We start from the raw sequence: 72,089 nt of genomic DNA on the forward strand, positions 1-72,089 counted from the left end.
TTTTGTATTTGTAATAGTATTAATAATGGTTGTAATAATAATTCTATAATAATTTATATAATTAAAATAATGAAAAAAATAATAATACCTGTCTTTAAAATGTTCATGTTATAAGTAATTAATGTTATAAAAAAATACTTTTTAACAAATATTTTTTTAAATTATTATTTCGTTTCTATTTAGTACTACTAGCAGTGTAATAAACATAATGAATATTATATTTATTAATAATAATAATAATATAATAATCATTTAAATAAAAATATTTAAATGTTTAAAAATAATACTTGTGTCTTTGAAATTTAAATTTTATAGGTTTACTAAATTTAGTAATAGTAATTGTTGTTAAAAAAAAACACTTCAGTCAGTTTTTATTCAACTATTATACTCTTTAGTACTACTAGTACTAATTGATGTTCTCTAAATTCTGCTATGTAAATAACCCTGACCATGAGCTAGTACTGTAGTAGTAATAACAACAACAACAAAAACAATTGTCACTCTACAAACTCTTTACGGACCCCTGGTCTTCAAATCCTTGTGCTAGACTAATTAGACAACTTTACAGATGTGAAAAGTACACAGAATAATATATTTTTATTCATATTTTACCAGTTAAATATCAACTCCCACTGATTTGAAATGCTCCTGAATTGAAATGTTACATTTTAATTTTACTCCTGCATCTCCACATTGTTTTCCCTGGTGTAGAAACATGCTGGCAAAGTGAAGTACTGAAGCTTGGCTCAGAGCCTAAATTCTGGTGTTTTCATCATAATTATCAAAGTCATACTCTGGTGAGCCTGAGGCCTCTAAAGCATTGTTGATTTTATACATGAGACAGACGTGTACCCCATGACATAAACATCACTTTTGAATAAATTTTTGAACATCTGTGATCTAAAACCATCTGGAAATACTCTAGATCTGGATTTACAAGATATGCAACTGATCAAACTAGTCTGTAGAGTGAAAGGAATTTAATTAGAAAATTATGTATTTTATACTAATGTAACTGACAACAATGGGACAGACAGCAGACCAGCTGTATACAGTGAACGTCCAGCAGAATAAAAGATATTTATTGATTTGAAGGGCAGACACAGGATCAGGCTTTACACTGCACAGCACATGACAAAGAATTTCTTTACAAAAACCAAAAGGGTTTCATAAAACATCAGTGCACACGTTTCCTTTGGACGCAAGTGCATAGCACACCACTAACTACATCAGTTCTCCTTACAGTCTGTCGTTCATCCTCTGTGTTTTCAGGATGAGCTGCTGCTCTAACAGTTCTTGTTTGGCTGGTTTTGTTCTCTTTCGGGTATCGTGGCGTCTGCCTCAACCTCTTCCTGATCTGGCTGGACGAGTGGAGAGCCGCGGATGACTGCTGGTCCCCTCTCATCATCTGCATCATCATCGTCGTCCTCCTCTTCCCCTGCCTCCGTGTCCTGGCTGGCTGAATCCGTGCAGGTGGAGGACAGCGACGCCAGCTTGTGTCTCAGGTCGGCCTGTGTGGGCACCTGAAGAGAGATCTCAGAGGTGAACGACTCCACGTCCGGACCTGAGAGAGAATCATTCAGACAGGAAGAAGAAAAGGGTTTAGGAATGCAAATTACTCTTGAAAAGTCAGGCATTGATCAGACAATGTTCATGTTACTGGAGTTCTGTTCCAAAACCTAGTAAGCTGCCTACAGTTGCGCTGTAAGTGAGCAGGCACATTTACTATTGCTCTGCAAAAGTTTGTGGGCTAATTCTAGTCATTTCAAGAGGAAGCCACACAATATGGAGTTTCACATAAAGATGCAAATTCTCTGTGCTGACCAACAGAAAGCTGCTTGGTATGAAAGTCACTTCTGTGTGAGATGTGCTTCATGCATCACTACACTATTGACAATTGAAAATTGATCATTTTTGTCCACAAATTTTTTTCTGAATTAAGCGAATGTGACCACAACCTTTATGAAACTTCAGTGAAATTTTGTGGGCAATGGTGTAACGACAAAGCACCCCTTACTCAGATCCCAAAAACAAATTGATGGAATGGAGTTGTGCTGATTACTTGTGGATTACTGTGATGTTTTTATCAGCCGTTTGGACTCTCATTCTGACGGCACCCATTCACTGGAGAGGATCCATTGGTAAGCAAGTGATGTAATGCTACATTTCTCAAATTCTGTTCTGATGAAGAAACAAACTCACCTACATATTGGATGGCATGAGAGTAGGGTTGCTAAGGGGTGGAAACGTTCCAGGATTTTGGCAATTTTCGGCAGCTTTGCCACCATTTTTGAGTGACACTCCCACATCTCAACATCAAGTCGACAACGAAGTCCAACCAAGTCCCCAACCTACATTTTGTATTTTTGTTACACTTGAATGCATCACAAAACAGAAGAAAAATATCCTGCTAGCAACATGCAACATGCTAGCATTAACCTCTAGTGGAATGTACTGCATATCACATCAGATTCCGTTTTAAATTCAGTTAGTCTGCATTCATAGGTAGCTGCTTATGTAGACTAAACAGTGAGGCAGTGCACTTGATTTTGGAACAGGAAGTCCAGTGTCCTGATGTTGCCTGTATAATCTAGAAAACTTGGCTTTCAGTGCAGCTCAATGTAATTAGTGATTAGAACCTGTTTGTTCTTCTCTGGATGCAATCAAAGAGCACAGACATCATCTCAGCGTGTCCTGCTGACGGTGGAGCTAAATGTCGGCTCTAATTTAATAGCATCTCAGCATTAGTAGAGCTAAAGAGTTATTTAAACATAAGAAGGGATGCCATACCAGGAACCCACTTTCATCATTAGCTAAGAGTTGTTTAGATGTATGGAAATCAGTCGGGCTCCACTTAAAAATGACACACGACAAAGCAAAAACACCTTTAGAGTGAGTAAATATTGATGGTTGGGAAAAAGTTGGTCACTATATGTATGTATACCCAGTAACGGTGAGGCCACACTGTTGTCCTCGCCACCAGAGTTGAGAAAGACGTCCAACGCCTCATGGTCAGACATGTCCATTAAGTCCATTTGCTCCAGCATGTCCACGTTCACCTCCATTGATGACATGCTTCCTATTGTCTCTGTGAACCAAAGGAAGACCAACAACATCACTTCCTGCAACCTCATTCTTCAATCACTAAGATATATCAAGGATTTGAGTCCAGGATGAACTTTTGACGCATGGAGTTCGCATCTCTGTGGACAAAGAAACCCTTCGTGTGAGTTCTTGAGTCAACTCTTGCCAAATAGAAGAGCAAATTTGGTTGTGTCAGCTCTCATTTGATGTACTGAGCTATGTCCTGGATTCGTCACCTTGCAATTATGTTGACTCTGTGATGTCATTAGCGCATGCTTCACAAACACAGATTGCGGCGTGAGGCATGCCCGTCACATGTGCGTGTGTGAGCGTGACATCAGTAAGCAGAGCGGTGAACTGCGTACCTCAAGGTTGTATAAGAGCGCAGCGGCACAGGGAGGTGGACAGCAAAGAGAGAGACATGTTAGCTCCCCTTTACAGTATTGAGACACAAACACAACCGCACACTCACACACTCAGAGTCTGTGTGTATGCTTTAAGAGAAATGACACAAAACACTCTTACAACACAATTTCAGTCCGTACTCCAAAACTATCCTGGTTTTAATTTTTCCTAAAGATTCACAGAGGACTGGTATATATTTCCACCTTGCTGAACATAACAGCAATGACCTGATGGCTGATCCTCATCTTCTTAATGACACACTGCCTGGTCTTAGCCCCACCTTGGCTGCTTCAGGTCAAACATACCTATTTACTGATGAGATCTGCCACTTGCACTCAGAGAAGCAATTGAAAACAGAGCTCCAAAACTTGCAAAAAAAAACAAAAAACTTTTTTATCAGTTTTAATTCTGACACAACAAAACATTAAGTTTACATGAAAAGAGTTTTACTGGTATAAAAACTGAGATATGAGCATAAGCAGAACTGAAGGGTTTTTCAAGCCCCGCCCTCTGGCTGGTCTTAGCTCTGACTCACTACTTTTCCATTTGCTGCTTCAGTGTAGTTTATCTACTATGGAATCAGCATTCTCCATTGGACTTGCTGTTCCACAAAAACTCTCTTCAGCTGCTCTTTTGTACATTCCCATACACCATGAGTCATTTTATATGAATTGACTGGGTGGAAGATGAAAGCAACACTCAGTTTATCTGCTTCAGGGCTGGGAATAGCCTCCCCAATCCAATATCTTGGGTGCTAGGGACCCGCCACTCTTAACAGTATTTGTAATAACAACTGCTGAGTGTTTTTGCACCAGACCATCTCAGCAGACATTTCTCATATATATAAAAAGGTTAGTTCAATTATTCACAGGGATACAGCATATTTACATTAGCTTCTTGTTAAATAGATTCTGTTTGTATTAGTGTCTGGCACATTTTGATCTGGTCCTGGTTTGAGCCGAGGGCATGGGCATAGCTCACCTCTTCTCTCCGCGATCTGTAGGTATCCTGTGGACAGGTAGTGCTCCATGTCCTGCTGAAAAGCCTCCTCAAAAAACTTTTGCCTGTCCTTTAGTTTTACCTGCGGCTGGACAGGCTCCGCCTCCGCCACTCTCTGAGCATGCTCCAGCTCCGCTGTGATTGGAGGACGAAAAGAAAGAGGTGATAAGACAAACTTTGCTAAAGATAACAAAACCTGTTAAAATATTATGGAAATTTAAGTCACCCATGCAAAACATTTCATTTTAGGGATGTAAACTAGCATTTCAAAAGACCTGCATAACATACAACCCTGTCATTAAAAAGAGTCAAAGCCCAAGTATTCTCTGAGACATCTTCAATGGATATAAAAACAAAGGTTTAGATTAAATCACAGTCATTTTACATTTTCGTCACGAGTCACAACCATGAGGCAATATTCTGAACACACACACAGTGCACAATGAGCTTTCCCAAAAGCATACTGGTCTGGACAGGACAGCAGGGGGTTGCCAGATCTGTCCAGCAGTGATTTTCAGATGTCTGCTCTGCACAGCTTGATCTGAATCAGCATCTTCACAGGTAAAGAGGTGTCTTGACAGGACATAGCTAGCCCCTATTTTCCCAAAAAAGCCCAGTGGCATGCTATAACGTTTACTATATTGGTTAAGGGTTAGGTTGTCTAATGGTTATAATTATCTGTTTTGCCTCATTAAATGCATTCAAAAGTGCTCATTTGAAACAATAAAAAAATCAATTGTATTTTTGTGAAGAGTCATCTGAATGGTGTATTTCATATAAGATGAAAACTGTACTCAATAGTTTCCTTTTTGTTTGATGCCTCATTAAATGAATGGTAGTGATGTGTGTGTGTGTGTGTGTGTGTGTGTGTGTGTGTGTGTGTGTGTGTGTGATTTTATTTGGTCTGTCTGGATTAATTAATGGCTGCAGTCGTCCTGAGGGAAGCAGCTCTGTTCTCTGGTCTTTCATCAAAGAGTTGTACTCCAGTGCACACGTCTTCTCTTCATTTACCATCACACACACTCTTTGACCAAAGGCCTGCTCGCAACACACACACACACACACACACACACACACACACACACACACACACACACACACACATTCCAGTACACTTCTATCTAGACTTGAATCTAACTTTCCTCTGTTTTGAAGTGTGGACTCACAGTCTCAATCTATAATATGGGCATCTACCACATAATATAGTAATCATTCAGCATGTCTACGGCATGATTAATGTTCCCATTTTGTAATCATTATACATTCATTCTCTCATAGTAATGCAAGTTATTATTATATAATGTCTCATTACAGCTAATTGAATGATGCTCTGTGCATATGCTTGTGTGTTTGTGTGGATGTTATAATGTGATTATGACTAAGAGTAATAGAAGAGTCTGTGTGTGACACTGTAATATAGAGACATGTAATATTCTGTTCCCAGACTGCCAGACTGATTTTGCTCCCAAAGTGCTGTCTAAGAGTATTTCCTCTAAGATATCGCTGCTCAGAAAGAGAGTTCAGCTTGTGTTAGAAGACCAGTTCTCCCTCAGACTGTTATTTCTCTTGAGAGGAATCTTCAGTCTTTGCCGCTGCTGTCCAGATGCACTGACCTGAGACTGAACTGAACTTATTTTCTCAACAGCTTTAGAGGAATAGAGAGTTTTGAGTTAGGAAATATAGTCTTCTAGAGGCCTAGAGAATAATACAAATTTGATACAATTTACATTTCAAGTTCAAGTTGATTTGCTCTTCAGACATGAATCTTTAAAAGAAAAATGTATCGGCTGAATGCATAGTGACCCATATTTGGGTTTTGATCACTGAAAACATATACAATTTAACAATTTATTGGTGGATCCATATTGGGATTCCAAAACTGCTGCACCATACAGGGCCTTAAAAACAAAGATACCAAAAGAAAAGTTTGTTAAGAATTAAAATCCAAATATGATATTAAGATATCCTTAATACTTAAGTTACAGACATTACAGACATGGGGGGGTGAAGTGTTTTTTTTTTTTTTTTTTTTTTTTAGATTTTATTATTAGACCTCCCAATCTGTTTGTAAATAAATATAATATTGCTGCCATTTTTAATCGTTTTAAATTTTAAGATCCCTTGGAAGTATGCTGAGGCCTCCTAGTGGGCCCGGGCCTATTGTTTGAGAACAGCTGTTCTAGTGGACTCAAGCATCAGATAAGGAACATTAGCAAAAAATGACACGTTCCTGTTCTAAATAGCTTCCAATTCTTAAATTTTAGCAATTGGAAAGTTTCAGAACTGGGCAGAGACATCTCATTGAATTTATCGTCCCAAAGCCCATTCACACTAATAACTCTTAACTGCATTAACTGCATGTTATCCACACAACACATAATGCTCTGTTTAATGTAAGATATAAAATCATAACTGCTTAACTGTTATGTAAGCGATCCCAATGATATAATTTCCTGTCATTATCATTATAGTTGCACTCTACAGTGATTTTTAAAATGTTATGGTTATAGTTATTGTCATAGATATAATTCTTCGGGTGTACTGGCTTTTTATCTTCCTCTGAAGAATCTGCAGAATTCAAGAGCTCTTGGATCCTGTTTAAAAACTCCCATCTGCTCACAGCCACAGTGTTCCTAACTTTTAATACACAGGGTATTTTTGTTGTTCCAGTTATAACTTTCATTTCGGAACAATGATTTGGGCAAACATTATGAACATTATGTATAGTTAACTTTGTCCAAATAGAAAATGCTGTCATGATTTATTTACCCTCATGCTGTACTTAACCCATGACTTTCTGTTTCTGTGAAAAAAATCAGCAACTTTAATATAATTCTATATTCGAAGTTCCAAGAATGTAATGTTTTTGTAAGACATTTAATTGCCTGTTAACTGCAATTAGATGAAAATACATTATAGTTTAAATTTATGTTAAGTGCACTTAACTGAACTTAACAGTGCTTTTTGATCCACTTAAGTAGGATTTAATTGCATATTTGTATTCTATCTTTTTGAAATATAGTGTAAAGCTAAATGGGCAAACAAGCATTTATGGTAATCTAAATAATTTAATGTTATTTGTATTAAAACTTGTATGTCATGTATTCATGAATATATTTCTAATTAGACATTTGTAATGTAGTTGCAATTTAGTACATTATGGCCTGGTTTCACAGACAGTGCTTAGACTAAACCAGGATTAGGGCATAGTTCTATTAGGACATTTAAGTAATTTTTTATTAACATGCCTTAGAAAAAACATTACTGGTGTGCATCTTGAGACAAAACAAAGGCACTGATATATTTTAAGATCAGTCAGTACAGGTTTCTTTCAGTTAAAACAGCTCAGACTTACACTTTAGTCTGGGACTAGGCTTAAGCCTTGTCTGTGAAACTGGGGGTATATTATTTAATAAAATCTTAAATGTCATCAAATAACACACTACGATTAAAATTACAACTGAGAACTTAATTTATATATTTTTACTTCTTCTTAATTATTAAATGTGCTCTTTTTTTAAAGCGCTTAAGAAAGTGCTACGTAAGTACACTTAAGTGACCTTTTATTTCATTAATATTATATTATCTGCAAGTACATAAAAAAAACACATAAGATTTGAAGTACACTCCTAGTGCACATTCAGTGCAATAAAGCGCACTTGTTTTTCACAAGGGCTGTGAAATGCTCAACTGTTCAGACGAAGATGTTTAATTTTCTGCAAAGCCAAACAAACTACTTGCCAGTTCCAGAGTTCCCAGGATGCGCTTGTGTGTTTAGTCCTTATCTGAGGCCATGACGTAACTGTGTACTCATTGCTTGTGCCCAGGCATTTTTATTCCTTCTTTTCATATACAAAGAAGAATTTTGGTAAAAGTCCTATAGGTGGGAAACTGGCACAAGAGAGCAGGTGCTGACCTAAAGTCCGTAATGAGATGATCCCCATGAGAGTGAGATAGAGAGGGAAAGGAGGCTTAATAGTCATCATTCTGATGGCAGTCATCTGGCTGTGTGATTTAATGCCGATTAATTGGATCTACTTATTGACTGCGTCATTCTGCAATGAGCACATGAATGATTGCCTGCAGAATACCCCTACACACACTCCATCTATCTTGGTTTGTGTTCTTGTAATGGCTTCATTTGTGTGTAATTGCAATGACAGATTGCAGGGTCATGGAAACAACAGAGACGCGCACTGTGAGTGGAGTGAGCACTATTGAGTGGAAGACGATGTGCTTGGTTTGCCATATGGGCTGTTGTAAAGACTCATTCACACCAGCAGTAGTTCACGTCTTAGTCTTTGTGTAGCGACACCTGCATCTCTTACTGCTCCATGCTCCATCAAAGTTGGCCTCATTCAGAGCTCCGTAACGTCTTGTCATGAGATCGCAAGATATTTTGTACACTTCATGAGGAGTTTTAAGTATGACGTGGTAAGGACTGACACTGTTAAGGCAGAGTGAGAAGGAGTGAGGCTGTTCACGAGAGAGATTAAAGCAGCATACCTACTGCAAGGGATCAGACTGCTAAATATGATAACGATATTTTAATTGCAAATAAAATAAACTATATGACAGTTAGTTTTAGGCCTGATACTGCAAAATCGAATGTAATTTATAATACAATGCAAGACCAGGGATCATTATAGGATTTAATAACTGTTGTTTGTCAGGAGATATTTAACGGCAACACATGATTGCATAATAAATACATAAAAAATGCAATTTACGCATATATATATATATATATATATAATATATATATAGATATATATATATATATATATATATATATATATATATATATATACAGTGTTTAAAATTAACCTTTTTACAGGCATAAATTCTACTAGCCAAAACACACACACACACACACACACACACACACACACACACACACACACACACACACACACACACACACACACGAAGACAGATATAAACCAAATTAACTATGGCACAACTTCATATATAGATATGTGTATTATAAAATCTGAAATTCGTATTATTCCAGGGTATCTGCAGGATTTTTAAAGTCAAATTTAAGACTTTATAAAATGTAATAAAAATGTCAGGCCTTTTTAATACATGCACAAATAAAATTAATATCATATACAGTTCAGTTACAGGTTTTTACACAAGCAAAAACTTTTCAGAACACATTTCAGCCTTTAAACCAGAAGTATCAATTATAACATTCATTTAAACAGTTATATTAATTATTATATAAATTTAATAACATATATAAATATATATTAACTTCTTAATTGTGTATATTTTTTAAATGCATTAGCTTCTTGTCGATCCACCGGTTCACATTTACAACTAAGTGTTTGCTTCGTAAAAATAGGGTCGATTTACGCAATGGTCTGCACAAAAACAGCAGAAGGGCTTACTGAAAGTGCAAATTCATCCTCTGCCAGCAGGAGGCGCTTTTGGAGCGCCAGAAATATAGCAGTTTCCATGGTAACTGCAGAAATGATTAAAAACAAAAACTGATTTTATTTGCTCATGTAAAGGTGCTCAGTGTGTTAAAGTTCACTGCCAGTGTTAGTCTTGTCATTCTTAATGCTCCCAGACAGAGATATAAGATGTTTAATAAATGAAGGCTATGCAGAGAGAGTTTGACTGAAGTGATCTCAGGAGAACTGTGGCACGGTACTGATTTCCTGTCTGCATCTCCCCAGTATGCACACATATCATGACTGGATTCTTTCACACATCAATAAACCACATTTCATTTGGAGTTAGCAGTGAATATTATGAGCCTCATTTTTTCCTCTCTCACAGCGAGAGAGGGAGATCTTCCCCAATGAGAGGCCTACAGAACTACATAGTTTATTGGACACACACACACATGGAAGGAAGTCCACAGGCTGCATTCTCTCTTCTTGCTATTCTTCATTTATCCTGACGAGTCTGCTGTTGTGTTCCAGCATTCCTGCATGCTAACACCCATCAGTGTAGGTTTGTACGAGTGTGAACCTCCTAGCGGACTGAGTCACGCTGCTCCTGTCTGGACTGCTCTCTATCTAGTGCTGAGAAGTAGGTCATATTAATTCACTTCAAGAAACCACAGCATGTGTTTGGAGAAAGTGCTTGACTTCCTGTAAATAACACAATTACTATCTATCTATCTATCTATCTATCTATCTATCTATCTATCTATCTATCTATCTATCTATCTATCTATCTATCGATCCATCCATCCATCCATCCATCCATCCATCCATCCATCCATCCATCTATCTTTCTATCTATCTATCTGTAGTCATAATATATTTCATTCATTCAGCCAGTCAGTCAGTGAATTAATCAGATGGATTATCAGAGGCTTTTACTACAGCTAAAGGATTCTCCGTAGTCTGATCTAATGTGACTCTACAGCAACCAATTGCGCTTGCCACACCGGCAGAAAAGTGTAGCATCTTTTATGCTTTAGAAGGCTTCATAAAATAAATAAATAAACAAATTACATGTCAAAGTCATCTTATGATGTATTGCCTCTCAGTAAAACCCCCTTCACACCCCACCCTAGTCAGGGGTATAAAAATGTAACAGCCCAGAGCTTCGATCAGTATTATTTAATATGCCATTCTGAGAGAATGCATTATCCATGCTGAACAGCTGTAAACGCCTCCACCCAGGATGATTATCCATGCTGAACAGCTGTAAACGCCTCCACCCAGGAGAGATACGAGCTGTGAGCATGTTGTGTCTTAATGTGTAATGGCATTCTAAGAGAATGCATTATCCATGCTGAACAGCTGTAAACGCCTCCACCCAGGATGCCCGCCCCAAAAGCCAGCGGTTATTAAGTTTAGGATGACAGCTTTCCTACCCTCAGAATTACTGGCTGTAACACTTCACATCAGAAGGCCTCCCGTAAGCACTGCTTTTACACTACAGAGTGATATGAATGAAACCATTAGAGGAATATTTGGGGTTCAATAAAAGTTAAGCTCAATAGAGAGCATTTGTGGCACAAAAAAATAATGACACTTAAAAATAATAACACTTTTCTGTCCTTTTCTTTAAAAGCAAGCATTGAGGTTACGGTGAAGTGCTTACAGTAGATGCAAATAGGGATAATTTCAGGAGGATTTAAAAGCATAAATGTGACCCTTGTGAAAAAGAAGTACACTTTATCATACTTTTAATTGCTGGGACACACCAAGTTGATGGTCATGTTGAATTAGTGTCGGAGGGCCATCGATAAGAGTGAGAACTCTGATTGGATGTTCAGTTTAGTTAACGAGAACTATCTTAACCGAGCATTCCAATATGCAAATATTTTCATAACAAAATGAGCCACTTAAAATAAAGTTAATTATCAATATATCATATTTAAAGCAATTAAGCGCTGCTTTGTTTACGTTTCATATATCTGCTATATCTCTTATATTTCTTATATTATCTTAAATTTCTTCTTTTGAATGACAAATAGACAAATAGACAGTTAATTCCTCGCAGGCAGGCAAAAAATGCACATGCTAGTTTTTAGTTGGCTGTACCCAGATTTGTACTTTTTTTTTAAAAAAAGGAGGAACAAGTCAAATTTTTTTTTTTTTTTTTTTTTTTTTTTTTTGATGATCACCATTATGTCAAGTGCTGTCAATTGAGCTTAACTTGTTTTAAACCTGGAAAACTGATTTAAGCTCCTTTCATATGATTTATGTTTATGTTCCCTACAGAGGCACTCAACATTCAAGCAGTTTCAACTCTGACCCCATTTACTGTGGACCTTTGGAAGTACAGCCAGTAAGTACCAGACAAATCAAATTATGTGGTTAGTACCAGTGAAAAAAAAAAAAAAAAAAAAATTTAATTTGAATGGAATGCTGATCTTGTGATTTGAGTGATGATTTGTTGTTCACAAATTGTTTATTATTATTCTGATGTAATAATTGTTTTTTTTTCAGCTGCAACAGCTCCTGCAGGTGCATCTGTTGCCATGACTTTAGATGATGTTTTTCTCTCGTTTGCTTTCAAGGCTGTTGAAGAGTATTCTGTAGTTTTGAGTGGGAGAGAGGCACAGGCAATGACACTGAATGATGTTCAACAGGTAACCAAGCAACGTGCAAACAACAAAACACAGCAGCCATGAGCTGCCCCTGCGCTCGCCCACTTCATCATATCCTCATGAGCTTGTTACAACAGCGCTGCATCTCTGCTGCACACCAATGACTGGACACTCACATGAAGATCACTGACTTGTGCTTTGAGCAGCTTCAGCTGGCTTCTCTTGAACAGAGAGTAACACGTAGTTGTGGATGTTTAATGTCTTGGAAAGGATGCTGTTATCTTAGAAAGCATGTGGGATTGTGATAGAGCAATACTGAATATAGGTCAGTTATGTACACTTCGAAAATTTGAGATCATGTCAATGATTAAATGACTTGGTCCTCTAATAAAAATGTAAAAAATGTTGTTTTTGGACATGTTTTATGCTAATCCCATGGTATTCTTTACAGTACCTTGCAAACACCATGTTTTTTCAAATGCCATCTGATGCTATCACTATACCATAGTATACACATTGGCATAGCAACTGAAAGATTTTACAAACAAAAAATTTATATATATATATATATATATATATATATATATGTTTTCAACGCAAATTATATGTTTATCTATATATGTTCTAAATTGTATAAAATATACATTTATATTAATGTTTTCAACATATAAATCTATTCAAACTTTGAAAATCCATTTGTGTAAGAAGTTGTGGTGTGACGAATCTATAGGGGCAGAATTAACTTAATAAAAATGTAATGTTTTTGGCCATATTGATTACTATTTGTATAACCACAGTTGTACAAATACTATGGCTAAACTGTGGTAAGTGTAGCAAAGCCATGGTTAATTTGAGGTTACCATGACTTAATTACAATATTTGTATTTGTGTTTTATAGTATATGGTTGTGTTGTGAGTATTTGCAGCGTTTCTGTATTTGGTTGTGTTGTGAGTATTTGCAGTGCATGTGTTGTCAAACTGATTAAGATGTTTTCTTAATTTTATGGTGTTTTTTCTATTTGCATGTGTATTTTTTTATATATATATTTTTAGTTTTTTCATTTGCAGCGTTCTGAATTCTCTTGAACACTGTACGACTCTGCATTTTGGCGAATAGCCTGTAATATATACTGCTTGCCTGTTGCATGACATGACTGGATATGTTTTTACAAAATACAACAACTGCAGAGAAATGGCCTGGACCTAACCAAGTAGCATGGCATTAATCTATACCTATTCACTATAAAATAAGATGACAGTGGAATGGCCTTTTTTATGGGCTCAGTGTTCAACATTTATATCAGGATGGGGATCATTTACATCCAAATGTACAAAATCAAAGACATAGATTTTACAGTATAAACTGCTTAATCAGCCATTTTCAGTAAGATTTAATAAATAGACTATGAAGTGTTGGTCTGCCTGCTATTGTGCTTTTAACTTGAATCATGCCCAACAGTCTGCTTTAAAGCAGTGGATGAGAAATTCACTCCTTGATTTGTTTAATAAAAGCCTATATTCTGTTGACAAACATGTTTATAGTACATTACTTTCAACCTGTTTATTGCCAGCACAGCAAATATATGCTAGAAATGTGCTTAGCCTCAGGATATCCATGATGTAGATGAGTTTGTTTCTTCATTGGAACAGATTTAGAGAAATTTGTCATTAAATCATTTGCTCATCAGTGGATTCTCTGCAGTAAATGTGTGCCGTTGGAATGAGAGTCCAAACAGCTTTCAGTACATTTTCAACAAATTAAATTTTTTGGGTAAACTGTTCCTGGGTAAAAGCTTTATATACTGTAATGTTTACAAACGAAAGTCAATATAAAGCACAAAATTACTACCAAATCACTTGATATTTTTTTATAAATTAAAAGGATTCCCTGAAATGCGTTGATCAGATGTGTGGTATGAGTCACACCGACACACACGACCATCAGATGTGAGCATCTAAGCCTGTTCAATGAAAACCCAATGGCATCAAAAGTGTAACATTCTGATAATGACATTAAGATGTCAATCATGTGCATTAGTGACAGCCAGCAGAGATCATAATGCTCCTCCCATATCCACATGGGAAAAATCAGAGGGGTCAGCTCTGGGCAGACCAATACGATTAGACAGTACCAATGATTCCAATGATGTATGCAGCAGTAAAGAATTTTATGTGTAGAGCACATACCAAATGTATTCTCAACAAGAGGTAGCACAAATTGTTTCACAGAAATATTATGAATTTCATTATATGCTGAGAATAACTGATTGAATAAGATGGTAAACCAAATTATGTTGGTTTATCACAAACAGCCAAGACTTTCTTTAGCAGTGTGAGTTATTTCTTTAATATGGTCAGTATGGCAAGCCGTTTTAACATTTAATCTATAACCCGTACCAGAATCTGTTTTCATGCCACTAGTACTTATTTTTTAGATAGTAATTTATTTTCCATTCACTACTATTTAACTACTTTTAAAATTTACATTTCTGCTCAGTATGCTGATGGCATGTTGAATATTAATGAATCAACAACATATGCTGCATTCAAGTCCTCCTGGTAAGTTCGTACTTACGAGTTGACAAGTCATAATTACGACGTCAGGTGCGTTCAAGTCACTTTCGTCAGCACAAGATGGTGGTGTACCTTCTTTTAATAAATTACAAAACTGGTGTTGTCAGACCAGGATCCCAGTGTAACTGGTTTTCAGTATCAACAAATGCTATAAAAATACAGAGATAAAAAAAGCTGTTAACGAATGCAACATGGCAAATCAAACGATTTCTCATCTATAGGTGCAGAAATTATATATTTTTTTTCTTGTATTTCATTAACTTGCTGCATATACAGTATGTGGCCAACCAGAGTGTGCTTTATACCACCACGAGTGCAACCACCGCCGCCGTGTCTGCAATGTGCATTTGCAGCTTTTGACCGCTGAGTGGCACTTTAACCACAAGTTATCAAACAAAGGCATCAAAGCACATTTTCGCAAATAGCCGTAGTTTTGCCTCACTGATGTGTTACATTTGAAGGCTGCAGTCTGGGAAAATGAAAGAAAAACACTATAGTTAAAATATTTAATATTCACAGATGAAAATTTAGTAGGCCTACTTATGAAATTGTGTGCGTTTCTTAGAACGAATTCAAGTAGGATAAATGTCAAGCCAAATGAGCCTGTGCTTATATTTTCTCTAAGCTGGACAGTATTACACCATATTTTAGATTTGAAACATTTAACTTTTAACATTGTTATATTACCCTAAAGAAACAGTGGTTTACTTTTCATCAGAGCATTAAAAGTAGTAGCCTATTTTAGTGAGCAAGTCTACATACATAGATCACAGATGTAAATATTCTCACATATTAGGCCTATATTTGTAACAAATAATAATAATAATAATAATATTTATATTTTAAAATTCCTTTAATAAAACAGCATGCATTTTTGACACGCACATACTTTCTTATTCGTTGCCTGTCCTTTATTTTCACAGATAACTACTTGGGAAAAAGATATCCGTTTGTACACTGATTAAGAAATTGTTGCGTAAATTATTTCCTTTATTTTAGTAAAACATAAGGCACTGTATAATTTTGCTCCCATTATTTAGGCCTAACTAAAACAAGAAACTAATAAATTAAACCTGGCCACGATTTAGCTAAATCATTGAAACTGAAAAGAATGGACTGATTAATAAAACACCCTCAAGTTTAAACAGAAGTTCTCTCATTATAATCAACAAAGTGCACACGATGTAAAATGAGCTTCATTAATTGACAACTTCAATGATTTTAAAGGGAGCCTCCTTTACTTGCTTTTGTAAATTTATATGCTTATATAAAACTCAAAAAATTTAAATGCAGGAGTGTATACCTTAAAATGTCAGAGTGCAAGATTTGCGCGGCATGACGCGCAACATTTATTCTTATTTGTCTACACATTTTATCTTCATTAAAAATCTTGTTTGGTTTTATTTTGTATAATTGCATGTAAAAAATATTTAACTTTGTAATGCATATCGTCGTTGCCCGATGAAACTCACGTATGTACAAACGGTTACTTTTCAGGAAATGAAAAAAACACCGTATTTCAAAAGCAGTTGAATGTAGCGTTGTCATACTTGGTACGGCATCTTTACATGTAACCATATTCTTGCCAGTGTAATGATATAATCCACATTTGACCAAAATTGAGTTTAAATGGACATACATGCATATTTTACAGTGGTCGATACGCGTTCTTCCGATCATTAATTAGAATGGCCAAGTCGCGTTTGACTAAGAAAAAAAAGTTTGAATCTTATCAATGAGACCGAGTTTATTTACATACTAGCAAGCAAACTAATCTGTGAAGAACTAGATTAGAACTAAACTGTGGAGAGCTTCAATGTCGTACTTTCGTCAGCCAGGTCCACAAACATAAAAATAAATAAAAATATTCAGTGACAATTACTTCGTCTAGACCATTTACCGATAAATAATAGTTGTGAATATATAATAAACTTGAGAACAGTTGTCAAAAACAAACTTTTGCTAATACTTTACCTCACAGTGTTATTCGGCTATCCAGTGCTGAGCTTCGATGAAACTTCACGAGACCGGCGAGATGCTTCCACAGGGCGGGAGATACGTGGCGTGATTGACAGCTTTGACACCAAATGGATATATGTGAAAATCAGATGACATGATTTCACAACTTTTCATTGGCCATTTAGATATGTGAAGCATAGGACATTCAATCAGTTGAAAAATCTCAAAATCGGCAAAATGGACATAGGTGGTTTTCATCGGACAGCGACGATATGCAAAATGTGAAACTGCAATATTATTTGCAGTCTATAGTATTTTATAATTATTTGTACAATAATATTTAACCTGCTTTGTGTCTGTATTTAATTCAAAAGAGATTTATTAAAACAAGTTTATGAGATTCATGCATCCGTTTAATCTTGATCAAGAACAACTACTGATCAAGAATTGGAGTGGCATCGGCCGTTAGATCATTTTAAAATGTCAAATAGCCTTCGATTTACAGGTTATATATAACTGCATCTGTCTCTGTCGTAGACTTGTGAACATTTATTTTTAATGCGGATCCCATACTGTAACCTAAAATAAATGTGCTCTATTATTATTCATATTCAAGTGTTTGTGTCGAAAATTAATACACATGCATTACAGGGAGGCGCCCTCGTGATCACTTGAATTTTTTCCTGATAATGAAATAACTTAAAATTGGGGTGTCTCACATACATGAGATATATATCAACAGAAAGCTTGAAATGTTTACTTTTAAAAGAACCAATTCAAAACAAAAACAAATACTCCCTGATTATGTAATCAGTGAAGGTCGCATTTCTCTTTAAAGGAGGGTCCATGTGGAGAGAGTCAGCACCGTAAATGTCATCTTGCAGCCGACAAGAAAATATTAGATATTAAAAAAGAATTAAAATGTCTCCTTTTTCACAATTATTAGGTTACTTCTGCCTGTGCTTTGTGGCAAACTTAATGCATGTGCTTGAGCGTGGAATATATTAAGGCTCATTCTGGATTAGACTGTGTTAATTTAATATAAACGTGCGATTAGTTGAATAATGCCTTAATTTACTACTAGTAACTAAAAAATCTTACATGGGGGGCAGCCCTATTAAATTCCTTCTAGACATCTCTGTTAAAGTTTTTAAAGCATTATATATGCATTTGCATAAATTCTGCTTTCAGAATGGTCCTAACGGAGAGTTGACACATCCTTAACATTGAATTTTCCTCTGAAACATAAAAATGAAAATTGAAATAAAATTGATAGGCCTATTTTATTTTTTGTGAATGGTAAACCCTTCTCCATCTGCAGATATTGTTGCTTCTGGTTTGTGCATTGTAAATCACAGAAAGTCTACAAAATATGTTGTCCCCCAAAAACTCAGATCTTTTTTATCGAGTCTGTAAAGCATGTGTATTTCCCAAATCTAAAATAGCCTATAAATAACGTTCATAGATGGATAGTTTTCTGATGTCTGGACTCTGTTTGGGTTTTAGAAAAACATGAAGAGATGTTTCAATATATTGGTAATGAGTACATTTTGTTAGAATTTATTTTCAGGTTTTTATTGAACGTCATGTCAATAATGCTGGAATTTCCCAGTAATGAAACTAAAAATAATTAGCAGACATTTGCTTAAACCTGCTCTGCAAGTTTGAAATGCTCATCAGATATTCTCCATATGAAAGAGCAAGAGATTCACACCTTTATTTCAACCCCCACAAGCTGTACAGAACTAACCCCAAACCCCAACCCCCTCCAGCTGAACTTAATTCAGTCACACTACTGGATGCTTAGTGTAAAATGGACATGCTCTATCTAAAAAAATAAAATAAAAATAAAAAACACAGAACTGCAGAATACACACATCTGTATTAATCATTTTATATATTATTTTATTATTATTAAAAAAAATCTGAAATCACTTCTGCAACTGGACCATGGATTAACTTGATAAACCAAACTTCCCTTTTCCATTGCTTGTTTGCACAAGACAGACGCCCTCTTCATTCATCTCACTTCACAATAATAAAAATAACAGTGTCATCAAGCAGATAATTATTGTGTGCTTATTATAGTGTTTAAATGCTGGTCTTATAAGCCTAATATATATATATATATATATATATATATATATATATATATATAAATATATAATATATATATATATATGAAAAAAAAATAAATAAATAGGATTACATTAAAAAAAAAAAAAATATATATATATATATATATATATATGAACTTGACTGCCAGTGAGCAAGCTGCTTTTTGATGCTACTTTTTGAAAATGCTGTCATTCATCCAATCTCCTGCACAGCCAAATTCTGTAAACGAAACCATATTTATTTATTTATTTAAAATGGATTAATTATTATTTAAACATGATTTTTTTTATTAATAAAGGGGAAATATAAAGTGTTATATTTTTTTTTTTTTGTGTATTTTTTGGGTGTGTTGTGGGCTCTGTATTTGGGAATTAAATGTGTTAATAAAAAGGCCAGATAACGAATAAATATGTGTGACCTGCTGAAATTAAGCAAATTATTAAATGTAAGTTTCAAGCCTTTCATAATTTGTGACATTAATGTCGCCAGTGCTTACTACGATGAATTTAAAACGCATCATTTCATTTCTTGAGATAAATTGTACTTTACTTCTCCATCAGGATGTGGCCAATGGTTTCACTGGTGTTTTCTCATCATTGCAAGTTTTCAGATGCTGGCCAGTCACTTCTTCCAAGGCTCCAAACGCTGACATGTGACCAGACTGCTCCACTGCAACTACATAGTGTGTGTGTACTTTCAGCACTAAGACTTAAGGTAATATGTGTAAAAGTTTAAGAGTGTTTACTATAATTACAATATGCTTTATTGTTCTCAGTGGCATCTATAGTCTCATTCTTATTCCGAGGTCACCATAGCCACCAGATCAAGTCTGTATCCAAATCAGATGGTGGATCCACACCTAGACATGCCCTCGACAGCCCTGAATGTCAGCGGAGATCAGGACAACTAGATGAGCCCCAGAGACAGATCCCCTCCAAAGACCTTGTCACCTAGACAGCCATCAGGACAAGACCACAGGAACCAGACCAGCACAATCTGACCTGTGTTGCAGCCTGCAATTAAACTGCTGGATTTGTAAAGCTGCTTTGTCACAATCTGTTGGGTAAAAAGCACTTATAAATACAGTGACTGGACTTTTCTTCTTGACTCAGTTCAGTTGAACTGTATCACCTTTATTTTTATTTTTTTCTGATTTCTGCCTCATTTTAATGATGTAATTGTGAACAGTAGTAATATTTGTAAATGTTTGTTTGCAAACATTGTTTAACTTGTTAAACAAATGTTTAAAATAAAATTTCCAGTTGTATTACAAATGTAATGTTTGACAACTGGAGCACTTTAAATGGATAGCTCACCCAAAATTGGAAATTTGCTGTCATTTTATTGACCCTCAGGCCATCCCAGATGTCAGTGACTTTTTTTATTCAGTAAAACAGTAAAGAAGAATTTTATCTGAAACTGTGATCCTTGGCGATTCATACATTGCACGTCTGTGGCTGCTGGTTTTTGATTGTTTAGCTGCATAAGGCCTAAGTGTAATTTGGTCTTGTCTGTATATGTTTGTTTGTCTCTCAAAAGCCGGCAGCCAGAGATGTGCAGTTTATGAATTGCAATGTTTTTTAAAGACAATGATTTCACCTAAAAATTCCTTTACTGTTCAATTGAAGAAAAAAGTTATTTAACAGTCAATTAACAGCAAATTTTAATTTTGGGTGAACTATCCCTTAAGCCTGCATGTTTAGTCTGTATGACTAATGTTATAAATGCAGATTGTTATTAAATAAAGGCTATTATGTGTTGTAATGTGTGTGTTTTAGTGATTCATAGACACCAGGTAGTAATTTTCTTAAACTCAATATAAAATATTATAACTAGTTCCAAAGCAATTTCTTATGATGGCCAAATAATAAATCTTAGTTGAGGTAACATGTGAAACACATGTAGTGAATGGTTAAATTTTAATTGACACAATTTGCTGTAGTTTTCTAAATGTTTGACCAATTTAATAATTTTACTTGAATAAACTATAAAACTATTTCAGTAAAGTTTGAGCCAACTAAAAAACAATTCATGCAACACTTTGAAGACAGAAATTGACTGAACGTAAAATTTCTGTTGAACTTGTTACTAAATAATAATTAGTTGAAACGGCTTGAAAGTTTTTACAGTGTGGCATAATGCACACATCCTTAAATGTAATTCCAAGTTAATATCCCATTTTTTGTACGATTTCTAGTTTTTTATGTCGCAGGTTTAGCCTATTATTATTTATTTCTCATAACTTGTTTTGTTAAAGTTTTTTTTTAATTATTATTTATTTATTTATTTTTTATGGTGTGAGAGGAAGAGCAGTAAGAGCCTTTGTGTAGCCTAAGTTACTTTTTTTGTTGATGCATTAGGCTGCAGCCTATACGACTATCTCACATTTTGAAATTAATTTTCTAAAAATAAATTTTTAATTAATTTTCTAATGATTTTTAAGGATGTTATAATTTTATATTATAAAGTTATTTTTGTTTTATTTTGTTATTTGATCTCTGTTTACAAAACAAAATATAATTGCAGTCAGATTGCAAACTGTCTCTTTGCACCACCTGGCGGTAGTTTTGTGAACGACTTTAACACGCGACTGACTTTTAGTTAACGCAGCAGTGGTACATGCAGTGGTATTGGGCATTTTGGTTGGCCACCTACTGTAACAAGAACATGACCAATTTAAGTTTATAGGATAACTAAACTATAAATTTCAACAAAAATTTAGCGTCAACAACAGACGTTGCATCAATCGATTTATTCGATTTCTAATTAGCTAAAACGGACTTATCGGGTTGTGTGCCCAAACAGCAAGGGTGCTTGTCAGTTTCTGCTGTAAAATGTGAAATTGCTATGCACTGACAGTGGACAATACCGACTTTTGTTACAAAACGTGTTTATGGTTCAGAACGTGCGATATGTGGAGAATAAGTACTAGTACTGAATGGAAAAGACACTAGTATCTAAAAAAATAAGTACTAGTAGCATGAAAATTGATACCAGTACTGTTTATAAATTAAATATTAAAACGGCTTGCCATATGTTCGGCTCCTTTGCATTTATTCCCCCAGTGTTGACAATTTCAATACAAAACCACTATTAAAAAGTGGAGACATGGTAGTATTAATAATCCTCTTTTTGTCTTGCAGTTTTTGTGATTCTGTTTATTAAAGGCAACTCTCTCTGGTACAGAGTGTAAAAGTCAGGAAGTAAAAATATTTATTAGGCAAACTATGTACCCACAATAATTTAAATATGTGTGTCTTTGGGTTAGGATAATGCAGTTTATACCTTTTCTCATATATAGGAATTTTTAAATGCATGCACACGCACACATATGTATGTATGACAACATTTACAATGGTTATATAATAATATAATATAATATATGACCCCAAACTATAATAAAGGCCAGTCTTACGCATGAAAGACCACAAGCATGAGAAAGAGAATGAAGGGGGTGGAAGACACTAGGACAAAAATAGATTCCCACATTTCAGCAAGTATGATTCTTAGGGTTGTGCTATCTAACCCTCCAGATCTGTACATCTTATGTTAATTTGATTTGACTGAATAGGAATGTAGATGAGCTTTGCCCTTTGATAGAGGTAAAATGGTGTTATGTTAAATATGTGCCATCCTCATGCCAACCCACACATTTCCCTGGGTAATTGTTAGAGGAAGCTGCAACAATCCCAGCTTACCAAGGTCACCGTAAGCAAATGAGACGATGCAAATTAAGACGGTAACAAAGAACTGAAGATTGTGCAAGATGATGCCTTAGTGCTGTGGGCTTCCTTAAGTAAAGTTTTCATTTGTGAATTGATACAAAAATGTCATAATCATTCACAAATGCATTATTATTAACACCAAAAGATTAATGCTAATGCTATTTTATTTATTTTTTACAATATAACGTGCCAGTGTTAAGGCACAGATGAACCATGACTTGCTATTGTTATTATTTTCAAAATATTTTTATTTACCCAAAAGAGAAAGCATATACATTTGAAATAAAGTCAGCTTTTAGTATACACATCAAAGTATATCAATGCAAAAACTTTTCTTTAAAACTGTCATTAATAAACCCAACTATCAGATTTGCAGGACTTCTGCTAGTATCTGCTGGCTAAAGCAGGTGCATGTCTCACAGCGGGTATCAGTTTCAATTGTCTGCATTCTACCATGCGTCTTAGTATTGATAAAGCTATAAATACCACTTTAACCCTGAAATATGATATGATAGATTCTAAAGTAGTCTGACGGTGCAGTGATAGCCTGTCTGAAAGGACTAGGCAGCCTGACAAGAAGATGATTAGATAAGAAGGCTCTACAGATAAAGAGTTCCCTTAAATTGGTCAGACATCCTCTTTCTGTCACTTCCCTCCAGGTCTGAGAATATCGGAGTGCTTTCAACCATAAAACAGCAGGGCTAAGATGTAGGGAAACTGCCTTAAATAAAAGGAATAGTTTTGTGGAAGAAAAAAGTCATGCCGATTTGCAGTGACACAAGGGTGATTTAACTCTGTAAAGCCTGACATATGCAATTATAGTCAGAATTAATTTTTAATTCTTAAGTTTCATTTTCATTTTTTTTTTTTTTTACATTTATTGAAACTTTAGACAAAATATTTGCATGAGCTTCATAATACATTGGTTTACTGTATCATAATACATGTTATGGTTCAAATAGTATGATATACTATTTGAGGCCCAAACTGATCAAAACTGTAAAATTTGGCCCAGCCACTGATATTTATATGGCCAAAAAGTAAGATGAAATTCTGAAAGCTTGTCACGTAAATTGGTGAGATCTTTTTATTAGTACAGCAGACTACAAATAAATATCAGTCGTCACTCTATATCTCCCAAAAATATGTCTTGGTAAGATGAATTTTAAATGCTTAGTTTTGTAATTTTTCAGGGCAAAATATATAATGCAATACAGTAATGACTTTTGATGTTTGGATAATCACCTAAACACATTGCTTCAGTCCAGTAAATGTTTATCTTGAAATATCACTAACAATATAAAAGTTAATCTTACTTTACATTTTTACAATTATATTAAAAGGTTAAAACGTTTTTGCTAAAAGGTATAAACTATCAATCAGATGTCAGAAGATTTTAGACAGTTGGTAGGGTTTACAGGGTTAAATAATGACCTAATTTAGACTTTTGTGTGAACTATTCCTATAAAAAGCAAATAATGTGGGGTTTTCAGAAGAACCATTAGCGTGTAAAGGGAAAGACTTTGATTCCTCAGGCTGTTGTTCTCTTGAGTATGAGAATGCACAGGCTTCCTGCCCACTGAAAATGCCACTATTCATTATACTGTATCTATATAGTCCAGTGCCATAACATGACATACTTCTAACAAACAACACATGAAACAGCCTACAGGAATCCTTTAAAGGACTGCTCAATCAGTCAAAACAACTGCCATTTAAATGGAAACAATGAGGAAAGATTAAGAACGGAAAAGTGTAATGTAAACTGTTAATTAAAGTCCAGTGCTGACCATTTGAACCTATTATTTTTAGTTGCTGTTTTATTAATGAGGCTGTCTAGATAGGAAAGGCAGTGTATTTGTGCACACGAGTGGAAGAGCTGTGTGTCAGGCTGAATGAGAGTCAAACCTATGATGCAATACAAAGAAAGAAGGAGTGGGTCTCCAAGTAGCCCTTTAACAGAAGTCCTCCAACCCTGTCATCATACACATTTTTATTACATTTACAATCACAGTTTAGTTCACAAATGTAAAATATACTCTCACAGTGCTACGTGTGTTTCTTTCATGATCTAAGGTGAAATTCAATGTGAGGTGTGTTAAATAGTGACCTTTGACCTCCTCATCCATGCCTGAAGATGTAAATCATGTTCTTAGGTGATTTTAATTGTGTGGTGATTTTGTTATTTAGAAACATATTATCAATGTTGAAAACTGTTTTGCTGCTTAATATTTTTGAAGATTTTTTTTTCTCAGTTTTTTTGTTAAATAGAAAGACAGCATTTATACAAACAAAAATCTTTTGTGACATTATAAAAGTCTTTATAGTCATTTTTTTTGCATAAATCACTAAACTCTATAGGCTTACTAGTAATTCAAAAGGGCCTTGAAACCTAGACTTATTTTATTATGTAGTAATGCAGTATATACATCATAAGCATTGATTTAATCCAGATAAAATGACTTCTTGCCATCCTCTTGCAGACATGCTCCAGTCTTGTTCCATTAGACGTAGTGTTAGTGGGATGTCTGACAGGGAAACATGTCAGAAATGGAAATACAGGCATGTCTTTGAGAATGACAGGCTCAGGGAGATGTTGGCGACTCGGGTGTCAGTTTATATTTGCCACTGGGCTGACAGGGATTGCTGCATCTGGAGGGGCCACAACATGGAGAGAACCATTGTGGCACAAACCATTTTGAGTGGTCTTTAATTAGAAAGTCATTACAAACCTAACCCATAATCCCTTCAGATCAGTGACAGGCAGAAAGTAAATATTGCAGTGCATTAAAATGCAAGTAACACTGCAGTACACTGCTACAGTTATGAAAAGTCCTTAAGCATTACTCAAACATCACTGGATCTAAAATTATTTGCTGAAAACTTTCAAGTGTGTGTTGTATGTTTTTGCATGTGCAAAAAATAAATCATTCAAATATGTTTACTTCCCTACAATATAGTAGGTGAAAACAGTATGTCAAAAGAGTAGTATGTCCAAATTCACAGTATTCTTGCTTCCAGCGAGATTTTAAAAGTGTGTATGCAATGGACACTAGGCCACATGAGAGGACTTGTAAATAGCATACACAACTGACGATGCAAGTCACTTAACAATGACAATGTAATACGTCAAATTTATATTCGTACTACAGATTCATACTAATGTATATAGAACATATCTTTTTAACAGTTGCGAAGAACTTATTCCATGAAGTACATACTCAGACAGTATGCGATTTTGGATGCTGCTACCGACTATACAAATGAGACGGTTGAATCATTCATTCAACAGATTAGTTCAAAAAAACCTAATTTATTCAGGAACACGACTAATCTGTGTTGTTGACAGTGCAAAAATGCACAAACTATTGGCCTGATTTTGTATGAAATGACTGATTTTCATGTTTAATACTGTAAACTGTTTGCTTTAAAGCAATCTATTGTATAAAGTGCTATTTAAATAAACGTAATGTGACTTGACTGGAGAGGCAAATTGCAGAGCTAGTGCAAACCTATCCACATCACTATGATTAGATGCTGCTATCATCATGTTGGGTTTATTTTGTTACTGAGCGGAGAGTGCAAAGCACATTTTAACATACTCATCTAAATGCCACAGGAGGTTTGCTAACAATATACCACTGCGAAGGTATTTCGACCGTCTTTTTAACCCAATAATTGAAGAACAAAAAATAACTTTGGTGTGAGTATATCAGGTCTGCACAGGTAAAAATAGCTCTTTAAGGTAAAACTGCTCAAATGTGTTTCAACAAAGCACTGTATATGCATATGGTTCCCCGGTCATTTCTATATTCTGGAGCCTTATGTTTCTCTCATTCTCTCAGACAAGAGCTGGACTACTATGTCTAAGTGTTAGCCATACTTAAAGTATTAAAATACACTGATACAGTTAAGTAGAGTATTTTTTAAGCTAGAGGGACATTGTAGTTCATCCGTTGACTGTGAAAAGCACGTCTCAGCAGTCTTACCATCCCCCTTTATTGATGTTTCCTTTTATTGTGGCCCTTTACAATACGCTAGATGTTCCCTCTGGCTGTCGAACATCTTTGTATGCTGAATGATGTGGGTTGAATGGGCTAAGGTGCTATCACAGCTCACACACACACACAAACACACACACACTGTAAAGGAACTTCTACCAGTTATTTCATTTTTACGGGACAGTAAATCATAATCCCGCAGAGCTGCTTTACTGATAGTGAGGATGTGACATGTTTTAGACTGCTGGAACTGTAAAAGCACCCTCTTCAACCAAACAGAGATAGACAGACACTATGGGAAAAAGGATTTATTTCATTTTATTGCACTGCATGTGTATATGTATTGGATCAGAAACTCTGTGTAGCACCTACAGCTCTGCATTTCATTCTGATGGATCTTAAAGCAGCTAAAGTTTATTTTTAACAAGATTCCATAATTGCAGTCTGATCTTAATAGTTTGAGCAGCATATTTCAGCATATTTAATGAAGTCTGTCTGTGTGTGTGTGTGTGTGTGTGTGTGTGTGTGTGTGTGTGTGTGTGTGTGTGTGTGTGTGGTCTTTCTGTGTAATTAACCTGCAGAAGGGATGCTAATCCCACTCTCATCTGCTGAGAGTCCAACTCAAACAACTCATTTGCTTAAAAGGCTGTTTACAGCAGATTGGGAGTTTGCTTTTCTTGTCTCCCTCTGTATATGTGTGTGTATGTGCGATCATTCTTTCACACTCAGGACTGGTGACTATTAAGGAAAAAGTGTATCTCAGCATTCTTCTCAGTTGAGACCAATTAAGCTAATGACATTGTAACATGTTAGTACATTTTCTGTGGTTTTATGCTGAATTTGCCTTTATATGTCCTTCTGTGAACAGTAGAATGCCTTCTTGGTCAGTAGTCAGACATATCAGGTCATATCAATATCTGTCATCATGTCTGAGACACTCATGTTTGGTTAAAATTGTCTTTCTTTCTGTTTAAGGTCCCAGAGACCCAACTGTGTCCATTTACCTCAGAAAAGGTATGTTTGGGGGCAGTCGTGGCCTAATGGTTAGAGAGTCTGACTTGTCGCAGGTCGCAGGTTCGAATCTTGGTACCAGCTGGGATTGTAGGTTGGGGGGAGTGAATGAGCGCTCTCTTCCACCCTCAATACCGCAGCAAAAATGGCTGTCCAGTGGTGTGTGTGTGTGTGTGTGTGTGTGTTCACTACTTGGATGGGTTAAATGCAGAGCACAAATTCTGAGACACCCTACTTGGCCACACTTCATTACATTTTGTCACTTAATTTGACAAAGGTATTATGGGATGGCATATATTGTTGCCTGTATATTTCACAAAATTATTTATATAACATATATTATTTTCTGAGATACATATCTGACTTCTACTGTAAATTAAACAGCAATTTTATTTGCAAAAAACATTAATTTGATAGTATTTTACAGTAAAATTACAAATAAGGTAATTATGAACCATTTACAGTTTTTCACCGTATACTAGATGGTAACAGACTTAACAAAAGCAGTTCTATAGACTTTTTATATAAAAAATAAAATGTGTGCTGTATACTGCATACATTGTGTATTGTGGGAATACAAATATAAAGTTGTTTTTTTTCTCTTCCTTTACCTGCCTAGTTTATTTGATAGTCAAGAAGATGTAGTTCTGTTCCTTTTATTGTCAATCAAGTAAGCCATCACTTTTTTTTTTTTTTTTTTTTTTTTTTTTTTGTTCTTGATTATTCTTGGCACCCCTTTTTCATTCTTTGAATTGGTGACTATTATTCATATTCCACAGTCAAGTGTGAATACACACCCCAAGGTGTAAATTTTTCTTTTAGTCTATGATAATGAAGTTTTCTGCATTGTACAGTTATGCTGATTGGATTAGGACTGGTGAAATGGGGCAGGTCACTATACCTGAATACTTCATTTGCATGCTTTGTTTAAGGTCATCTCCCAGGTGCTTTGTCTCCATTTCTAAGCACTGCCCCCTAAATGTATATAAAGTACAATGTATCACTGCCTTAGTTAGACTTTTGATGACTGCAGCTCCACACAGCCAGTTCTCAATAAAGTGTCCTGCTGAAGATACCCAAGAGTATCCTGGTCTTCACTTTTGAGTTTCCAACAGTATATTCATCAGAAAATCATAGTATGTGAAAATTCATTGCATTTATTTTTATTTTATGTCTCAAGTATCTAAGACGCAATACAAAAGCAATGTAACCTTTCAGTGGAAGGCGTTTGAAGCATGTTAGTTTAGTTAATTATAAATTCTTAGAAAATTAAAAAAGGTCATTATGTATGTGAAGTTAAAGAGTCATGGAGTTTCTCATACTCCAAACAGAGCATGCAAGTTAAACAAGAATAGGATGAGACAGGCAGGGTGACGTCTTCAGGATAGATTGGACAGAATCGTCTCATCTAAGAATTGTCTCTCCTTTGAACATCTATGAGAGAGTCTGAGGTCCCAGGGCTCTGGCTTAGTCTCGTCTCATCTGCCTGCACTGGAAACCAGAGGTTTAGACTTGAATCGATTCACTGTTCTGAGAACAGCTTGACTTGCCATACACCAAACCATGCAGGTTTGACGTGACTTCAGATCACTTAGAATAAGTCGTTCTCGACAGTCCCAGATGGGAACTGTGTGCAGTGATTTTTCATCAAAAGTTTGAGGGGAAAAAAACAATCCTATTAGTGTGAAATGTCATTCAAAATAACTGATTTGCTAGTGTTTATGTGCATTATTCCAGCAAGCAAGTTAATCACGTCTGGACCTGTTTGATAGCAGGACTGAAAAACAGATTTACAACCCACAATAACCGGCATAAGCTAGCTAATTATCTTCCATATTTCATTTCCATTTCATTTTGCAAATCACAATCATGGAACTTCATGGCTATTTAAAAACACATTTATAATAATAATAATAATAATAATAATAATAATAATAATAATAATAAAAATAAAAATATATGAATAATAATAATAACAAAATCATAAGTAATAATAATGTAATAATACAATAATATTGTCATTAAAAAAATAACAACAATTATGTAATAATTAAATCATAATTAATAATAATTAACTTAATTATATTATAATAATATTAAAAGTAATCAACTAATAACAACAATAAATATATTAATAAATAATATAAACAATAACAAAAATAATATTTTTCCAACTAACTAAATAAACAAACAAACATACAAATAAATAGTATATATTTGTTATAATTTTTTAGTAAGATTTGGAGGCCACAATAAAAGCTTGATTTTTAAAAACAAAACTATAATAAATGACAACAGTAATAGTATAATAAATAATTGTAAATAAATATAATAACAATAATGACAATTCAGTAATTAATTATAATAAAAATGTATATAATAAAAGTAATAAATTGTATCAAACTTAACAAATACTACTGTCAGGCCTGTGTTCCATGTCTCGTCTCGTGTTGTGTTTTCCTCCCCCACGTGCTCCAGTATGTTTATTATGCCCTTATCTGGTTTTTCCTGTTCGTGTTCCCATCTTAGTTCCATTAGTTTCAGCTGTGTTCCTTGTTTACTCCTTGATTAGTCCCATAATTTAAGTCCTGTGTGTTTTCATGTCGAGCGTCCGGAATTGTATATATCACCCCAATGATACGTGTGTTTCCCTGGTTCCTTGTAAGTTACTTAAAGTCTCTTTGTTTATGTACTGCTGGTCTCCTCGTTCCTTGCTCCAACACAGTAGCAAACGTGGCAACTACTACTACTACTACTACTAATAATAATACATAATATTTGGTATAGTAATAATAATATGATAATACTGTAATATGATATATGATAAACATGATAAAAAATAATATTTTTATAAAAACATTTTTTATAATAATTTATTTAAAAAGATAAAACAAGCAAATTAATGAATGAACGAATGAATTAATGAAAATTCTCGTTTATAGAAAAGGCTTACTGACATATTCTGTCTTGTAATACTTGACTTGTAATCAACTTGTTTGTTGTTAGCACATATCTCTTAATAGCTCATATAATTTAATCAGCCAAACAAAATGTAAAACAGCACAGCATCTTTGCTCACATTTACATTACAGTTCTATTTTCTCCTTACATACAGTATAAAGCTGCTTATGAAATATGGCTCAGTCCCAGTTCAACTATTATATCTAGATATCCATGTGTGTCTTCTGCACACTCACACATATAATAATTCCCTCTGCGCGAGTCCTCCTTTTGCGCTCTCTTCTTTACTTCCAGCTCTCGTTCTGAGCATCCACGACCATTATTCCCAAATGTTTACATACCCCTTCAACCTCCAGCACCGTCAGCACACTTCACTGCTCACACTGAGGTTAAGTAGTTTGAGCAGCACAAGGCTGTTTTCCGTCTGAGCACCTGTTTAACCAGGTGCTCTGTGAATGTGAGCGTGCTGCTGTGCCAAACTCCCTTGACTGTTTACTGTACATGTGTAATGCAGCATGACACTGAACGCTGTATTCCCATCATGATTGCTTCTGTAGCAATGTTGTAAAGATATTTAACCTTCCTTCATGTAGAGAACAAGGGGCAACATGAAAGCTAATTAAGACCTGAAACCTCACATTTTGTGACACTGCATGCTTGCAGTGTAGATAGCTTTGCTTGTTATAACTGGAGCATTCGAGAATAGCTGTATCATGTTTCTCACATTCAAGTTTGCAATTTATACTGTATACTGTGCTCAGTATGCTAATTTTGTCTTTGCATAGATGACCTACTACATTACACTTTGGGGAATACTCCTATCCCACAATGCAATGTGCTCCACCTTCCATGCAGTTCATTAGTGATTGTTTTGGAGTTGTTGTTTTTCATTAATTTCTCCTATTAAAAGTCTTAAATAATTAAACCAATATTCACAATATTCAAATCAAATCAACATTTCAAACTTTGATTTGAGTCAAAAAAGTATTTGAAAATTGGACAAAAAGTCAAAGACTGTGTACTTTCAGTTATAATGAGGGGAAAGAGCTACAAACCCATGAAGCACTGTGAATGACGCTCAAATTAAAATGATGTAGTAAAATAAAACTGTTGATTATGCTTATAGAAAAATATATTTGATTTTTATTCTAAAATATGCAGATACATACAAATATAGTAGTTTGAGAGCGTAAGAAGACTAATTTATCACATTTGCAGTGCTTCATGGACAGGCTAAAGAGTTATTTTAGTGCGATTTTCAGTTCTCTGATTGGTGGAGATTCTCTCCAGAATCATGGGTAATGTAGTTTCACTGGTAATTCTGCTGTTAAGGTGTTAGGAATGAACCAATGATATTATATTTATCACATCCTTCTTGACTCATTATTTGATTTTCATTATTTAATAATATTTGACTTTATTATTAGATTGCAGCATTAAGACATTGTTTCCACAAAAATTGGTTTAAAATGGCAAAATAATCTGAGATAATAACTGTATACCATTTACTGAATTAAACATGCATCAAGATAAGGTCATGTGACAAATGTAGCATTCTACTGTTTAAAATGTTTATCTAAGCATAGCGTTTACAAGTAGGTAGTTCACAGTAGTATGGTAGTTTAGTTAAGCTAGGTAGCAATATACTAAATACTAATGTAGTTTGCATTACTGACAGCTTTAATTATATCAAGTATTATTGTTTTGTTGTGTTGTGTTGCACATATGCGACACAGACAGATTTGTTGATTAAAACGATAGGGCTATAATAATCTGAGAGGATCTGGCAACCCACTGATGAATAATGTGAGTCAGATCTGCTCTGCGACCTTAATAATCTAGAGACAATCAAGACATACAAAACACTGAACAAAGTGTGTGACTCGTAAAATTATATAGTAGGCCAGAGGCGATGTTTGTGCTCAATAAAGAAGATATAAGGAGCATAGATGTGCAAGTTTTCTATTTATTGAGTCACATTACAATCAAAAAGTCACACATTAGACTTAAGTAAACATGGCAATTTTAAATATATTGTTTATGAAGGAAAACGTTGACCCTTTGACCTGGAAATTTTATCTTTCTGTCAAAAACATGCCTGTAAACAAGCTTTTACCTCCCTGCTTTTGTTCAACCTCAAAGAACACACACACACCTCCAAATCCAATCCATGTCATCCTTATGAAAAAATAGCAGTTTTTGAACACAGAGCAATGCCTGGAAGAGAGAGGACAAAGGCTATACAGCACACTACCAAATTTACTTGATACAAAGACACTAATCATTTCTGCCACATGCTAACTTAAACAACATTAATATTTAATGTAAAAGTAAGTGAACCCTGGCACGCAGCATGTCAAATGAAGCATTGAAGAGACAAAAGAGAAGGCAGTAAGATTAAAGCCGTGCTCTCTGTTGAATACTACTCAATAGTCTTTAATCAGCACCTCTGTCATCTCACTGACTGGCCGGCTTTAGCTGTCAGCAAAAACTGCTGTGTGTAAATCCAACCGAAGACTATTCAACAACAGTTCTCATACTTGAGCATCTCCTAAAGCCTCTTTAGGAAACAATTACCTCTAAATTTAGATTTTGTTATTATTTACTCACGCCAATGTTGTCCCAACCTGTATGACTTACTTTCTTCAGTGTAACGCAAAAGTATCTCTTTAAGATACAAATGAATGGATTAACACTGGCTTTAGCTAAACTACTGATAACACTGAAGAAACAAAATAACAATCATCTCTGATGCTGATTGGAAACCAAAGTGAGTTGAGGGTCCTTGAGAGCATGTGGTTTGAGTAATTAAAGATGAGGTTTCCAGGGTCTGAGAGAGCCTTGACAGTAAATCACATCCTGAGGAGGAGAGATGGGTGGGGGGATGGGTGGGGTCATCATAATAACGAGACTTAGAGAGCTCTCCTGCACTACTAATCAACATGGAAGCCAAACAGACCCAAGGGCAGTGGAAAAACGGCACATATAGATGTGAGGTTTTCTTGATGTATGTGTGTGCGATATCACAGTGTCTCTGTACTCAGTACTCAAGTTCATCCCCTGAGGATTCTCCCTCACACAGCTTTCACACTGACTCATACATGCTGCTATTATTCCACTCGCCGCCGCACCAACATCTTCAAACGCAATGAAATATTCACAAAAGTTTTTCTTGTGAAAAATAGCACTGGACTAAAGCTAGAAAGCTGCAGCTTGGAGACTCTATTTATTCTGAAAAATAGCACTGGACTAAAGCTAGAAAGCTGCAGCTTGGAGACTCTAGCGACAGTGTTTTAGAGCAGTGCTTCTCAACTGGTAATAAATAGGCTAATTGACATTTAAAAGATGGACAAAATACTTCCCGTCATTGCTGATGACAAAGGATTGAGCAACACCTTTGGTGACTCCAAAGGTTGTGCATCCAATGAAATTCTGTTGTATTCTGATGCAATTTCATCTGCATTTGGTAGAAGCTAGTCAAACTGGACAAATTGACAATATGGAGGGGTTTCAAGACATTCTCTTACTTAAAAGAAGATTAACACAGGTTTTGCTGACTACAGTGTTATGTGCAATGGATTATTGGCTGCCAGGAGCATGAGATGGTATAATGTGAACAAATTTCAGCGTTTGATTTTAAGGGCACATTTGTCTACTTTTTTATGATAAACTACATTAATGATGGCTCACCACCTGAAGTCCAGTGTAAAATATGGATCTGGAAGGAAAAACAATTGAAAAACACCTCTAATTTAGTGCTAAAAGACACATTGCTGAGAACAGGAAAAGTCTATGTCTCACTTTCTTTGGTTCATATTATTACAAAGCCGCTGTGTGATTAACAAACATCCAAAATAATGAGACATTATATCACTCCACCCACGATTTCCACCCTCCAACTGGGAACAAAACACGCCAAGTCCAGTAAACAACTGTTATCTGAAATCCTGATCAACAGCTGCTCTGTTCCAGCATGCACATCTGTAAACAACCCATGCAGAGTCACTTCAACCATCAGCAGTAAAAGAAAGAGAGATGGTACTTACAAGAATTCCTCTTGCTGCTGCTGGCGGATCCTGGGGAAGACATCCCAAAGCCGCTGCTGAGTCTGACCAGGAGTCTTACAGTGGGAGTACTGGAGTGTTGTTGTTCGTTTACAGCACAGGCCACCCGCCACACATCCTGAACGTCTAGACAAGCAGCACTGGATGGAGGGTTAGAGACACACACACACACGGCCAGTGATGCTGTGGAGCAGTGCAGCATGCAGCGAGCGCTTGGCTGTCTGGTGGACCGAGAGGCAAAGCAGCAGAGAGTAGTAGATAGGAATGTACCACTCAGCATCTTAGGAGGGGAACTGCATTCATAGAGCATGGCAATCATGAATAGAAGAGGTAGAAGAACACAGAAGATAAAAGGAAAGAGTAACATTCTTCAAAAGATCTTCTTTTGTACTCCACAGAAGATGTAAAGTCTTACAGGTTTGAAACGGCATGTTGGTGAGTAAATGATGACAGAATTTTAATTTTTAGGTCAACTATTCCTTTAGTTCACATTTTTACATTCACACAGGTCAGGGAGAAATATGCAACCTGCTGTTACCTTTGCTCATTTCTGGGCACAGATTTAAGCCACTTACCTGAGCTGCACATGTCATATGACTAATCACTTCAGAATCATAGCACAATAGTTCAGTGAAAATGCTGACTGAATGATGGCAGGAAAAGAACTCTTACAGTCCCAAACCCTTCGCTACTAATCATCCTGATGTCTAACAATGACATTAATGGTAGCGGACAGGAAAGAATATTAGTCCAGTTTATTTCAAGAGACCTCCAAAAAACATCAACAACCAATAAATCCCAATGTCCATTAAAAAAGGTATTTTAAGTCAGAAAAGACCAATGTATTTTAGTATAATTGAGGTATTTTTATAGTTTTCATTGAAATGTTGATATTAATACATTGATACATTAATGTTAACCCCCATATATAACATACATGAAATTACCACGCAGCAGATCAATACAGGTGGAGCTGGGGAAGGTGGAGGGTTTCTGAAGCTAAAGATTTTAGTTACAATATAGTTAACTGTAATAGAATAGCCAGTTGCACTTGAAAAGTCTTGAATGAAGAAATGCTTATTGGCAGCAATAAGGTGTAGTTTCAGATTCTGCCAGCAGGGGTAAAACAATCTCATGCTAACCAGCAAAACCTTGATCCTTAACCCTAAAATAGAACTAAATCTCAAGCTTTGTTGAATTCAACCATGATAACCATGAGAAAAGAATTGTGAGAAAACTTATTTATGGCCCTTCACACCCATCTTTAAATCACCTGCGAATCACTCATGCACAAATTCACCAGTTCAATTCATTTGTCTAAGTACCACAAAAACACCACCACATTTGCCAGTTAACAATAGCATCCAACATGAATGATACACCCCGGCTGTCAATATGAAGCTAATTAGATATCATAACGAATACATGTAATTGGTTTGAGAGGCAGGGAGCTGCAGCTCCTCTTGATTGCCTCTCCAAATGATTGGCCGCCAACTGTAGCGCCATCCCAGAGTGAATCATTTAAGAGCTCAATTAGCAGAAGATTAGATTAGCACAGCTAATACAAATCTGTTGTTATTCGAGACAGTCCTGTACATGAAGCATATAGCTTTATTAAAAACAGAGAAAATGGCACTTTTTACTTGTATTAGATTGATTTATTTGGCAGACGCTGATAACATGCACTGATAAATTTTGTACAATAAGACCTGAAATGTGAGCATTAAAGGAATAGCTCACCAAAAAATAAAAAGTTGCTGAAAAGTCTACTCACCATTAGGCCAGGCAAGATGTAGATGAGTTTGTTTCTACATTGGAACAGATTTGGAGAAATTTAGCATTACATCACCTGCTCACCAGTGGATTTTCTGCAGTGAATGGGTGCCGTCAGAATGAGAGTCCAAACAGCTGATAAAACCATCACAATAATCCACAAGTAATCCACACCACTCCAGTCCATCAGTTAACATCTTGTGAAGTGAAAAGCTGCATTTTTGTAAGGAACAAATACATCATTAAGACTTTAAACTGTTCCTTTTGGCCAAAATACCAGTCCATTGCCTATAATAAAGCTTCCACCAGTAAAAATGTCCAGCTGTCCAAATATTTGTTAAGAACTGTTTTGGACTTGTTTTCACTTGTAAACAGTGCTTGATCTATGCATATTTCTCTCCTAATTCACTGGAGAAAGCAACATTATGGATTATGACCTCATATTTTAGTCAAAAGCAACGGTTTGGAGTTAAACCCATCTTAATGATCGATTTGTTTCATACAAACACACAGCTTTTTACTTCACAAGACATGGTGTGGATTATTTGTGGATTATTGTGATGTTTTAATCAGCTGTTTGGACTCTCATTCTGACGGCACCCATTCACTGCAGAGGATCCACAGGTGAGCAAGTGATGTAATGCTGTTTTTTCCAAAGAAGAGACTCATCTGCTTCTTCCTGCAGATTTACATTTTTGGAAAAACTATTCCTTTAAGAAATTGAACAAGTTTAGATTTTATGTTGTGTTTTCACACTTAGAATACATTATTAACAAGCCCTTAAAGCCCCTAAGAAGTCATTTAGGATTAAAGTAAGCAAGTGTCATTTGTGAGAAGCACATTAAAAAAATGGATTCACTCGAACTAATCCCTGCAGCTGTGGAAAACAGCCACGTCTGCAGGAATGCTGCACTGCACACAAAAGCAATGCCTCTCAATCACCATAACGTCAATAGTGACCTCAGAAGCTATGATTTTCAATCGCCTTTAGGAGCAGCCCACATTAAAGTCTGCAGCGCTGGCATCGATAGCATTATAACTAATGCTGATCTCAGAAGAATCTGGGATATATATTAAACCATATGAGCAAAGGTTTCTGGGTAACATGATATCATACAATGTAGAGCAGTCGTGCTAGTTTTGCATGCCAATTGATTTTGTAGTATGTAGCAAATTAGAACACAGAAATTGTGTTTTGAGTCGAAAGGCTCATTATGCAAACTTGTTTTCCAGACAAAACATTTCCCTTCAAGTGATGCTCTGTGAAATGCACAAATCGCTGGTGTGATTCATTCAGGCACCATGAATGGCTTTTGATTTAGCGTTTTTGATCTCCAGAGGTCTGCAGCAACCAAAATAACTTGATTTTGTTGGTATTATTCTGCTGTCTGTTTTGTAGAGAGCACAGACACATGATCAATCCCACTGTGTCTCTGGAGATCAAAGAGCTGGAAGACAGTCTAACTGGTTCCTAGACTTTCAGCCTCAGGATCAACAGTTTTGATCAAATAATGTCCAACCATACTCCAGCCACCCCTCCACATACACACTGTGGCTAAATCTATTATTCATATACAATGTAGTTGCTAGAAAATACTATTTTAGTCTGATTTTTTTCATGTCATGACAGAATAAATATTTTACAAAAATGTACAAGGAACATAAAACATAGTACTGAGTACAATAAACCAAACCTTTAGCCTGATGCCAAATGTATCTATTATTATTTATTTAAAATAATATTATTTTAATACTAATATTAATTTAAAATTAAAGTCAATAAAAAAATATTGCATTAAGAGTAATATTGCTTATTTGTTTGTGTTTTATTGTTATATTATTTGTTTATTGTTATATAATTTTATTTCTTTTTGTTGTTGTTGAAATAATAACTAAATATTTTAGATGTAAACATTTTATGTTCATCATCAGATCATAATTTTAAAATGTATTTAATTAATAAACAAATCATGTGCCCAAACATAATAATATTATTAATTTTGTTTGTGCTTTATTTTCAGTTTTTTTATATAACAATAAATTAATATTTTATATTTAAATAATAATTTCATCATGAGTTCATAATTTAAACATTTAAAAAAGATGTTTTAAAAAGATGTAATTTGAAAAAAAATGTAAAGTTTTAAAGAATTGAATGTTTTAAAACAAAACTCATGTGGCCATTAATAATTATTTATTTTAACTGTTGGTGTGCTTTATTGTTTTTTTCTTTTTTTTATTATTATTATTTTTATTTTTTTACTTTTAGTACTTAAATATTTTAGATATAAATATTTTCATATTTTCACCAAATCATAATTTTAAAATGCATTTAATTTTGTTAAACAAAAACCATGTGCCAAAATTTAATCCAAAATCTGTCTTTTTATTATTTTGAATAATATGATACACAATAGAATTTTATATCACACAATATGATTATAGACAAGAATCAGAAAATGTACCATATAATGTAATTCATTTATTAATTCATTCATTTAAATCCTTAAGGGAACATATGTTAGAAAAAAACATTTCCAACTGTTACAAATTAATAAAAAAAAATGTAACATAATTATAACATAGAGATAAATAAATATCTAATATTAGTTAGAAAAAAAATAAATAAAATATAAATACTCTTAAAGACACCAGGAAATCATTCAATTATTTATCCATGCACATCATTATTATTATTATTGAAATTCAAATTCAAATTTTCAAAGGTCTATATGTTCCTTAATTGATGAGAGTCACACTGCAACCCTTTAAGCACTATATCAAAAACACTCTGAACCTGCAGGACAGCTGAGGATCATGTTTGATTATTTTGCACACAAGAAAACTCTACAGAGTGAATGTGAAAAACACAAAGCAAAACTGAAATATGACTGCTGAGACTGCTGAGTGCTTTTTCAGAGTCATCTGTTCTGCCCGGTAACTGTGCAGAGCTCATACTCCAGCCGTACACATGTGCCAGATCAGCAAACTGGATTACTGGACTCTTTTTCCTTTTCTCATTAAAACGAGAGAGGACAAGTGTACATTCTATGTGTAATGAGGCGTAATACTGTTTGCCTTTGAACATTTTACCCAGGGGAATGAACCGCTGAGCTCTCAGCTGATCATATACTCTTTTCAACAGTGAAATTTACTCCTTTACTCACTCCATTGACATGATACCTGTACATGTGTTGAAATTACTTCCATATGTGCTCACAGCAGTTGTTTGAGCAGGCGACCTCAATTCTTTCTGATACTGTATATCAATTAGGCTGATGTTAACAATGTTTTATTACATGGAAGAGCTTAGCTTCTGACGCGAAACGCATCTCTCCTGTTCTCCTCTTCACTTTCATTCCCTCAGTAGGGAGATTTAGAAATGGAAAAGCCACATGCACTTGACATTTGACAGTGTAATGTAAGGGCCGGGTTCAGCACTAGAGACCTCTGGGCATGTTTGATGTCAGAATGTGTTAGCTGTGAGGGTCTACTCACATAGATTAGCATTCAAATCTGATGCAGGCTTAAGCATGAGGTTTATTCAGGGTTTATGGGGAAATGTGAATCGTATTACAGCAATGATGACTTCCAGTGGACCACAGCTAATACAGAACACAAAGTTTACTATATATACAGTATATACTCCCAATTTGCTAATTTGCTGCTTATATGCGTATGTGGCTGGAAGGACAATAAATTTCACTTGACTTGATGTCAGTTGTTTTAAACTTGTGCAATCATGCATGCTCTCTATGCAATATTTGGCGCCCTGAACATGGAAAACCCCTGCTGAGGTCTCTCGCAATCTCTGTGCAAGACTCTGTGAACACAGACATGTATGAGATCCTGATTTTAGTATAGGATTTCAATATTACAGAGCTCAGAAGAGGTTAACAAAAGTAAATGCAAAGCAAGGTGCTGAGGTGTGTGTGGAAGAGGGTCCCGACAGACTTCACAAGTGTCCAGGCCTGCAGTATAACTACTCTGAAACCTGCTGGCTACATGACTGTGAAGGTAGGAGGCGGTTGCTAAGCAACACTATGCTCGGGGCAACTTTCAAATTTTGAATCATAGCTCCCTTTGGCTTCTCCTCAGAATCAGAGGTGAACGAGTGTTTGTACAAGTTTTTCACCGCCAGAGGAAAAACATACATTTACAAGACTACTGCACTGATGTCAGTGAGATCAGAGCAACAGCTGTATGAGGTCATGGGGGGGTTGAAGACGGCTGTATGTGAAGAGAAGTGGGAAGGATGTTCGGGCAGGTGTTCTGTCACTTTGACAGATGTGTTTTTCTCCACAGGCGGGTGGGTTTGCCATCCATCTGTCAAATGGCCATCACTGAGCATAAATACAGAAAACATGGACTTTACCACAGCAGCAGGCAATACAGTCAGTTCAGACCTGTGTCAAACACTCCTCAGCAGGTGTTCCTGCCTTCAGATGAGATGTACACACACACAGAGAGAGAGAGAGAGAAAGTTGTTGCAGTATCTCTTACAGGCCATCTGTTCATTCTACAGTCCTCTTGAAGAGACATGATTTCTGCTTTTCAAAGATGCGGGATGCCATCTACGTTTTTCCCACAGTGCTTCAATCTTTTGGTTCAGAATGAGTTGGTAGGCAAATTGTTCTGCACAGTGCGTAAAACCACAAGCAAATATCGTGTTTATACCAATGCGCTCAATGAATTTCTGAAAGGTAAAATAGAATAGAATAGAATAGAATAGAAACTCTTTTTTAAAAAAACATTTAAAAAACTGTCTTCTTGTCAGACTCTGTTCCGTGTTTTGTGTATGTTTTGCTCCCTCTGACACAGTTTTCGTCCTTATGTTGATTTCATTCCAGGTGTTCCCCGTTTGTTTTCACTGAATCCAGGTGTGTCTAATCGTTAGTCCCTTGTTATCCTGTGCTTAAAAACCCCAATCCTTTCAGTTAGTGTTTGTCCGGTATTGTTGATGTCTACTCCTTGTGCTACAGTATGTGTGAGTCCCCACGATATAAATAAATTATTTTGTTTTGTACTCCTGGTCTCCTCGTTCCTCGCTCTGTGTTCCCGCACCGTAGGAAAACGTGACACTTCTATTGTACTATAGGTTAATATTAAATTTATTCCAGTAATCAAAGCTGAATTTTCAGCATCATTACTCCAGTCTTCAGTGTCACATTATCCTTCAGAAATCATTATGATATGCTGAATTGCTGCTCAAGAAACATTTCTTATTATCGTCAATGTTGAAAACTGTTATGCTTAATTTTTATGGAAACCAAGGTACATTTTTTTCAGAAGTGATTTGTAGAAAATTCAAAAGACTAGCATTTATTTGAAATTTTTGTAGCATTATAAATAATAATAATAATATATTTTATTTATGGGCGTCTTATTTGACACTCAAGGATGCCTTACATGCCAATAAAACACATAAAACAGTTAACAAGCAGCAATAAAATTCAAAGCCCATATTCATAGATTTACAAATATTAGGAAATGCCTGCCTAAAAAAGATTTGTCTTCAAATGAGATTTGAAAATAGGAAGAGAGTCACTATTACGAATGTCTTGTGGAAGTAAACTCCACAGATGAAGAGCAGCGTAGCTAAAAGCTCGAGATCAGCACTAAACGAAACGCGTACAAGGAAGAACTAAAGAGAATGTAGACGATGATCTGAGTGTTTTGAGAGGGAGTATGTTAAAAGTAGGTCAGATAAGTAAGAAGAAGCCTGGTTATGTAATGCCTTATAAACAAGAAGTAAAATTTTTAAATCAATACACTGTTTAACAGGAAGCCAGTGCAGTTGTTGGAGAATGGATCAGTCTTTACTGGCACTTCTGATCAATTTAATGCATGCTTGATTAATAAAATGATTAAATATTTTCATAAAATGTCAGTTTTATCAAATTCATTTCATTTTTATAGATTTTATTTTGTACATTTATTTCTCAGCAAATATCTTTCTTTCTGGTTTGGAAACCAAGACATATTTTATGAGGGTAGATGTGCACACCATCAGTCATGTTTCCTGTATGTGAAGCTCTTCAGTCATCAGTCATTCATTACCTCGGTCAATAACCAGAGTGTTATAGTGCTCTTTTACTGCAGACGAACAGAAACTCAAATTGAAAGTTTATTACGACTGCCACTGGGTGAAGACAGCGAGAGTCCTATCAAGAGATCGCAGACGGTAAAAAGATGGCTACTGAGTTCAAATACAAAAACCTATTCTGTATCTAGCACTGAGTCAAATCGAATTATACCTCAGAGTCTGTCAATAGATTTTAATATTTTATTTTAAACCAGAACATTCCCTCAAAATGGCTACTTATCTATAGAAGTAATAATTAAACCCCTATCTATCTATCTATCTATCTATGAAACAGCACTCTTTTGTCCTCAGTTTCTGTGGACTCAGATTGCATCACACTGAAGCCCATGCAATTGGATTGGCCTTCTATTCTTTACAATTAATAATTTCTAAATCACTATTAGAGAGATTTACAGTTTTCATTTGCTCAGATAACGGCAGACAGTAAAAACCTTTTAAGTGTTCGTTATAAGAAATTATTAAGTGAGTCCTGATGTTTATGTAGAAATGTTGAATATCTTCCCACTGCTGAATAAGAAATTAGGTCTCCTTGCAGCCTGGATGTCTGGAACTCCTCTAATATGTTTTTGCTATGGCAGCACATCCATTTCTCACTAGCCTTGCATAAATCTTCTTTGCAACACTTCGTTTGCTAAGCTATTTTTTAACATTGTTTGAGGAAAATTGTAAGCGGTGCATTGCTAGAAAGTAGAGTGTTCTGGATAGTTTAAACAAAACACCAAAACAAAACAAAAAAGATAAAATGACTCAATAAAACGTAGACAAAACAAAACCGAGCAAAACATCAAAGCAAAACAACAAAGCCTAGACAAAACCAAACCAAAACAATTAAACACAAAGCAAAAACAAATCTCTAAATGAAAGAAGACAAACAAATGAATACAAAGCAAAATATAACAACAAAATCCAAAATAAAACGATATCAATGCTAGCTGAACAGTATCAGCATCACCAGCAACTGGCCATGATGAATATGTGCTTCAGTTTTGACCAGAAATACATTTTATAAACAGACTTGTAGCACACCAGCCTTGATGGTTTTTTTAACAGTGCCAGTTTCTCTTTTATTAGATTCATTTCATTTACTCTCGGCAAATTGTAATGGCTCTGTGTGTTGCGACTGCCTGCAATTTTCAATATTGCACTGCAGGAACAGACTGTGTTTGCCCGACAATAGCTATATGAGGATATTAATAATATTCAGGAGGAGCGGGTCAATGAGAAGCCAACAGGGAAAATGGAAGGGCTCGTTTTCATGTGACAATATTAGTCATTTAGTATGAAACTGGATGACAGACCCTGACATCTTAAACACAGATATTTAAGATATTTTAAGGCTCAAGTTGTCTGAAGAACCTGCACTAACTGCCAAACCACAGCTCCAACACAGTGAGATTTTGAGTGTTTCTTAATTTATCCAAAGCCAGTCCACATTGTTTTTCTTTCAGCATGCTGTCAAAAACATAATCTCCTAAATAGCACAACACTGACACTAGCTTTGCGAACTGTTTCAGATCTTTTAACTAGTACTAATGAGCTAAAATTATGTAGACAGCAAAGCATGCCTTTCCAGATTCATTTACATTCAACACAAGGATTGTCACATTATGCTGATGCCAGGCGTAAGAATGATCAAACATGCAGTGTGGCACCGTTCTTATTGCTTCTCAATATACAGCTGCACATGCACACACTTTGTGTTGGGCCTTGGATGAAATATTCATAACATATGCTGTCCATGGCCAGCTTTATTCTTGACTTTGTAGAAACTAAAAACAGACTTGATAGGTGATTTTTACTTTGTAAAACAAAGATAGTTTTGACTCTGATTGGACAAGACATGTTGGAATCCATTATAAAGAGATTAATATATGTACTCTTATTCTGTATTAATGTGCCAAGTTTGTCAACTATAAAGACGCTAATGAACTCTATTACTTGGTGGAAGAGTTGTTTATCATGATAAATGATGTAGATAATAAAAAAATTTACGAAGTCTTGTTAATAAGGGTTCATACTAGTAAACCATGCTAAATTGCCCAATTAAACTCATTTCATAATGAATTAAATATTGAACAGAACTGTCTTTACAGTTAATGTCTTGGCAGTTACACTAAGTGGAAAAAGTGATATATTCTAGTTACATTAGGTGTAAATAATGATAAATTTAGTTTACACTAAAATAACAGTATTTTCTTTAGCAATAGACTAAGTTAGGTGGCAGATATTTATACTTTAGTACTGTAGTACATTATAAAATAGTATGTAATAACATATTGAGTGTAAATCATCAGATTTATTAATATTATTAAATGGGTGCCGCCTTATTGGGACAAAAAGCCCTCCACCTACCGCTGACCATACCCAATAACACTGTATTGATGTTTTTTATTTCCATTTTTCAAATATTTCCTTTAGTTTTATTGGATCTCACGAGTCTGACTTAATTTTCTCGCAATTGTGAATTTTTATCTCACAATTAAGACCTTCCTTCACAGAATTTGCAAGTTTATATCTCAAGAATTGTAAGAAAAAAAATCACAATTTTGAAATATAAACGCATAATTTTTCAAGGGAAAAAAGTCAGAATTGTGAGATAAAAAGTAGCAATTACCTTTTCATTCATGTATGTATGTATGTATGTATGTATTTATTTTCTGGGTGGAAACTGGCTTCCATACAAAACTGTCCTTCTTTTGTTTACTCATGAGTTTATGACTTTTGTGACTATGATGTGAAGTGCGCACATCTGCCATCCTTATCAAAAGCATTATTTATCAATATTTTCCAGCCTTCATCTTCAGCCAGACAGCATCATACAGCACTCACAACACGCTCTGTGCTTTAATGGCTGGCCATGATCAAATCTAACCCAGTAACTGCATTACTAGAGCAGGGTTCAAACAACGACTCTCACACATCATGAGGGACTTACCTAAATCACCACACTCAAAAACAACCTTGAAAAGCAATATCGATGAACAATGGTTGTACTTTAAGGACCTTAAAAAGGAGTCTGAGCAGAGCTGTTTAAATTAAGTCAAAAATGAAAAATGTTTGAAAAGGTGACCTTTTGGTGACTCATTCATTTTCATTATATGTAAAAGTGCTGCATGAACATTATGCTAAATATCTTTTGTGTTCCACAGAAGTTAGAAGGTCATATAGATTTGGAATGACATGATGACGGATCTTTCTTTTCAGTTTGGTGCTGTTTTGGATTTGTTGTTACTTTGAGAGCAGGAACAAATGACGACACTGGGGCAGGACACAGAGGAAGGGAACATTTTGACAGGTCAAGTGAGAGTTGAAACTGAACTGAAAAGGAAGACAGAGGGAGTGGATGGGAATTGAAACGCTTGAGAGAGAGAGCAGTTGTGGGGTGAAAGCAGATGAGAAAGTGCAGGAATAGTGACTATATCAAAGACAGAGAGATACACATGGCTGCATTTTAAAGGGAGGTAAGATGGGGTGTGTGTGTGTGTGTGTGTGTGTGTGTGTGTGTGTGTGTGTGTGTGTGTGTGTGTGTGTGTGTGTGTGTGTGTGTGTGTGTGTGTGTGTGTGTGTGTGTGTGTGTGTGTGTTTGTGTGTGTGTGTGTGTGTGTTAGAGAGAGAGCATGTGTGTTTAATACCAAATCTCAGGCAGTGGTTACTGAACTGACTCAATTAGAGGATTAAAGGCAGATTAGCTCTACCTCTGCACACATACTTCATAAACTGGAATGTAGAGTTTCCAACTAGATCTCATGAGAAAGCTACTTTATGACGTAACAATTTAGTTTGAATCTATGGAAGCCCATTTCCTCCATGGAATAAATATAAAATTAAATAAAAAAAAAGATCATCTGTGACTCTTTATCTCACAATTCTGACTTTTTTCCTTGCATTTCTGATATTAAATAATAATAATAATAATAATAATAATAATTAAAAAAGGTAGTTGCAACTTTTTATCTAGCAATCTTGAATTGTTCTAGATATAAACTATGAATTCTGACACAATTTTCTTAATATTTCAAGTTTGAATCTGAGATTATCTTTCAGTTCGGACTTTACATCATGCAGTTGATTTTTTTTTCTGTCCTGAATTTTTTATCTCACAATTCAGACCTTTTTTCTCTTAATTGCAAGTTTATATTGAAATTCTGACTTTCTAACTCACAGTTCTGACTTTATATCTTGCTATTCTGACTTTATAAACTGTAAATGATTGATGTTATTAGTTATCACAACCTAAAATCCAGCATTTGAATAAGTAATAATACGTGTTGTTACTTAAAAAAGAAAGCGTTCGTGCTTAAAATGATTTGTTAAGTTAACTTTAGTTTAGCTGGATATTAACGTTATCTCAAGAAATGTTAAGTTGTTATAATTAATTGCAGAAACATTTTTTACAGTGTATCTCACAATTATGAAAAAAAAAAAAAAAAAAAAAAAAAAAACCTTTTCTCAGAAACTGTGAGGGAAAACGTGTGGAGATGTGAGATATAAACTCAGAATTGCAAGATAAAAAGTCACAATTCATTTTTTTTTTTTTTTTTTTTTTTTTTTTTTTTGTGCAGAAATTGGCTTCCATAGAAATGGGCTTCCATATGAATCTGTACATTAAGTAGCACAAGCATGAAGGTGCTAACCCTAAACCTAATCTAAATAGGGCATGAGCAGATTGTATAAAAACATACAAGTGAGAGCAAATGAATCCTCTCAGTCTTTGCAGGTGCATGTTTTAGTAATCACATAATCACATACACATAGATAATTAGTCGTCTCACATCATCAGGGAGGCTGGGATGTAAACTAAACATGCTGATTTAAGCAGCTTTAACAGAGATCTTTGTGTCCAACACTTAACTCTGCTCCCTGAAGCATTTTGTTATTCTGTTTGGATTTCATTACATGGTTCTGTCTCGTCTTTGTAAATGACCACGATTCACCACCCACACCTTAGAAACAACAGAACACACAGCAAACTGGTACTTCTTCTAAAAAGCTGTATTTTTCCACAAACACTCACCTGATTGTTTTTAATAGCATTACTCTGAGAAGCTAAATTGGTAAGGCACGATGGCCCTGATCACCATTCTCTATGACAATCATCTAACTGTGTCTGTAAAAACCACTGCCTGCCCACATACAGTAGATGGATTAAAGATGTTTAGTTTTCCTAATACTGTACCTTCCAGTTTAATGAATATCATGAGCTCTATTGGGGAGTGTTTTAGTGAAAATATACACTTTCATCCTTTCATGTAAATGAAGCCTCTACTGGAATTGTTTTAACATTACCTTTCAACAGTTCAGGGCTGGTAAGATCTTTTTGAAAGAAGCCTCTTATGCTCACCAGGGCTGCTTTATTTGATCAAATACAGTATAAACAGTAATATTGTGAAATATTATTACACAATTTAAAATAAATGTTTTTATTTTTTTATGTAATTTATTCCAGTGATGCAAGGCTGAATTTTCAGCATCATTACTCCAGTCCTTCAGTGTTACATGATCCTTCAGAAATTCTAATGTGCTGACTTTTGATGAGTTCTCTGTCTTTGCTGAATAAAAGTACAGATTTCTTTAAATACAAGTCTTACTGACCCCAAACTTTTGAATGGTAGTGTATTTTAATTGACTGACTTTGATTCCTCTGATTGCTCTATCAGTTTGTGTCTGCATTCATTGGCTTTGTGAGACTTACTATCAATAGCAATACCAATACCAATATTAAACCAGAAAATTAACATTTTTCAAAGACAAACTTTGATTTTGGTTTGACAAACCATGGCCTGAATTTTTAAAACAGTTTGAAAAGCTTGAAGTTTGCTAGGGTATTCTGTCTGGTTGTGAGCCATTGTTAGTGTTCTTTTTTTCATGTTGCTATGTGTTGCCTAATAAACAAATAAAAAACCCTATATAAATCAGCTTTATGAAGATCAGCTGGAGAATACATGGCTGGGTCAAATAACACAATTCATCAGCCTTTTATACCATCTAGTGGTTAAGTACAGTATTACATTCACACGCAAATTAAAAAAAAAAAGAAAGAAAGAAAAAAGATTGCTGTATGAAATGTTTAGATAGAATTAATTAATTCCTCAGTTATATAATTTAATAAATCATTTATCTCTGTACTGAGATGAAACCTGCTTTCATGTGCCTTACAAATCTGCTGTGAAGCACGTGCACAGAAGATGCGATTGAGTTTCACATGATCCAAACCCATAATGAATGTCTGAAAATTTTTGAAGTCCCTCATCTAAGACACTCTCTCCTCTCTAAAGTCCTTGTCAAATCCTGACTACTGCCATTTAGTCCACTTTCTCATTCATTTCCAGTGTTGGGTGTAATGCATTACAAGTAACGCGAGTTACGCAGTTAGATTACTTTTTTCAAGTAACTAGTAAAGTAATGCATTACTTTTTCAAATAAGTAACACCAGTTACTTTTTTTTCCCCATTTATTGATTGAAAGCTCTCCTGTCCCCATGTTGAGAGAAATCGGGAGTAAGATCATAATTTAGTTCTAGAATAAATGTGAACATTCATTAATTTATCTCACTTATGAAAAAAAAAAAATCAGATTTAGTTTTCCTCAAAATGAATAAAAACAGTAAAAAGCAACTCAGAATATGACTCAAAGCTGCAATAATTAAATATGTTAAATAATACAAATATACATCCCATTTTATTAACTAATATGCTGCTGACCTTCAACGATGCAATTCAGACATACTAAGCAGAAATTACAAGATAAACTAACATTTCTTCTTTTTTTTTGCTGAAGAGTGTTGAAATTTCTTCTTCTGTGTTCTACTGTTCAGACGTGAATTTACATTTCATTCAGCCTGAGGCTTCTGGTGTGAAAGGGCTTTCACATTTGCCAGAAATATAATGTTTTTATATTAAAAGCAAACAAGCAAGCCCAGCCCAGATTTAAAAAGTAACACATAAATAACGTAACACATTACTTTCAATAAAAAGTAACTAAGTAACGTAATTAGTTACTTTTTTTAGGAAGTAACGCTATATTGTAATGTATTACTTTTTAAAGTAACTTTCCCTAACACTGTTCATTTCAGTCAGTTCTCATATCTTAATGGATATTTAGCCCTCTGAGATGTAGAGAAAATGATCATAACTGGAATTTTAATCCAATTTCATACAGATTGATCCTTTAGATTGATCCAGATACATCCTATAGCTCCTGTCCATAAGAACCAAATGTACCCTGATAATAAAATAGATCTTTTGTAGCCTAAAGCCGATGTACTCTGATCCTTGATATGGAAGAAATGCATGATTGAGCTCTTATCTTATTAGATTGTAAAGGTTTTCATGCACCTAAATGAAAAGTACAACATATGCGAATTTGTGTAGGACTGAGTTAAACGATACTGAAAGCTGTTGGCCTGATGAGGGCAGCACATGCTCACAGTACATGAGCCTCTAACGCAGGGGTCACCAAACTGGCTCCTGGATGCCCGGTGTCCTGCAGAGTTTATCTCCAATGTGCCTCAACAAACCTCCCTGTAAGTTTCTACAGTAGTATGTCTAGTAAGACCTTGATTAGCTGGTTCAGGTGTGTTGGGGTTGGAGTTAAACTCTTCAGGACAGTGGCCCCTTAGGAGCAAGATTGGACTCCCCTGCTCTAATGGGACAAACTGTCACAATATCACTTGGAGTAGTTTGGACTTTGTTTCAGTTTGCACATATATCCTTGTTGTGTTGGTTGTCATTTCATCATTCAGTTCAGGTGTATTTAAGTTGCTCTGTTTCTGTTCATTGTTGTCAGGTCTCGTCTAAGTTGAATGTGTTGTTGCAGTCCTCTTTAATGTGGATTATTTGCCTGTGGATTTATTAAAGACTACCTTCTGCCTTCATCTTAGTGCTCATGTGTGTTCTACATCTGTGACACAAACTCTTTCAATAGTTAACCAAAAAGTCAAACTCACTTTGAATATTGTACAATCAATCAATACATCAATTAAGTTTCAGATATGTGCTCTGATCGACTTCAGGAATGTCATGTATACTGTACAGTATGTGATTATTTACAAAATAGCAAGAAAATTCACTTGTAAAAGAGCACAAATTTAGCCATTGCTCAGTGAGGGATTGACAGTTAGCTTTTATGAGGATGTCAGCTTGAAGTTAATTTTTCATATTTTTTACAATCTTCTGAAATGTCATTGTTATTGTACCAAATTATGCAATTTTAGCAAACAGCTATTATCATTACAGAATTCATCAGATCCCATGCTAATATTTGTGCTTGTGGCGAGATTATTTAAAGTTATCATTATGATAAAAATAAAATACTAGTGTAATTTTAATGTTAACAAAAAAGTTTCCTATTTTGTTGAATGTATTATAAATACAAAAATGACCTTTAATGACAAAGAATATATATCTGAAATACTACAACAGGACTTTTGTTTACTTTCTAAGGTACATTAATAGAAAGGGCAAGATTTGTACCATCATCTACTGTACCTTTTCTCTCACGGTGTGTTCTCTGTGTAAGATAAACAAATAGTACTTCAGCTTTTTTTCTGTGCTAGAATAATATTTAATCTACTTAATAACATTAAAGATGAATGCGCTTATAGAGAGCTAATTCAATTATACCATTTTTCCAATGACAGCTTTTTAATCAGGATTGTGATTAGGCACTTAATTAAAGCATAAATTATACCATCTGCATGTACCGTTGCACGGGTCTGTTCCCAGAAAATGACCCTATCTGCAACTTTATGAGTGTCATTGTCTGGTCATAGATAATGAGCATTATTACTCAGTTAATATCTGAGTGCACACTCTTATGTTAAGGCTGCATGAATCAATTTTGCCTTACTGTCCTTCAGCTCTGGCTTTCATAAAAATTGAAAAAAAAAAAAAAAAAAAAAGATTAAATAAAGAGTAAGCATATATTACCTGCTCAGTCAGGCAGATGAGCGTGAGTGTTTTGTTCAGTTTGGTTGGATGTCGTTGGAACTGACCTAGAAACATGAACATTTGAAGAAAGCAAATCTCATCTGATGCTCTTAGGGCATCATTCTGTTGCTATTCCTATGGGCTATTAACTAGGTAAAAATGATTTTGTTTATACAAATGAGAATTATTGATATTATGCTTGTATATTAAGTTAGCGTCTTAACTATAATTATGCTATTGTCATACGTCTTATGTACGTTTTTTCTACCATGGAACAGCAAAAGAGAATTTTCAAGTCTTCTGAGGCAATATGTTAGTTCAATGTGAAGAACAAGCTGTTATTTTGAGACTGTTATTCAATGAAAATATTCTTGGATTGTCGTAATTGGATAACTTATTACTTATGTATCTATTTACAATTGGTGTCTTTTTTAATTTGTACTTGAATGCAAATTGGACAATTCAATTGTCTTGAGTAGTCTAATTCATGAACTTTATTCCAAGTGTGTGTTTTGCTATTTTTATTCAGTCATGATTACCGCCTTGAGGTAGCAGCGTTTTTCTTCTCAGTTTGAATATTTTCAGTGAATGAGTTAATCCAGTTCACAAAACATTTGTAAATGATTCATTCACAAATCAGACTGATCTTATTCTCACTGACTCAGTTTGCAAGAGAAGGAAAGGTTATCCGTGACAAATGACACAGAACTTTCAAATAGCTTAAAAATATTCAGATATAGAGCAGAAGTTGTATGGATCACTTTTATGAGCGCTTTCATGGTACTTCTATTTTCTTTTTAAAGCTTCTTATTCAGTTGCTTTATACTGAAAAGAGTATTTTTGTGTTCCACTGAAGAAATCAAGTCAGAGGTTTGGAACAACATGTGGGTGAGTAAATAATGATAAAATGTTAATTTATGAGTGAACTATCTCTTTCTTTTTCTATAATAATAATAATAATAATAATAATAATAATAATAATAATAATAATAGTAATGAGAATCTATAGCCCTTATGAAAAAATAAGTGCACTTAATTGTATTGAACATGCACTTGTAGTGTACTTGAAAGTAGTGTAACCTTAAAAGTGTAGTGTTACCTAAAAAGTATATTTTTAAGAGCTGTACTTGCCTATAATATAACATTCATGAGATAAAAGCTATAGGTGTACTTAAAGAGAGTTCACTTTCATAATTGTTTCTTAACACTTAAACTAAAAGTTTTACTTAAAAGTACATTTAACATATTTTTTTTCAATCATATTTTGTAATGCTTTAAAGAAGTACAATTATTTTAATGTGTTGACTAACATACTAAATTACATGTAATGTACTTCATTATAATTTTATCTGTGGTGTTATTTGATATTACATTTAAAGGGTTTGGTTATTATATTTTAAATGTATTAAATTTCATGTACTAAATATGTGGCTTAAATACATGGTTTCAATAGAAATTACAATAAAGTATATTTTAGTTTACTGTAAATGTTTGTCAGTACATTCATCAGTACACTTTAACCATATTTCAAAGATAAGTAATTGTGATATTATAAATAAAGATGTACTTAAGTCTTACTTAATGGGTCAAAAAAGCACTCTAAATTTCAGCTAGTTGCATTTATTATAAATTCAATCTTTTTACAATTTTGCAATTAACATGCAATAACTGTCTTAATTAATTAATAAGCAATCAATTGCATTTTGTTAAGCATATTCTTTAGAGTATATTACTTCTGTAATAAGTATGCTAAAGTCTTTTTCACAAGGGAATATGAAACATAACAATTAACAGGGTGTTGTTGCCACTGATGAAATATAAATACATTTTTTGGAGAGGTGTGTCACTCAGATCTTCACGTCTGCAGGACATCTGCTGGAGCTGTGAGACAGGAGGAAGCGACCCGGGCTCTTCCTGTGGGGCCGCCACAGCGGCAGCAGCACTGGCACAGAGCCACCCACACCAGCCTGCCTTCAGCATGAAGCCCAGCACTTGTACGTGCATGTGTGGGTGAGTAATTGTATGTTTGCCTGAACGTCTAAGAGACATTGTTCTTTATTGGCAAGCAGGGCAACAATCATAGACAAACACACAATAGGAATATTTATGCATCATTGTATGCATGAGCCCCTAATACAGATGAAGGGCTATTTTGGATGAGTGTTTTAAACCTGTGTGTGGGCACTGCTGGCAAAAGCAATGGGCATGATGCCCAGCTGAGTGCGATACAAAGCAATTCAGCCTGTGCCAGCGTGCCATTGGCCAGCCTAGTCTGGCATTTACTCAGTCACTCTGGAAGCAGCATTCAAGGTGATAAGAAAATGACTTTGTCATTGGTGGAGAGCCTTGGAAATAACAGTGTTCCCATATATAGTTGCTATGAATAGAAACATCAGTCTTTATAAATATAGGAAAGCATAAATTGTTGTTTTTGTGCTTGTCGCTGACAACAGTCCACAAATATTAGAAACTTTGTACATTAGCAAGGGAGCAGACATCAGAGAAACTAGCTAAAAACTGGAACGAGAATTGCTTTGAACGCTTATGGGGAAACTCCTGTTTCCTTTGATCCTGAAGCCTGATTTGTTCATGTTCGTATAACGAACAAATGGCACTTCAGCTAGACCAAAGCGGAGGAGCCGACTGCTATATAAGTCGGCTTAGAGTGCCATTCATCAGAATCTTTAGGTGAGTAACCGGAGCGTTCTCTTTCGAACTGTCTCTACCATTGCGTTGAACGCTTTTGGGGAATGCAACCAATACTCTGTGCTATAAGCAAGCCCAGCCTCGAAGTGGCCATAATGAGGGCTCCTTAAAAAGCATAAGTTAATTATGAGACCCAAGCCACTAGGCTGGGGACTACATAACAGAAACTTTTCGGCTTACAGAGGAGATTAGGTAAATTAAGCAGACAAAAATCTGTGTTTGGAGGGAAGGGACATTTAAGTTGTAAAATCTAGTGAAGGTTGAAGGCGCCAACCAGCCAGCAGCCACACAGATATCACCATTCCTCTGGTGGAGTGAGCCCTCACCCCAATAGGACACTGAAAGCCCTCTGAGTCATAAGCCAGGGCTATAGCATCAACTATCCAACAAGATAGTCTCTGCTTCTAAACTGGCAGCCCTTTAGAGTGGCCTCTGAAGCTTACGAACTGCTCTGAGTGCCGAAACGGGCCAGAGCACTAAACATACACTCTAAGAGCCCGAACCAGGCAAAGTGGATTGGGAACCTGCTCATCCTCTGAATTAGGAAGAGCGAGAAGGGTAATGACCTGTGCTCTGAACGGGGTTGAGAGCACCTTAGGCACATGGCCATGTCTTGGTTTGAGGACAACTTTATAGTCATTAGGCCCAAACTCAAGGTATGAAGCACTAATTGACAGTGCTTACAGGTCACCTACTTGCTTGACAGATGCTAATGCCAAAAGGAGGGCATTCTACCACATATACCTTGAGCGTGGAAGGGATGCGCCCCTTATCCAGCAGCTCTTGCAGAAAAGTTAACATGGATGACAAGTCAAAAGAGGATAGGTCTTCTTTCTGTACTGCACACCAGTCAGAAAAGACTGGCCATTTAAGGGTGTAGAGGCATCACATAAACTAGGCTTTAACCTGCAAAATGGTACTAGTCACACTCGCCTGGAGCTGTAAAGGTTCCCGTTGAGGGCTCAAACATGTAGGGGATGCCAAGTCATGCCTCTCGCTTGAGAGAGGAGGTCTGTCCTCAATAGTATCGGCCAAGGGGCTGCCAATACCAGCTGAATCAACACAGGGAACCACATCTGATTCCTCCAGAGTGGGGCCACCAGAAGCATCTGACTTCCCTGACCTGTCTGATGACCTGAGGAAGCAGGGCAATCGGGGGAAAGGCATACAAGCTCACGCTGGGCCATTTGTGGGGCAGGGGATCTCACTGATTTGAAAAGTAAATTGGAAAGACAGACCAGATCATTTAAACCATTTGGAGATGTAGTCTACATTCCCCTGGTGCTACATTGTCCCTGGACAGCATGTCCACTTTGTGGTTCAGTCTGCCAGGCACATGAACTGCTCTCAATGAGAGGAGACTGCACTGTGCCCATAAAAGATGGCGTCACAGAAACCTATGAAGGGAGCCTGACCTGAGACTGCCTTGATGATTTATAAAGGCTACCACCGTCATGTTGTCCGAGTGGACCTAAGCCGAGATTCTCCACGACCCGGTGAGGATGAGAATCAGTTTGCTCTCTGCACAGGCCCGTGAATATTTATTGTGGAGAAAGGTGTCAGGATCCTCTCCAGAGCAGACCCAATCCTCCGATCTAAAGAAGGGCAAGAATCATTCTCTCGTAGTGAGAGCAGTCTGCCTTAGTGAGTGCAGCCTTGGCGTGGGTGTTGCCCAGACAAGCAGCGCATTCGAATCTAAAGCTGTCAGTAATATGGAATCATTGGTGACAGCATTCTTTTCTGATCTGCCTAAAAAGGTCAAACCACTTGTTGCAGATGATTGCGGATCAAAATGCTGCGGGGAGAGTAAAGCACGCCGGACCTGTGCCACCGTGAAGTCACTCAAGCCTGGTTGCTCAGCCCCGTGTCTCCACGTTATTGTTCTCAAAGGCAGCTGGGAGGGAAGAAATGAGAGAGCAGGAGGGGCGGGGCCGCCATTATTAAAGAAGGCGATCCACAAGCATAGCAAGGTGAGACTCATGCTCTTATAGTGAAAGCAGTCTGTCTCAGTGAGCACAGCCTCAGCGTGGGCACGGCCCAGACAAGCGGCACACTCACTGTGCCCGTGTGAGGCGTGTAGGGGTGCCCAGCACAAGCCACACTCGCGGCGCAACATGTGCAACAACGTTGCAGGGAATTTGCACAGAAATGTGGTCTTATAGTCGCCAGATGGCCACAGGGTTAGGCTTGCTAGGCTATCTTCCTCTGCTGGGGCTCTTCTATGGAGAGCAGCGAGCTGAGCTTCTTGCTTTGGCTTGTTTTGCTTTTGGCTCTCTTCAGAGTCCAACAAGGAGATGATCTTCTTCATCGCTGAAGGAGAAAAATTCTGATGAATGGCACTCTGAGCTGACTTATATAGCAGTCAGCTCCTCCCCTTTTGGTGGGTTAAAGTGCCATTTGTTCAGGCAGTTAAATGAACGTGAACAAATCATCTTCAGTATCAAAGTAAATAGTGATGTTCGATTCTTGAACTAATCATTCTATTGAGCTGGCTCTCAGGAAGTAACCGGTTCAGGGCAGTAATAGTAGTTTTGTGAATTGACTGAAACTCATTTGATCTGTATGGCATTCGTTCATAATGAACAGCACACTATAAGAGCTTATATTTTGGCTTTTAATGTTGATAAAGTTGTGAGGAAACACTGCCAATATTAGTGTAATCGGGATCAGCTTCCACAGAGAGCTCATTAAATGTGAATGAACGGAAAGAGTTACAGTGCTTCACTTCTGTTAATAAGTTATGTGAAATCAAAGACTAGTCCTCTTGGGTTGCAAGCAAGTAAATCAGGAAAACCGAGACATCTACAAAACTAAGACAAACACCAGCCTAAACAAAAAGATGTCAGTGTGAACTTCTAAAATTCACCAATACAGTTTGGGTCTCTCTGGTGCATGTTCATCTTAAATACTTGAAATGAAATTGGTGTTTTATATAATACAGTTTTAATTCAGTCCAATTAAGAAAAGTGTATGTGTTTGCGAAGAAGGTATTTTGCCTTTCATTCAAATGTCCTAAAATAACTCACATTGTGGGGAGCAGCTAATGGTCCCTGCAAGGAAAATGGCTTCATAAACAAAATAAATAAAGTCTTTGAGAAAATGTCAAAATGTGAGGGTTGGTTAAATAATAAGAGGTGAATATATTTTATTAGTTCAATGTCAAACAATAGAAATAAATATCTCCATAATGATAGAAAAACAAGGGTATGTTCACTTGTTATGTTCTTATTTTACCTTCAGGTTCCTCATGTTTTTTAGCATTCTTAAGTATTTTTGGATTAACTGCAATGTCAGCTTTTGACGGCAAAGGTCTGAAGATACCACACAGATGCGACCAAGAGCCTTGTCCAAAATGGACAGAAAATACATAACACTGTTTTAACAACTTAAATTCAGTAGTTGTCTCATAGTGGCATGAGATACAGAGCACACAAGTCACAGGTGTATTTCAACAGTGCTATTTAAAACTGTATTAGCAACAAACTGTTTTATTTGAAAGAAAGACTTACTTGAAAATAACCACTATGAATATTGGTCAAAATATTGTTCAGCCCATCTAGTTATAAAGTTTTAGCGTCTGTCTTATTTATGGTGCTTATATCCAATTTAATGCTTGTAATGGCCTATATTTTCATGCTAAGTGAGGGGATTCTGAACATTTGCAAAAAATTATTGTTTGTGCCAACACCAGACATATGCAAATGCTCTGTCAAAGATAGCATGACATATATAGAGCATATAGCAGCACAGCAACACAAAACACAGAACAGAGCTACTTAACACATTCATTTCTATACCTTTTATTGACATCCAGCTATTTTATATTCAAGACCATTTCTATTTCAAATGGTACATTGCTTAGGGCAGTTTTTATGATTTATATTGAGTTTTCTTAAATGAATATTTATGAATGCTACTGGATTGTTTTTTCATTGCTATATAATTTAAATTCTATTATCTGTCAACATTATGACTACTTGAAATGGATTCAGTCCTTTTTACTAAATGATATTGATCTGCTTGTTGATCAAAACTCTGCTAATCTAAATGTTCATCAAGCAATTTAAAAAAGTAATCAACTCAATGATTATTATTATTTTTTTATTTCATAACTAGTGTTATAATTGCCTCACAGCCATGATGAAATTTCATGCTATCACAGTCTTAGTGTGTCTCATTTATGTTACTTTTAACCAGCAATTTGTACATAAAATATGTATTACTTTGAAACTAAACTTCTCTAAATCATTGTGTTATGTTGGAAATTACTCATTAAAGGGTTAGTTCAACCAAAAATGAAAATTAGGCTGTGTTTTACTCACCCCCAAGGCATCCTAGGTGTATACAACTTTCTTCTTTCAGACGAATCTAGTCTGAGTTATATTTAAAATATTCTTTGATCTTTCAAGCTGTTTCATGGCACTTAATGGGTGTTGCATTCCTTCAGTCCAAAAGACCTGAAATAAAAAGCACCCTTCCATGAAAAAAGTGTTGTTAGAAAAATAGCCATATTCAAAACTTAATAATCACTTTAATCTAGCTTGCTCTCATTGTTGAAAATGGAAGCAGTTCCGGGGGAATTACGTATGAGATCAGCTTTGCGCATGGGCTGCTCAGAAGTGACGCACAAGGAAACTCAGCGGAGAGATCAAAACAAAACAACGGTCACTAATTAGAAGTACAAAATGAGGATTTGTAAAGAAGAATGTCAGAGGATTTCGATATAAGCCAAGAGGAGACTGATTTTCCTGTGCTTAAAGTAAGGAAATTTTGCTTCTTTTGATCCTGTAAACAAACGTTGGTTTTCACGAGACTCGCCAGCGCATGCACAACACTGACCTCATATGTCATGCTCCCAGAACTGCTTATTTTACAACAGTGAGCGCAATCAAGATTAAAGTGATTAATATGTTTTGAATATGGATATGTTTCTTACAAAAACGCAACGATTCGCTAGAGGAGGCCTTTGTTCACCCCCGGAGCCATGTGAGACAATATTTTATGGAAGGGCGCTTTTTATTTCACGTCTTTTGGACTGAAGGAATGCAACACCCATTGAGTGCCACGAAACAGCTTGAAAGATCAAAGACAATTTTTACTATAACTCCGACTGGATTCAAAGTCATATATACCTAGGATGCCTCGGGGTGAGTAAAATGCAGCCTAATTTTCATTTTCGGGTGAATTAACCCTTTAATTGAAACAATCACAAATATTTTAGTCAAGAAGAGATAAATCTTTACTGAGCATGTGCTGAGTAAGGGGCATCAAATGTGTTACATTTGCCCACAATCTCCACCCCATTCTGCCCTGCATTGAGTATTCACTAATTTCAAATGACTCCAGATTGACTAAGATATTACTCTGAGGCATATCAGAGTGTTCTTTGGGTTTCTGTATGAGAACTGTGTTATAATTGTAAAACTAATTGGACGTTTTAGCACACAGCCTCTCAGTACATTGTGAATATGCAAACAGTTCATGAAGCATGATGATTCTCAAGAGACATGACTCCTCTGGAAATGCAGTTGGCTTGCTTATGCACCAGATATTTGCTTTTGAAAACTTTAATTTGATATTTTTGCTAGAAAGAAAGAGAGGTTTTAGTATCTCTAAAACCTGGGCATATAATTAGACTCTTTCTCTACAGTACAACTGGTTAAATGTTTTCAGTATCTTCACACTGAAATGTCTCACTTAGCCTAAAGTAAGTTTTTGTGATTTCGGTGCTAATATTATTGGTCAGGATTCAGCACTTTATTATGCTAGATCATCAGTCTCACTGAGCCGTGTTGTGTGTCTCTGCACAAATACCCAGCTGCACATGAAAGTCTCAAAATCCTGAAAGTGCAGCAAAGATTTTTGCTGAGCGCAGAAGCAGATAAAGACAAAGAGAGAGAGATTCAAGTATCCTGGATAATTTACCATCCACAGTGTGAATCTGTCTATCTATCTATCTGTCTATCTATCTATCTATCTATCTATCTATCTATCTATCTATCTATCTATCTATCTATCTATCTGTCTGTCACTATCTATCTATCTATCTATCTATCTATCTATCTATCTATCTATCTATCTATCTATCTATCTATCTATCATCCTAGGACAAACGAATATGTAATGGGTTTAAAAATAAATCTGGCTTCTGGACATATGGTTCATGTCAAATTCAAAGCCATTTCATTGGTCACTCTTACGTAATGAGAAGAGGGCAGATGTTTCTGCTGTATGTCCCCTTTAATCTTTCATGATGTCAACATGATTGGGATTGTGTTTCAGGGCCTGTCAGAGCCCGGACACCATGTGACAATATATTGCCTGGGAAATTTGGATATTATATTGGTGATGACTTTATCCCTGAAGGTCTCAATGGGCAGATACAGTGGCAGGCTTTAAAGGGGCCATCAGATGCCCTTTTTACACAAGTTGGTATGATTCTTTAGGGTCTTCATGTAACATACTTTGGTTAAAATTCCTCAGTGGTTGTGTAAAACAACACCCATTTTTACCTTAATCATAATGAGCTTCTGCTCACCCTGCCCCACTCTTCCTATTTGTGTGTGTGTGTGTGTGTGTGTGTGTGTGTGTGTGTGTGTGTGTGTGTGTGTGTGTGTGTGTGTGTGTGTGTGTGTGTGTATTCACACACGTAGTGCTCCTGTTCCCAGTTTAATGCACTCATTTGTTAACATGTACGTGGAAAAAAAAAAGCACTCCTCATGCCTTGTGTTCACTTTTTACATCCAACTACAAAACACCTGCATTGCTTACAAGACATTGTTGTCGCTACAGCAGTTTGAGAGAAAATGGCAGACAGCGTACAACTGGCTGAGGGCAGGGATATGCTAATATGACAGTCCATCAGCGGTTGTAGGTGGGGCCTGAGCTGTATGATGTCATATTGCTCAGAAAGTCAAAACAGTTTGATAATTTAGACTGTTTAGGTTTTTTGGGGGGATTAAAAAAAGGAGTTGATGAATTTTTATCATTGTGGAGTGGTTGTATCCACACACTTCTAAGACACATTTATGTGTAAACACCATGTAAAAGTGAATTTTCCATCCGATGTCCCCTTTAATGGACATGGAGCAACCTGTAGGCATGTGTGTGTGTGTCAGGTTGTGTTTGGGCAGGTATAAGCAGAACACCAACTGAAGAGCAAACAGATGCATGTTAGAGCAGATCAATACAGATGGTAGACAGGAGCAGACCTGTGCTCATCCCACGGGAACATGAATGTTGAGTGTTAGGTAAGAGGCAGGGGATGGAGGCTGAAAAAAAAAAAAATGAAGTGAGGTTGGGTTGCTCATGTGGTGGGGCAAGTTCAGGCAACCTCACACAAGCCAAAACACGATCTGAACAGCACCAGCACAGAAAGACAATGCATTTACATTTTAATGAGAACATGTTGTCTGATCTTCAGCATTCTGATTTTTCATTTGACTGATAAAGGCAGAGAGGTTTAATTAGACATCTGAGGGAATAATTTAGGAGTTTTAAACCGTTTTAAAAGCTTGAATCACTTATGTTGGCACATGAATCACTTATTCCACGTGTAAGATATTAAATTGCCTCCAGAGATCATTTGATTCAGTTTGTAAGTGCCTCAGTTTTAACAAAAAAACATGACTTGCTCCAGGATGAGTTTAAATTAAGTTCAGAGACAGAAATTGAGAAATATTACCATCATTACGGCTCAAACTTTCAAGATTTAACTAGCAACTTATTATTAGTGAACATTACTTGGCTATAAAGTTAAAATAGTACACTTTATACATTAAATGAACTGGAACTTGTATGCCATCTATTTAAATATACTGTATTTGTAATACACATTTGTAATTATGAAGTTGCATTTTAGCATATTTAAAGTATATTAACAACATGTAATATCGAATAACCCACTACAATTGAAATTATAATGAAGTACTTAAAGTGTGCTTTAGTATGTCATCACATCAAAATAAGTCTACGTCATGCTTTAAAGCATTCGCGGCCCTTGTACAAGCTGGCGCACCAGATCCTTGTGTGGTCCCAGGACACTCAGAGCAGTATACATACCTGGACATCTCAATGTGGGAGCAGACGTCCTGTCGAGACAGGGGCCGAGGTCCGGGGAATGGATGCTTCACCCTGAGGTGGTGAAGCAGATATGGAAAATGTTTGGCCAGGTTCAGGTGGACCTCTTTGCGACTCAGGAGACATCGCAATGTCCCCTCTGGTTCTCTCTAGTTCGTCCAGCATCCCCTGGGACTGGATGCTATGGTGCAAACTTGGCTGGGGTTTCGTCTGTATGGTTTTCTTGCGAGAGTACGCCGGGACGGGGTTCGGCTATTATTAGTGGCCCCGTTCTGGCTGGGCCGAGTATGGTTCTCAGATCTGATCTCACTTCTCGATGGCTCTCCGTGTTAGATTCCAGTCAGAACAGATCTACTCTCGCAGATGTGGGGTACGATAATACATCCCTGCCCAGAGTTATGGAAACTGTGGGTGTGGCCCCTGAGGGGGCACAGCTCATAGCATTCGGTCTCTCAACCAAGGTTGTTGAGACCATCTTCCAATCCAGAGCTCTCTCAACGAGGAAACTGTATGCCATGAGGTGGAAACTTTGCAGAGACCGCCAGCTTGACCCAGCTAACTGCCCAGTTGGTACAGTTCTGGAGTTCTTACAAGCCAGGTTCTCTGCAAGGTTGACCCATTCGACCTTAAAAGTTTATGTGGCGGCCATTGTCACAACTGCTTGTGTGCCATGGTCCTGTCAAAAGGGGTCTCCCTGTGACAAAGCAGACCCTTAGCCAGTGGAGAGTTGAGGCTATCAACCTGGCCTATGAGTGCTCTGACCTCCCCTCACCGATGGGAGTCAAGGCTCACTCCACACGGGGTATGGTGGTCTCCAAGGCCTTCTTAGCAGGTGCATCAATGCAGGACATCTGCAATGCTGCGGGATGGTCCATGCCTTTCACCTTTGTGAGGTTCTATGGCCTTGATATGCGAGCCGTTCCAGGCTCTTCTGTTCTCTCATCTTAGCTGTGCTCATCAGATACACACTAGACAGGGACTTGGAAGTCTGGCAGTGTGGGCACCTCATTCCCCATAGCATTTGACGTAGCTCGAGTTCCTGAAGAGGAACGTCTCAGGTTACGGATGTAACCATGGTTCTTCGAGGGAATGAGACGCTGTGTCTTGAAGCCATACTCCCGGCACCCCTGCCAGCGCTTGCTTCACTCCTTGAAGCTGATGCCAGCTGCACAGCACATGCTTTAATAGCTTCCTGGTCACTTACGTCGCCCCGCCTGTGACGTCATGCCCTTCCATTGGACAGATTGCCCACGATATTCAGAGTCGCTCACGCTGAAGGCGTTTCCCATAGCATTTGATTCAGCGTCTCGTTCCCTCCAGGAACCATGGTTCCATGCATAACCTGAGATGTTTTTAATGTACTTTAAAGTAAAACTTTAAAATTGACATATCGCAAAGTGCACTATTTAAATGCATGCTTAAGTGTGTTAAGAAACTGTCTTTACATTCACTTAAGTGGTCTTTTACTTCATTAATATTATTATCTTAAAGTACAGTTTAAAAAAAAAAAAACTTTTAAGGTTTAAAGTATGCTACAAGTGCAATTTTGGTACAATTAAAGGGATAGTTCATCCAAAATAATATTTTGTCATCATTTACTCACCGTCAAGTTCCACAAAAGAAAATGTTTTTGAAGAAAATTGGTGGCCATTGACTTCCACATTTATTCATTTATTCTCTTAATTTATTAATTTTTCATGCTATGGAAGACAATGGCAATTTGTTTACCAACATTCTTCAAAATATCTTCTTCTGTGTTCAACAGATGAAAGAAACTCATGTGTCAAAATGTGCTGTTTACTTTACACTGTATATCTACTATTTTTTTAAATATGTTGTAAAACACCAAATTATACCTACAATAAATGCTATGATAATAGTTTCTATTGATAATTTGTAAAAATAACAATTTAACATACCAAAAACATTAATACTGTTCATATTATATATACTGCATTTTGTTGAAATACAGAATGAGTATGGTATGCTTTTATGAACAAATGCAAGACATTTATGCATCCCTCCCTGCCAAAAAAATTATTGGTTATAAACTGAACATTGTGTTATTCTTTGCTCTGGAGAATTTAAACTAGTGTGAAGTGTGATAATAGCACACTGTTCCTGCATCATTATTTCAGCCAGTGGAATCATTTGCAGAGTGTGTTAGTGGTGAAATATAGCAGAGATCTTAAAGAGAGAACAACCAAACAGCAGAGAGTGAGGGCGACCAGCGAAAGGGTCATGTCTTTGTACTCGCTGAAATATGTCTGTATACTAGTTTGAAACCACCACAATATCTTTGTGTGAGAAGAGAGGTTTTCTGTGCAATTGCACAGATATTGCAGTTAGCTGGATATATATGGCCTATAAAGTTGCAGGAGGATGGGTTTTGGTACAAGGATCCTTTCTCATCCTATCTAAAACTCATTTGTGCTTGAAGAGGTGTAGTAAAAGTATGTGTGAGCCAAATGTTTGTGCTAAATCGATTTGCAAAAACTTATGTGGCTTATTTGGCTGTTTAGCTTCAGCAATAGTCGCTGCAACTACACCACTATGAGAGAAGAAATCATGTTTATCCTCTGACAGCCATTCAAAAATGCAGGTGTTTTCGGATTAAATAATTTTGAAGTATAAATAACATATAATAACATATATTATAGGAGAATTAATTTAAGTGAAGTAAGCGGTAAAATTATTGGTGCTACAAACAAATATGTTTATGATTATGATATAAAACAGTGTTGTTTTAGCACTGATATACTAATATTGTTTTGTCCTTTTTTAATTAAATTTTAATTTTAGATTTTCTGTCATTTTAATTTTTGTTAGTTTTAGCTATTTTGTTGTTTTGTTATTATTTTTTATTTAATTATTTTAGTACTTCAAATTAAGCTAAAAGAAACTGAGAAATTGCTTCTCTCTGAAATTATAATTATTATTATTATTATTATTAAGCAACTGACACTGGAAGCACATTCAAGCTAAAAATGGCCGCAACTGCTCCAGTAGTGTAAACAGACATGACATGTTCGACTCAGGTGATTGGCTTCTGGAACTTAGTGACCAAAGATGGCAGCATCCAAGTCATCTACTGTACGTCCAGTGCAGTATTTACTAAAAACAAAAAATGTTGAACTTCCAAACCATATGATTTAAAGATGGGACAGGCGATTTCGGAGAGGCTAGCAATAGTTTCATATGTAAATTAAGCATTTTGTCTATTAGACACTATGAAAGAGTTGTGAACACGTGCCTGAAAATCCCTAGATTGCACTTCTTCTGTCAACACTTGAGCTGTTTTTTATTAGACTGAAATGATTTTGCTTCTCAACCACAAGCCCTCAGTGCATTCACTCACACACACACAGACCGGATCACCCTCAAACACACTACACACGCTGTTTGTTCGGAAATGAGATCTAGCAGAAGTTTGCCTTAAGAGTGTTAGATGCTATGAAGACTAAGTATCTTGAACAGAATTTTAAGATTCATGTACATAGTTTATCATGGACTCTATTAACCATGAGAATGCTCTGGACATCACAGAGCTCTTTAAAGCTTAAAATCAGCTTACATTTTTCCTTGTAAATATCCTGACACATGAAAATTCAGCACTAAGATATTTATCAAAGTACCATGGTATTGATGTCTGATAACATCACCATTTTGTAAGTGCTTGGCGCTGACTTTAGAGTTGGAATCCTTCCTCTATACAGTTATGTAATGCTTTTCCCAGAGATTTAACTTAATGAATTTCTTGTCATGCCTTACGGAGCTTTCTCAAGGACAAAGGAAAGTTTTGCATATTTCATCAATTTAAGTTCTTTAATGTTCTCTCAGATGAGTTTCAGCATACCTTTACAGCAGAAATCCATTTGGACTGGATTCAGAGTCAAACACACAAATCCAATTATTGTTCCATTTAAACTTAACGCAACCAACAAGCTAATCATATTTTTTGAATCCCTTGACCACAAATCCTTCTAACAAGCCATTTAGTTGTATTATTAATCTTGATGAATGTTTTATTATTATTATTATTTTTTTTTTTTTTTTGATGAAGGGAGAATGAAGGGAAAATTTCTGTGGCACACTATTACTATGAAAATTGCCTAATTGCACAAATAACTACATTTGTACATTTTCTGAAGAAAATATGAATAATGCTTTCCTATACAAAAAATGCAAAAGTGCTTATCAAGTCAAAAAAAAAAAAGTTTCAACTCCCTATATAAAGCTCAAGTTTCAGAGTCTGCGAGGTAAAAGTATGATCACCTAGAAAAGGAGCGTTTACACTACACCATTTTCAAGCGAAAATGGAAAACATTTACATTTTGACCGTTCATTTACATGACATTCATCCACGTTTTGGGAGTGTGAAAATGCAAACCTTTGAAAACGGGTTTGAAAGTGTGAGTTTTTGAAAACAATACCATTGTCATCTCTGTGTAAACTACAAAAACATACATTTGTGAAAAATGGTGATGTCTTGTGCATATGTATTATGTGTTTGCATACGTTTTTTTTTTAATCTTTTTTTCCTTTTTTTTTTACAAAGAGACATCGCTTACTACTGGCCAGGCATGCATAGTACATAGTGTTTCAAGTCGTTTTGACAGCAAAACAGGGATCGTTTTGACAGCATTGTTGTCTGTACATGAAAAACAGTCTGTTGTCTGTACAAGGAAAAACTTCTCTGTTTTATCACATCATTGTCATCTAAATGTACCCTAAAATCATGATAGCCACAATTGTTCACCTGCGTGTCATCTAGCACTTTAGACTCCAATCCAGTACATGTCAGAAATGTATTAATGTATTTCCTTCTGAGCTTGTTGAACCTCTTTGATCTCAGCGACCACAAAAAAAGCTCCTCTGTTTATTAATACAAATTTGCTAATCGTTCATGTTAGTGCAGTATCACACAGAACAGAGCTCTCTCTTGTTTTTACTGTCAGTGAGTATGTCATGATAGCAGGATATGTGCTGTGTGCTGTGAAAATCTTTAATTGCTCTTATGCAAAACTGCTGATTAACAAGTTAATTAAGAGGACTCCCGTTGCCTCACCAACTGGAATCAACTGTGCTTCAAAGTGTTGCCATGTAAAGGAAGTAGTGATATCCTTTCTGTGTGGATTACTTGTGGATTATTGTGATGTCTTTATCAGCTGTTTGGATTCTCATTCTGACGGCACCCATTCACTCCAGAGCATCCACTGGTGAGCAAGTGATGGAATGCTACATTTCTCCAAATCTGAAACAAACTCATCTATATCTTGGATATCCTGAGGTTGAGTACATTTTCAGCAAATCCTTTAAAGTGTATATGGATTTTGTTGAGATTGGCTTCTTATCTTGTTTCTCTTCAGGAACTCGAGCTGCTTCGTAAAACGCTTTGGGAACGCCTTCAGCGTGACCGGCTCTAAATCATGTGTGTAATTAGACCAATGGATGGGTGAGACGTCATAGGCGGGTGACATCAGAGACCAGGAAGTATAAAAGCACGTGTGGCGAAGCCGGCATATACCCTTCTGTCTTCAGCAATCGCTCTGTGTGTGTCAGTTCAATCATTGTTTGTGAGTCTTATTTGGTGTTGTTCGTCCCTACATTATGTCAAAAGCACCCCAAAAGACCAAGCACAGACTGGGCAAGGACAGGCAGCATTTCAGGCTGTGTGTTCCTCCCTGCCCACATTACATTACTGGTGGGGATACACACAGTTTGTGCATTGTCTGCCTCGGAGCGGAGCAGGCAGAGTCGGCCCTTGAGAGCAGCTTCCCCTGTATGTTCTCCACTCCAGGAAGGTTCCCTTTGCCGAGGAAGCCTTTGATAGCGTTCCCCGCGGTGTTGGTCCTGCTTCCGCCAAGGTGGAGCGGCGGTCACGCTCGTGGGGTTTGCAGCTGGATCTGGCAGAGGGAATGGAGACAGGCGAGTCCCTATCTTCTTCCTCACCTGCCAGATCCACCACCCATTCTCAGGGATCGGAAGCGCGCTCTGGCGCTACTTACCCCCGGGGAGCAGGTTCGGGTTCTGTCTTCCACCAAGGAGGTTGATGTGGTGGGCGTCGACGAGGATTCGCACCCCCTGAGTCACCCCAGTATGAGGAGCTTTTGGAGGTGGTTTACTGGCGCTGTGGCCAAGTTAAACATCGATTGGCCTGCCGAAAAAAAGGCTAAACCGCAGAAAAGCAAGTTAAATGAGCATTTTCTGCGAACTAAGCCACCACAGAGGTGTGTAAATCGTGGGGAAAGCCATTCTCGGCCCGCCTCTTCATCTCCCATTTCTGATCACTACGGCCATGTAGCGGGGATGAGTGAGCGCGGTTATAAGACGATGTCACGGGTTGAACAGACGTTCACGAGTTATCTGTCTCCCGGCTCGGCATCGTCTTTGAAGGCTCCGGCACTGCCCTCCAAGCTGCTGTGTACTACATCAGCGCTGGTGGGCAAGGGGTACTTGGCAGCGGGTCAGGCTGGTGCGTGTCTGCACACCATGGCGCTGTTACAGGCGTACCAAGCCAACCTGCTGAAGGATTAAGAGGAGCGTGAGCACGTGAAATCTGAGGAGATCACTGAGCTCAGGAGGACCGCTGATTTGTCTCTCCGTGCTACCAAGGAGACCGCCCGTGCCTATGGTGGCAGCGGAGAGACATTTGTGGCTGACACTGTCTGATATGAGGGACAAAGATAGGGTCTGCCTCATGGACGCCCCGCTTGTGTCCTCTGGCCTGTTCGGTGATGCCATTAACACTGTCGTTGACACTGTCGTCAGGAGACTCGCAAACAGGCGGCGGCGTTCCAGCGGTTCCTCCCTCATCGCTCTCTAAATCCGGAGGCTTCCGGAGGGGGAAGCCTCTTCTGAGTACCAGCTCCTCATACAGGGAGACACAAAACCAGAGCGTCGCCTCACGTGCTCCCCTGTGTCGGGACCGTGGGTCAAAGCGGCGCTCTGGGTCGGGGGCTTCTAAGTCTAAGCCGCATCTGCGGACCATCCTTAAGGCTAAGAGGTCCTCGGCCAAAAAGCCCTAATGCCTCTGGGGTTTCACCGCATTACACGGTGTCCTTTTCGCCTCAGTGCCCTCAGGAGATCGTCTTGCCAACCCCTGCCGGAGTTACAGGGCGCAGCAGTCTCCTGCGAGCATCACTCTCAGTTACCGCCCAGACCGTAGCGGTGCTGAGGGGCTCGCTACCTCCGCGGAGGTCTCTAGAACAGTTAGTTCGGCTGTTTCATGCCAGTCCGCCATTACAGGGCACCGAACTAGCTGCTCTGGTTACACCAGAGGTCAGTCTCGAGAGGCTGATTCCCTTAGTAGACTATTTGACAGCGGTCCCTCCTCATGGCAGAGAGTCCGGGTTCTACAGCCGGTACTTCATAGTTCCAAAGAAGGATGGAGGGTTGCGCCCCATTTTAGATCTGCATCAGGTGAACCGCTCAGTCAAGCGACTGAAGTTCAGGATGCTCACTCTCAAACAGGTCGTGTCTCAGATCAGGTCCGAGGACTGGTTTGTCACGATCGATCTAAAGGACGTATACTTCCATGTCTCCATCCTTTCCACTCACATGAAGTTCCTGAGGTTCGCTTTTGGGGGCAAACCGTACCAATATCGGGTTCTTCCCTTCGGCCTTGCACTCTCACCCCGCACTTTCACAGAGTGTTTGGATGCAGCTCTGGCTCCTCTGTGTCTCCAGGGCATCCGAATACTGAACTATATCGACGATTGGTTGATTTTAGCTCAATCAGATCAGATGGTGGTTCGACATTGAGATGTATTTCTTGCCCATATGAAAGAGCTGTGGTTAAGACTAAACGCCAAGAAAAGTGTGCTTTCTCCATTACAGAGGACCACTTATCTAGGCGTGGTGTGAGATTTGACCACAATGCAGGCACGAATGTCACCTGCTCGGATCGAGTCGATCCTCACCGCAGTCACGAGAGTGAGAGAAGGCCGGTCACTCACTGTCAAGCAGTTTCAGAGACTGCTGGGTCTGATGGCAGCTGCGACCAACGTGATACCTCTTGGCCTGCTGTATATGAGGCACTGGTGGCTCAAGACTAAGGGGTTCTCCCCAAGGGGAAACCCACTTCGCATGATCAAGGTCATGCGGTGCTTCCTACGTGCCTTGGGCATGTGGAGAAAGCCTTGATTCTTGTCTCATGGCCCGGTGCTGGGAGCTCCTTGTCACCGCGTAACTCTAGCGATGGACGCATCCCTCACCGGCTGGGGTGCGGTCATCGCACTGTCCCCTCTGGTTCTCTCTGACTCATCCGACTCCACTAGGGCTGGATGCCATGGTACGGACGTGGCCGAGGCTTCGTCTGTACGCTTTTCCCCTGATTGCCTCCATTCTGGCTGGGCTGAGTATTGTTCTCTGACTTGATTTCCCTCCTCGACAGCTCTCCTTGGGAGATTCCTATCAGGAGGGATCTCCTCTCACAGGTGCAGGGCATGATATTCCAACCCCGCCAGGAGCTGTGGAAGTTATGGGTGTGGCCTCTGAGGGGGCACAACTCTTAGCTTCCGGTCTCTCAACCGGTGGTTGAGACCATCCTCCAATCCAGAGCTCCCTCAACGAGTAAACTGTACGCCTTGAAGTGGAAACTTTTCACTTCTTGGTGTGGAGACCGCTAGCTCAACCCAGTTAACTGCCCAGTTGGTACAGTGCTGGAGTTCCTGCAGGCCCATTTCTCTGCAGGGTTGACCCACTCCACCCTGAAGGTCTACGTAGCGGCCATTGCGGCCTACCACGCCCCTCTCGGTGGCCAGTCAGTGGGCAGACACCCCCTAGTTACATGTTTCCTGAGGCTGAGGCTTCCGGTACGTTCTCGTGTCCCCACATGGGACCTGGCTGTGGTGCTAGAAGCTCTCTGTAGGCCTCCCTTCAAGCCTATCGAGGAGATCTCTGATCGTCACCTCACTATTAAGACTGCTTTTCTGCTGACGGCATCTTCTCTTAAGAGAGTTGGGGACCTACAGGCTCTCTCCGTGGCCCCTTCCAATATAGATTTTGCGCCTGGTTTGGCCAAAACTATTCTCTACCCTCGAATGGGGTATGTCCCAAAGGTCCCCTCTTCTACACCACGGCCTCTCTTACTCCAGGCCTTCAGTCCTCCTCCCTTCAGGGAGCCTGACCAGAAGAAGCTTAACTGTATGTGTCCAGTGCTTGCACACATTTGTCCACAGAGCTTCCCCTTTGGAGAAGGGCGGACCAGTTGTTTGTTTGCTATGGTCACCCTAAGAGAGGTCTTCCAGCTACGAAACAGACCCTCAGTCGGTGGATAGTAGATGCCATCTCCTTAGCCTATGAGTCCTCTGATCTCCCCTCGCCCCTGGGGGTCAAGGCTCACTTCACTAGAGGTGTGGTGGCCTCTAAGTCCTTCTTAGCAGGTATCCCTATGCAGGACATCTGTGATGTTGCGGGTTGATCTACGCCCTTAACCTTTGTTAGGTTCTATGGACTAGATATGCTAGCCACTCCAGGCTCTTCTGTTCTCTCGCCCTAGCTGTGCAGTTTCCCATACTAGGCAGAGATTTGAAAGTCTGGCGTTGTGGGCATTCTCGTTCCCAAAGTGTTT

The 72,089-nt window shown here is 37.0% G+C and overlaps 1 protein-coding gene across 3 annotated transcripts; it reads right to left on the reverse strand.

Moving 5' to 3' along the window:
* Positions 1 to 1,061: 1,061 nt before the first annotated feature.
* LOC109093761 (dysbindin-like) lies at positions 1,062 to 35,162 on the reverse strand. 3 transcript variants are annotated; one of them, XR_006162640.1, is made up of 5 exons: positions 34,907 to 35,162; positions 4,471 to 4,623; positions 2,945 to 3,088; positions 1,219 to 1,564; positions 1,062 to 1,157 (listed from the first exon to the last, which is right to left on the reverse strand). XR_006162640.1 is itself a non-coding variant. In XM_042776729.1 (4 exons), the coding sequence occupies exons 1-4, from the start codon at positions 35,124 to 35,126 to the stop codon at positions 1,287 to 1,289; spliced, it is 786 nt and encodes a 261-aa protein (XP_042632663.1). In that variant the 5' UTR covers positions 35,127 to 35,162; the 3' UTR covers positions 1,062 to 1,286. The 3 variants fall into 3 exon arrangements, 2 of the variants coding, with proteins under 2 accessions (XP_042632663.1, XP_042632662.1); XM_042776729.1 differs by having other exon boundaries at positions 1,062 to 1,564; positions 2,945 to 3,079; XM_042776728.1 differs by having other exon boundaries at positions 1,062 to 1,564.
* Between the last annotated feature and the right edge of the window lie 36,927 nt (positions 35,163 to 72,089).

The sequence above is a fragment of the Cyprinus carpio genome, chromosome A19 (assembly GCF_018340385.1).
Source record: "Cyprinus carpio isolate SPL01 chromosome A19, ASM1834038v1, whole genome shotgun sequence".
Classification (NCBI taxonomy): domain Eukaryota; kingdom Metazoa; phylum Chordata; class Actinopteri; order Cypriniformes; family Cyprinidae; genus Cyprinus; species Cyprinus carpio.

Coding starts and splice junctions, on each gene's coding strand:
- LOC109093761 (XM_042776728.1), bottom strand. CDS start 35,126: ATGCTGCACTGCTCCACAGCATCACTGGCCGTGTGTGTGTGTGTCTCT. Junction 3,089..4,470: donor ACAGATCGCGGAGAGAAGAG/GTGAGCTATGCC, acceptor TTTGGTTCACAG/AGACAATAGGAAGCATGTCA. Junction 1,565..2,944: donor TGTGGCCTCACCGTTACTGG/GTATACATACAT, acceptor ATTCTCTCTCAG/GTCCGGACGTGGAGTCGTTC.